Below are 72,089 nucleotides of genomic sequence, written 5' to 3'. Positions count from 1 at the left end.
GATGGCCCAATCTCCATGGAAAAATCCTGGGGCAGTTCTAATGCCTCCACCCTTGAGTCAAATACCGGCCCATCCTGAGAAATGGCTACCCAAATTCAATCCAGAAGCAGACATGCTAGCAGAAGAACACATAAACAATTTCATGCTTTCTGTCAATCTCAACAGAGTTACTAACGAAGATGCTGTTGTTCGGCTTTTTCCCTATACAATGCAAGGAACAGCCGGGTCATGGTACTTTTCATTACCCTCCGGGTCTATCACAAGTTGGGACATTTTCCAAAGTCAATTCCTTACCAAGTTTGGTTATGACAGATCAACGGCAACGTTAATCAATGACCTATCCAATCTTAAAGCCGAGGCTAGAGAACCCATCAAAGATTTCAATTTACGGTTCAATAAGATCCTCAACAAAATTCCCACTGCTTCCCAACCTAGCGAAGAAGTACGATGTGAATGGTATATTACGGCCTTACCATTAAACTTAGCAATCTTCGTGGATAGGGCAAATAAAAAAACCTTAGTTGAAAACTTGACAGAGGCGATAGCAGTAGAGAAACGCGTAATAGCCCTGGAAAAGAGATCTGCGATAGAGGAACGCAAGTCTAAAAAAGTCACCTTCAAGGAAGACTCCAAGAAGAAACAAACGAAAGACCCTTTCGACTTGGAAGGATTGCAGAAAGTATTAAAGACCATGTCCAATGAGATGATTGACATAAAAAAACAAGTAGCAGAAACTTCTTCAAAAAAGCCCTACAGAGCTTTTAAAAGAGGTCCTTCAATGGATGTGAAACCACCCAACGCTATTTCAAATGTCGAAACCGAAGAAGAGGAAGAAGAAGAAAATACCACTGAAGGGCAGACTGATGACGAAGAAGTTGTGGAATTACAAGGAATGTGGGATTTCATCCTCCCACAAGAAGAAGATCAAGAAGCATTTCCGGTTAGCACACGAAGCAAAAATCAACTTGATCCTCCCCAAACTACCCCTAAGCAGAAGAGCGCAAGCTCTACAACAAAAGATAAAGTCGCAACAAAGAAAACGACCGCTAAAGCGACTCAACCTAGCCCGGTCCAATCAGATCAAACAACTCCATCAAAAACACTAATAGTGTCGGATGAAATGGAATACAATATTATTGACGACATGAAAAAGATTAGGGCTAATATTACCCTTTACGAATTGAGCAAATTGAAACATCAACAGAAGATCATGATGAAAGAATTACATGCCGTGCCTATTACATCTTTGCCTATAGTTGTAGCTTCCCACAACATGGGAAGACCTCCAACCAACACGATCAATAAGATTGATCCAAATGACATCGCCTTGATTGGAGGAAGATCAAGGTCCCACACTCCCCCTTTTATTCTCACTTATGAAATTTTCAATAAAAATGTGCACAATTGTTTGGTAGATTCTGGTGCTTCAACGAATATTTTACCCAAATCAATATGTGCCAAGTTAAATGTTCAACCACAAAAATCCGCAGTGCGCATAGTTCAGCTTGATCGATCTCAAGTCGAAGTGATTGGTGAACTTAATCAAGTAACCATAAGATTGTCATCCAACCCGAAGGTATGTTAGGTTATTGACATTCTAGTGGCTGATATCCCAGAATTCTATGGCTTGATTCTTAGCAGGGATTGGTCCGAGAAACTCCATGGATACTTTTCAACCGACTGGTCACACATGTGGTTACCCTATAATGGCAAACCGAATCAAATAAAGGTTGAACAAGAATTACACCAGAAGTACATAGTAACGGAATTGGAGGGAGAAAATGAAGCAATAGCGTATAACAACAGTATCATAGGCAATTACTCGGTAGATTCTTTTCTCGGCAATTTCAATGCTCATACATCACCTTACTTAGAAAATTCAGTTTTATCCCAAGTCGAAATTTTTTCCCAAACTGATAATTCAAAGTGTGTTAATTTTGTAGATAAACCTGTAAATACATCTTTGTTTTGGAAATTATATTTTGATGGCTCTAAATCTAACGAAGGAGCAGGAGCAGGATGCGTTCTGATTAGTCCAGAAGGAAATAAGACCATGCTTACGTGCAGACTCGAATTCGATTGCACAAACAATACAGCAAAATATGAGGCCTTGGTGCAAGGCCTATACAAAGCAATCGGGTTGAATGTCAAGTATCTTCAAGTCTTCAGAGACTCTGAGATTGTCGTCAAATAGGTACGTAATACTATACATTGCCTATCAAGTCATTTAAAACACTATCAATCTTTAGTACAAGATCTGACTGAGCATTTCATAGCATTCAATATTTCTTCAATCCCAAGACTCCAAAACGCAAGCGCAGACCTTTTGGCTAACGTAGCCTCTAGGCTTATTCCCTCCGAAGAGTTTAGTCCAGATAGATTCTCAATAGAATTAATCTTTAGACCATCCATCCCTGACAACATTACAAATTGGAGAGTATTCAACAACGATCCTGATATTGTAAATTTCCTCACTTCCGAAGGATCCTACTCCAATCAGATAATTGACGAAGACCATCACGATCGACAAATACAACAAAATGGCACTGATAATGCTATACCTAAATCGGTGGTTAAGTTAGAAGACTTATACGATCTGAAAAATCGGTTTAAAAGGTCTGCCAATTCAAAGCTCTATAGTTCGACTCTGAACTACGAATTAGTAAACCTAGGGACCGATGATAAACCACAAAACGTTACTCTAGGCATAGGCCTGGCCCCGGAAGAAAAACTAGCGTATATTCGTCTTTTGAGACAATATAAAAATGTCTTTGCCTGGAATTACGATGAGCTGAAGACGTACGACACTTCTATCATTCAGCACACTATTCCTATGATTGACAACGAAAAACCTGTCCAACAGAAACTGAGAAAGATCCACCCCAATTTAGAAAATCAGATAAAAACTGAGCTAAACAAGTTATTAAAAGCCAGAATAATTTTCCCCATCAGACATTCCAAATGGGTTTCCAATATGGTACCCGTTAGAAAGAAAAACGGAGATATTAGAATCTGTATCGATTTTCGGAATCTCAACTGTCAAAAAGACAATTTTCCTCTCCCACCTATGGAACAGATATTACAGGCAGTAGCAGGCTCAGAACTGATGTCTTTCTTGGATGGATTTTCAGGATATAATCAAGTGCTGGTACATCCCGATGATCAGTTGAAAACCACATTCAGAACTAAATGGGGCACATACGCATATCGGAAGATGCCATTTGGTTTGATCAATGTCGGCGCTACATTTCAGAGAGCCATGGACATCGCATTCAAGGGTTTAGTCAATAAATCCGTAGTAATTTATTTGGATGATATAACAGTGTACTCCAAGAAGCGAAGCGACCATCTCAGAGACTTAAAACAGATCTTTCAACGATGTTTAAGGTATGGGATTTCACTTAACCCAAAGAAATCTTTTTTCGCATTAAGTGAAGGAAAACTTCTAGGATTCATAGTGTCAAAATCTAGTATTCACATTGAGCCTGACAGAATCAAAGAAATTTCTGAAATATCCCTACCTCATAATAAAAAAGCCATGCAATCTTTCCTTGGTTAAATCAATTTTGTAAAGAGATTTGTCCCAGATTTTTCACGAATTGTGTCTCCTTTGCAAACCATGATTAAAAAGAATTCAAATTTTAAATGGGGTCAAAATGAACATGAAGCATTCAACCTGATCAAACAAGCTATTATTAATGCTCCATCTTTAGCAACCCCGAATTTCTCAGAATCTTTTATCTTATACACATTTGCCTCAGAGAAATCATATGCTGCAATTCTAACCCAAGCAAATCAAGAAAAAGTGAAAGCTCCAATTGCGTTTTTTAGCTCGAATTTACAAGGTGCTGAACTCAATTATTCAGACGTGGAGAAACAGGCCTATGCTATTTTCAAAGCGGTCAAATATTTCAGACCTTTCTTACTTAAAACCCATACTAAGATCATAGTACCGTTTCCAGCGATAAGAAATCTTCTAGTACAGAAGGATGTGGGTGAGAAAAGAGCAAATTGGATCACTGCTTTACAGGAATACGACCTTGAGATCAAACCAGCGAACATTGTAAGAGGTCAAGGCTTCTGCAAAATGTTGGCTGGAGCATCGCAAATTCCTGAAGTCCCATCTGAAGAGGTACAAATGTATGAGGTAAGCCTAAACAATGCAGAATCATTATACGCTGATATCATTTATTATCTTAAGAACGGGTATGCTCCATCACACCTGGATCACACTAAGAAAAGAGCTCTGAGATTGAAAGCTAAACAATATCAGCTCATAAATGATGTTCTTTTTAGAAAGAATTATGATTCTGTTCTTCTTAGATGTCTTGAAAAAACTGAAGCTGAAAAAGTTTTGCAGGAACTCCACGATGGACCAGCGGGCGGACACTACGCCGGAGATGCTACTGCACATAAGATCTTACGTGCAGGATATTACTGGCCTACGCTGTTCAAAGACTCACACAGTTACGTGAGGAAATGTCAAGTCTGCCAAACAACTGCTGGAAGACAAAAGAAACCGTCCATGCCACTACAGCCGGTAAACATCGAGCAACCATTCAGTCAGTGGGGCTTGGACATAATAGGTGAGATCGTTCCTCACTCTTCTAAGCAGCATAGATACATCCTCACGGCAACAGATTATTTTACGAAATGGGTAGAAGCAGTTCCTCTCAAGACAACTAATTCTGAAAATATTATTGAATTCATAGATCAATTTATAATCACTAGGTTTGGATTGCCAACGACTTTAATGTTTGATAATGCATCATACTTTTCTGGAAATGCAATGACTGAGTTTGCACTTAAAAGAGGATTCAAACTAAAATATTCAGCCAATTACTATCCGCAAGGTAATGGGTTAGCTGAGTCAACAAATAAAAACCTAATCAGGATTATTAAAAGAACAGTTGACCAGAACCAAAAGAATTGGCACAAGGCTTTGGTAAATGCTTTATGGGCAGATAGAATAACAAAAAAAGCTTCAATCGGCACTTCTCCCTTTAATTTAGTTTACGGGAAAGAAGTGGTTCTTCCAACTCACTTAGTCGTCCCCTCTTTGTCTTTAGTACAATACATCGATGAAGTATCTACTTCCTCCATACAACTAAGACAAATGGAAATAATTAAATTAGAAGAACAGCGAGAACAAGCTAAGAAAACCCATGCTCATCACCAAGCGCTAATAAAATCCTCTTTTGATTCAAGCATAATGACCAGAAAAAAATTTTAGATGGGAGATTTAGTTTTGAAATGGGATAAGGCTCATGAAGAAAAGGGCAAACATACGAAATTTCAAAAGATGTGGCTTGGTCCTTTTCAGATTGTTGAAGTCGTAGGTCCATCAACGTTTGTGTTGCAGGATTTAGCAGGTAGAAGGGATTCTTTGCCTGTTAATGGACAAATTCTCAAAATATACTTTCCATAGAAGATTATTCTTCTATTTTGTAGAATAGTTTTAGTTTTTCTTTTCTTTTTGTAATTGGTTACTACAGGTATTCACAGAAAAGACACCAATTCTCTTTCAGATTTTGAGCTTTTCGCTTGTATAAATAACAAAAAATTTCATAAATCTGATCTTTATTATAGACAGATAGAGTTAAAAAACTTTGGCCTAGATATGATACTAGTTTCAACTTCAAAAAATTTGATGAAAGCAACCTTTGGCGAAAAATTGTTTTATATCAGCACAATGAAAGGTATCAATAATAAAATAAAGATTCTCTGCAAAATTGTTGTTTTCAAACTCTATTATTGTCGTCCAGAGCTTTCTTAAGGAAAACAATGATTTCCTCCCTGTTAAAGAAAATCGCAGCATTCATGGAACAATCCAAGAAGCACTATATCTCAAAGAATAAGAGGTCTCATCACGAGCCGGCTTATCATGATCACAGATATTATAACTCGCTGACTTTGCCAAAAACTGTCCATCAAAACAGGGCAATGACTCAAGATCGTTGAAATCAAAAGGCAAGGGGTCTCATCACGAGCCAACTTGTTCAGCAAAAGTGTAAATCAAGTGAATGACTGTGTCATAATTTGGCTACCAAACCAAGACATTGTTCTTTGAGAATAAAAAAGGAAAAAGTGTCAATGTGGATTTTTCTTCGAACATTGTAGATAGCCTTAAGCAGGATAAAGGATCATTGCTGGGTAACAGGTAACCCTGTCGAGGCTATGGATGCCTGCTGGTAGCAGAGGCTCTACCTACGACAAATGAGCATATTTTAAAGCCGGCACACAGAGAAGACTTTATTTTACCTTTAAAAGACCAAGTAATGGCTGATGTAAATACAAGGACAAAGCCTGAGGAAGCAAGCAATTAGAATAGAAAAAGGTTGAAACAAAATATCATTAATAGGATAAGGCATAATGTACTCTATCTGTTCATAACGAAATTTAGACTTATGAAAATTTTTCTGTTTTGGAAGTTAAATTCAATAGAAAAAACAGAGATAACTGGTTCTTCCAGGTGAATCGCCATTGTTGTGGCTACCAACAACCCCCCTCTTTGTTTAGTATTAGCAATAACACTAAGCAAATGGGGACCCTTAATAAAAATTAAAAAAAAAACATTTTATAAAACTTTTTGTATTATACTCCTCAAAACTATATCGCATCGCGAGAAGAGAATAAAGCATTTCCTTATGAGCATAATAAGCTGCAAAGAAGCGACGCGAAATTCATCGCATCGCATACATTATGAAGTGCTCTTAAATGAAAATCTTAAGAAATCTCCGACGGCCGACATGCGACGTCGCATATCGCAATATTGCATAAGCAGCACAATAATTTAACGACTCATCGCGATCTGCGATAAACGCGATCTGCGGTAAACGCGATCTGCGATAATCTGATCTAAAAAAAAGTTGTGATGACACATCTAGGTAATGCGATGACGCGACACTGTTATCGCCCATCGCAAATTTCCTCGGCTCAACATTCAAGAAAAGATGTCTATAAACCAAAATTGGGCGTGCGCCTTAAAAGAAATTAATGATCGTACGCCAAAGTGTTAATGAAGGACAGTTTTGTGTTTTTCAAAGAGTCAGTTCACGATGAGTGTCATAATTTTATACATTCGTAGAGGTTAGAGCTTTCGTATCAGTATTTATTATCATTACTCTTTTCCTTTGCGTGAACTGCAGGAATGAAAAACAGGAAACAATATGAAGCAATGAGCAGGAAACATCTAAGGAAAAGGGGAAAGCGTCAATGCTCAGAGAACAGAGAAGAGATGCCTTCATAAATGGATGCCGCATGCAACAGAACCACAGATTCCAGAGTATCACTCAACAGATGCTGATGTCTATAGGTGATTCAACATTCAGGGTCAAAAAGCTCACAAAAGCAGAATGTTTATGAAAGATCCTGAAGCTTATGCCCGGTAAAGGAAAAAAGGCGCTAAAGAAGGAAAACACACCAGAAAATCCCGGAACAAAGAACGGAGGCAGTTTTCGATGCGCGATTAGCGCCTAGCGCTAATCGCGCATCGCTAAGAAAATTGTTTAGAAAGCAAAGTCCCTAACCTGCTTAGTCATTCGCAAGGCCGGAAACCGAGATAGCAAAAGCAGAGCCAGTTTGAGAGAAATTTGGGTTATTGCCAAGTATACACTCAGTAAACCCACCCAGCCAGAAGATGATTCTCAAAAATATCTTCTAGTGTACTAAAAAGTGGTGCCAGCGCTTGCCATTTCTATTTTTGTAACTCAAACAAAAGCAGAAAGCAACCAGCTGACTCTTCCCAGGCAAATGTTGCATGCTCGCAGCACTAAGGAGCAAATACAGAAGTAGTTAGGAATTAGATTCAATTTTTAGAAATAAGTTTGCTTTAGAAGAAGGGCGGTCATTTAAACCGTATCCGAAATTTATGTAACTAAGTTATTTTATTTAGCAGTATTTAAACCCTTCTCATGCATTTGGAGAAGGGTCCAGAAATTTGTCAAAAAACTTGTCCTCAGAACATGCACTTTTGCACCCTCGGAGGGGGTTTTGATGAATGGATGGATCAAGGTTTATTAATGTTTGCATTTGATATCTGCTACTGATGTTGCACTTCTGTACTCTTAGTAGATGTTAGAGCAAGGAGAGATAAATCATTATTGCTTGAAGCTTATGAGTAGAACTAGTCATAAAAGGTACTTTTATCTCTTGACCATTTCTGCTTATATTCTTAAAGTGATATACAGTTTGTAGTTGTTTATATGTTATTGCATGAATGTGTGAGTTACCATTTGGCACTTTTGTACGGTGGAGCCATTTATTTATGTCTGATATATGAATAACTTATTATGCGATATGCTGTTCACAACTGTTTTGCCTAACTTTTTATGCAAAGTGGTTTATCTTAATTGATTTCCATTCTTATGATAGCTGAATGATCTTTATTACCAGTTATTGTTTGAAATCTTTTTAGATCGCATAATATAAGAAATACATCCTGGGTTAGCATAGATTAGATGTGCTGTTTCTCATTAGATTACAATAGCATAGAGTTAGTTTAAAAGTTTGAATTAGATTAGCTTTAAGTATCCTTAGATCAGCAACATCCAACTCTGCACACACACACACCCTTAGATTGGGAAACTGGTCCCATTATCCCCAGTCAGACCCGCTATACCAAACGGATAAGGAGCTGCCAACCAAGGTCCGGACCGGGTGGGTATCCCCCTTGTTGTCGACCCGATTTTCGGGGCTTCAACATGGTCATATGAATATCCTCCTCCTTGATTCTCATATGATGGTATCTTGATCTCAGATCAATTTTAGAGAAATTTTTTGCTCCTCTTAACTGATCAAAGAGGTCATTGATTCTTGGAAATGGATACATGTTCTTAATGGTCACTTTATTTAGTTGTTTGTAATCAATGCATAGTCTAAGAGTTCCATCTTTATTTTTCACAAATAGTACAGGTGATCCCCACGGAGACACACTTGGCCTTATATAGCCTTTGCAAGCATTTATTTTAGCTACAATTTCAATTCAACCAACTTTGGGGAGCTCATTTTGTATGGCGCCTTAGACTTTGGTGTTGCTCCAGGTACCATCTCAATAGAACAATCTACCCCTTTGTAAGGAGGCAATCCAATAACCTCTTCTGAAAAGACATTTGCGTACTATTGCAAAACAAGGTATCATTGCAGCAATTCCACTTCCTTACCTCTTGTGTTCTGGTCGACATTATCTTTCTTAGTAATTTGTATTGTAAATATCATGCAACCTTTTATACCATTGTGTTTGGCTTGCATAGCAATATTTAACCTTACTTAAACAAGCTTCTTCTTGCCTTGCAACACTCTTTTCCATCCTTTCTCATCTAGGAACTCAATTGTTTTCTCATAACAATCCACTTTGGTTCAATGCAAGTATATAACCAATTCATGCCCAACAATATGTCATACACTCCCAATGGTAATATATTCAAGTGGGTAATTATGGGCATGTCACTAAGCTCAAATACACATGACGTTACCCAATGGCTAATCCTTCGCTTTGTTCCAGTTGCTAATTGAACTAGCCAAGGTTCTTCATTCCATTATCTGACTAGATTACATTTCTTAGTGAGTTCTAGGATGACATAGCTATAATTAGAATGTAGATCAATTAAAATGGAAACAACTTTTTCTTGCAGCTTACCTTCCATCTCAATGATGGATGCCTGATGATATGCTTGGTAGTTATCCACTGATACACATATTCTAGGCATACTCTGAGCTACCTCGCCCATCGTAATTGCCTCCTAAGCACTGTAAATCTTTGGTGTTGTGTCTTTTTGGTGGGGTCATTATCTTCTTTTGTGGTTCTCACCATAATTACAACATTTGAGCGACTCACAACCTTCAAACTTGGATGGTATTGTCGTCAGTTGTTACACCATTTAAGTAACAACAACGTCAGCCTTTTATTGAAGTTGTTTTGACTAAGATGGGTGTTTATCTTCCTTCCTTTCCAAGCCCCTCCTGGACCAATTTATCTTATTTCCAATGTTACCCTAGGTTTGCCAAGTACTTTTGGTATCGAGCATATGTCGTTCTTGCTCATAGCATTGTCCTAGCTTCTTGATAGCTTCCTTCAGGGTTTGGGACTCTAGTAACTCAATTTTGTCCTTAAACGCCATCATAAATCTAGTGATGAATCTTTGGATTTTGGATTTTTTCATAATTGATATATGGAACATATATCAATAGCTCTAAAAAATTTGTGACATATTCATCACTAGTTAATTGACCCATTCTGAGTTCATAAAATTCTCTAGCCTTACCATCATAATAGAGTTCAAAAAGTATTGTTCTCTGAAGAGTTTCTCAAACTATCCCCAGGTCAATTCTCTTTCAGTAATTTCCCTTACGTTCTTCAAGTCCTCACACCATATATCAACTTTTCATTTCAGTTGTAGGAAACTAATCTAGCTTTCATATTCTCAGAAGTCATGTATCCTGAAGAATTTCTTCATTCCCAGCAACCATGATTCTACATATTCTTCTTTCTTCATGTCCCCTTCAAATATAGGTGTTTTTTCCTTCTTGAACTCCTCAAGCATGTGATCCTTTTCCTTGCCTCCCGAACAATGATGGTGATAGTGAGAATGGTGGTGCCTCTGAGAAGTAGAACTAGATGGTTTATTGGAATAGTGCACTTTCATACTAGTTCCTTCCCTTGGGGTGCTCAAAGGTACATCCTCAGGCACAATTTCCTCACACCCTTGCCGATGTCTCTTTCTGGGTTTGCTACCATATGCTCTGTTGATGTTCTATTCTTATTCATGAAGACTTTTCATGTCTCTATGACTAGCCCTCCTTTCAGATTTCCTTTGCCTCTCTCGATCTAAGAGACTTTGTAGGATAACTGCATTGATCTCAGCGTTCATTTCTTGGTCTCTTACCAACCTCTCATTATCGCCCTTAAAACCTCTCACCTCATCCCTTAGGCTTCTCAAAGTGTCCATCTAGTTTGGGGAGTGATTCCCTTCCCTTTGACCAACTTATCCTTCCTCTTCCTTATCTCTGGCCCTAACACTTCCATGTTGTGATTGATTGGAACTATACTCAACCATGCCAATCCTCATGATTGTGTTCCCTTTAATTTTTACGATGCTTTCACAATGCTATCAACCACACATATTGTTAGACACATAATCACAAGTCTAAGTCTGGTATTTATGATTATGCCATGGAAGGTTATGTTGTGACAAATTTTTGGGCGCGGGATCCCCCAAGGGCAATTTTGGGGCTAAAAGCCCATATTTTGGTCAAATTTTGTAATCCAAGTGTAAAGACTCCACATTTTGTGGTCGCGGAGCGTGTAGGTGTTAAAGAGTCATAGGGTTGTCCACCTGTTAGTGTTAGTCTTTTCAGCCTTCCTCCAGTGATCAAACTTGCTCTTATAAAGTGATTTTAAGGTTTCAAGGTCAAATTTTGTCATTTCAATGAGTTTGCAAGTAGAATTTGGTCACTAGGTATTAGGTCTAGGGTTTGCTTTCACTCCTTTCAAAGTTGTCCAAATGTCCGTCTATGTCACTATTCAGCTGAGTATACCATCATTCAAAGGGCTGTCTTTATCATGTCAAGTTCCAATGGGTCATTTTACACCTTGTTCATGCTTTAGTTGCGCCTAGGTAAGGTCATTTCCCTCTCCTAGGGTTTTGAAAGCAATTTCTCTTGGACGGTCAAATCATCAGCAAAACTTGTATCCTAATATTCATACACCTTCCCCTATCCTTAATTTACCTTATTAAACATTTCTCATCACTGAGATTCCCCAAATTCCTCATTTTCGCACAAACCCTAGTTTCTTGCTACAAACCCTATTTTCTAGGCTAGGCCTATGTTTTGCCCTTTTTGGACCCCTTCCCCTCACTCAATTTCAGAAATTCCACTTTCCCATACTTCCTAACATCCTTCCCTACTTCCAAAAATTTTCTCAAGAATTTAGGAGCCCCTTATCCCCTTCGTTTCGCTCCATTTTGACAAATCCCTTGTTCCACACATCAGGGTAGGTTTTACTCAAATGATATTTCTGAGCAATAAAAGATGAATTTTGGAAAACTGAGAGAGGTTTTTGTCCAAAACAGGCCAAGGAAGAAAAATATCTTTCACTTTTTACACAGGTGTCATGGTTTTAGAGAAATGTAAAAAATACAATTGCTTCGGGAGAATTGATGCACCTCTGAAGTTACCTTGGGAAAATCAAGTTTTCTCCTAGCTTTGTTAGCCAAATGACTTTCTTGATGAGTAAAATGATAAATAGACACAAAGATATTTCCCATGAGCTATCATGAGCTCAATTTGGAGTTGAGGAACACCTTCAAAATTTGACTGCAACAGCACTTTGCCCCGAGGCAGCCTCATTTGGCACATTTTGACCAGTCTTGGGAGATTTGATTTTGACAAGGCAAATGAACTCCAAATTGAAAAATTCCAGTTGAGCTGGAAAGTAGACTCAAAGAAATTTCTAACGAGCTATCTTATGCCCAATTTGGACACCGAGAAGACCTCCAAAAGTCTCTTGGAAAAAGTGTTACGCATAGGGAAGGCGCGGCGCATTGGGCTGCATTTCTCAGTGCAAAAATACACTAGCGCGGTGCATAGGGAAGGCGCGGCGCATTGGGCTAAAAAGCCTGAAATTCATTGAAAGCTTCCTCCAAATTGAAAATTATTCATTCCACAAGTAGGTAGAGCCTCCATTTTTGTGTTTCATCCAAGTTTGTGTTAGGGAATGGTGGTTGATGAATGGTAATGGTTCAAACAAAAACTCAAACCCTACCATGTCAAAATATTCACATGAAAGTTGCTGTTTAGGGTTTTCACCAAATTCATTCCCCCATACCATTTCTTCCTTATTTCCATCATTCCTAAGTTTCCATACTCCCTAAAATCATCAAACCCCTATCCCAAATTCTCTATCCCAAAATTCTCAAATTCCAAAACCCAAACCCTAACCCTACCAAAACTCTCCTAACCCTATACATAAAACCCCTCAAACCCTCATACATTTCCTTTATAAAATTTGTCCCAATAGTCCCTAATCCCTCACTATTTTTCCCTCCCCTTACTATCCCTCATGTCATTGTTTTCTCTTGGTGACAAAGGTCAAGCACATCATCAAAGGCATTACAAGACAGTGTGACATATCAACACCTATTTGTCCAAGACAGTTTGTCCACCAGCAGACATGACATCTGATCCGTCATATGATCATGAAGAAGAGACACACAGTGATTCGCCAATAGAGGTACATGCACCCAGGAGGCCTCATAAAGGTGGCAAAACATCTGTGAAGACTAGTAGGCTGCCCAAAGAAGCCTAAATGAGAGGACACCCATTCAGCAGGAGATAGAGGCTGATCGAGAGATTTGGCTCGAGAGGATCAACATCCACTTATAGAAGCTATTGGCAAAAGAAAACAAGGACAAGGACATGCTCAGGCACATGAAAAACCACTATTGGGCACGAAATCATGTTTGCAAGGCACGAATAAGAAATTTAAAGGCAAACCTAAGGAAGGCATCAAAAAGGCAAAAGAGGAAAAAGGAGCATGATCATCTTCGGATATTGGCCAAGGCATCCTTGGCCCAACATGACACTTAATGAAGAAGCTCCAGCCCAAATTTCAAGAAATTTGGGGCATTTTTGGAATTTTGACAAATTTTGGCACAAAAAATAGGGTTTTTCTCCCTATGCACCACGCCACGTGGCGCACGCTTTTGCTAGGGAGCTCCAAATTGCAAAAAGTTTACATCATTGGATTTGGCATGAAAAATCATGACTGCTGGTGCATGGCCAAGAAGTTTGGGCAAGTTTTGAGTCCTCAGGAGGTCAAAAGCACTCACAAAATGACCTCTCTGCTCCTATTTTGACACACAGGAAGTAGTCCTGGGAGATTGTAGTTTTGGAGGGTAAAATGACATCCAAATTGAAAAATTCCACTTGGGTTGGAAAGTAGACAGGCAGGGATTTCCAATGAGCTATCTAGGGCTCAATTTGGACTTCAGGAAGTGCCTCAAATTCAGCCTCAAAGTGGCACGACACATAGAGGATTTGGCGCGGCACATAGAGGAACTTTGCTCAATTTTTCACCTTCCAGCTCAGAAATTCGGCCATTTTGACTAGTTTTGTTTTTTGATGTAATTTTTGATCTATATTAATGTAATTGGATAAAAATGATGTAATTTTGGCACTTATTTACTTGTTCTAGAGGATTCATTCGCTAAAAAGTGAAAATTTAATGAATGAATCAGTTTCCTACCTTATAGAGGCAAGTTGTTTTGAATGCCTAGATTTTAGTGCTTTGTTTAGAATTGGTTGAAACAGCTCCTAAAATGATGAGATCGACCCCTAGAGGTAAGGGAATGGGTTGGGCTAGTCTATATCATGTAATTCCTAAGTCATTTTCAGGGTTGGACACTAGGGATTGCTTTGGCATATCATTGTACATTCTATCTCTGCATTTTTGGCTAAGGAAAGACCAGGGTTTTGCAGCACTGTTTGGGATCCATGTGGCTTTATGTTTTGATGGTGTTATTCTCTAAGTAATTGTAAGTTCATTAGTGTTATGTGTATCATTTTCCTGTCTGTTCTTCTGAATTTGAACAAATGAGTGATTAAGGTAGAATCCATTAACTGCTATGCTCTGCCTTTGAATTTGTTTAAATTTCCATGTTTTCATTTGTTTAAGGAGAATTCTTGAGAATCTATTGCTCTCCTTAGCTCCTCACCAGTCTGATCTATCCATTCACTCACTTTAGAGCATCAAAACTATTGCCTTCCTTGCCCTAATCAGAACTCTGCAGAAATTGTGCCTCATCCCCGAGCCCAATTTGCCTTTCCCTGTTTCTAGCACAAAACCCCCAAAACTCAAATCAAACCCTTGTACTTCATACCTAGCCTAAAATTAGCTTTTATTTTAGTCATCTCGAGCCCCATTGCTTGTCTTTTTCTGAGATCGACCCAGAGAGAGCCCTCTCCTGTCCTCGTAGGGCTAGCTACAAGGCTGAGCGTGGTTTGATGTGGACCTAGAAGCTTGTCTTTTCAGCCTGAGGCAAATCTAGAATCTAACATAGTGGCGACCATACTGGGGAAGAAAGTTTATTTTCATTGTTTGGCTTTGTAGACTACAAACAGAGCCTGAAGTTAGCCAGGTAGCCTTCGAAACGCTTTTGTTTTGCATTAGCGCAAGTAGATAAAAGCTGCTTCAGTCAATCTCCGGTCTAGTTTATAAACTGAACATCTGATCTAAATGATCACCCTAGTACATGTATCAAGTTCAGATTTGATGGTTGATGGTGGACAACGATCAGACATAAGAAGGCTGAAATCATTCACCAGGTGACTCCTGTAAAGACTCCACTGGAGGACTAACTCTTCTTTGAGAAAATGGAAGGATCTACACAAAGTCCAGGTATCCAAAGTGGAATGGTATTCAGGATATAGTCTGCTTTCTTGTAAATTACTTCTTTGCTGTTCTTGAAGCTGTCCTGGAAGTTTTTCAGAATTTGTTGTGTGATAAAGGTGATCAAAATCTTCACTCGACCTATTCAAAAAGTGTAAATACTGAGTTTTCCTTTGATTCTGGCCTCCTTACTTTTCCCACATCTCATTATGACTCTCTTCAGTGTGATGAGCCTAAAGAAAACAAAACTAATCCCATAGCTCTTGTATATACTCCTACACCTTTTATAGTCCCAGATAGGTATAAACCTCTTGTTTTACCTTCTATTCTTCATGCTTTCCCCAAAAACTATGATCTATACTTGCCAAAGTTTGACGGTGAATGTAAGAATGTCAACGCTGAGCAACATGTGCAGAATGTTGAGACTTTTCTAGACCTTTTTGAAGTTGATGAAGAAGATGTCAGTATAAGGCTTTTTGCTCTTTCTTTGCAAGGCAAAGTCAAGAGTTGGTTCAAAACCCCGCTTGATGCAAGCATCTCAGATTTCCAGCAGTTCGTCAAAATTTTTCTCGACAGGTGGATGATCGGGCATAACCTTTTCCTTATGATAGAAGAGTGTAACCAGCTGAAAAGATTGCCAGGGGAGACAGTACAACAGTTTTCAGCCAGATTTAATCAAGTCTATTTTTTGATGCCAGCTGATATAAGGCCTCCTCCTAGATCTGCTCTCTTGCACTATCCGGGTGCCTTTGATCCGGAAATGGAGTTTCAGGTGAGAGAAAGGAATGTCGCAACACTTGAAGAGATGCAGAACAGTGCAGTAAATGTAGAGGCTCATCTGTTGATCCGAAGGGCAAGGTTGAAAGAAGAAGAGACAAAAAACATAGATTTGGAGGAATCAACATCTCTAGAGGTAAAGCTTGATGTTTTGGTAAGTGCAGTGGAAGAGATGATGCAACAGATCACCACAAGGCATGATTATGATGTTCAAGCCCATGGCTTGCTGATTGAAGAAAAACAAGTGGCTGATCCAAAAAATTTTGTTTCTTATCCCAGTTGTCATAGATCTGACAATGATTGTTATATTGATCATCTTAGAGAAGAGAGATCTATTGATATGACATGTATGCTTGATTATGTCTTTTATACTGATGGTTTGCCTCAGTTTGATCAGTATGATGATGATGATTATGTTCTCCAAACAGAAGCTAATCTTGCAGACAAATCAGCAGCTAGTTTTTGGGAGGAGGAAGTTCACTTACAGCAGCTCGAATACAATGTTCAGCCAACGCATATCAGCTATCACAATGACGAGGAAAGTGCATCAAATTTTGAAGTAAGTGAAGGATCTTTGCTTTTTTGTTTTGCTTCGTTTCAGTTCATCAAAGACAACATTCATGCACTCAGAAATCAATTGTCAACAAGTCCTGATTTGGACCATCTTGAGGGCAATGAAAACCTTGTTCAAGACTTCTCATATCCAGATTTACAGCCCCCGAATGCCATTGATTGTCCAGTTGCAAATGAAGACATGGAAGCTGGCACATATGATCAAATGATACAGGATGATTCCCTACCCTTCTGTTTTGAATCATTTTAGTTTTTGAAGGGTAATTTGCACAGTAAATCTTCTAATGGGCAGCCTGTAGGAAATCAACAATCTCTAGGTTTTAATGTTGAGGATGAAGGTCAGATTACAGATGAAGGTGTGGCAGCCGAAATACATGATTTAATGATGCAAGAGGATTCTGTACCCTTTTGTTTCGAAGCATTTCAGTTTATAAGGCAGAATCTTCGCAATATCTCTAAAGAAAAAGATGAACAGCCAGTTGGATGTCATACCGTTTTAATGGATACATCGCAACAATCTTCTCAAAGTTTTGATGATCCTATTGCTCGTGTGTTGGATGATGTTTGCTGTAAAAGTTCTTCCCCATTGGCTAACCATGTGCTAGATAAGAATGTTGATAATAATCTGATTCAAAGGTCACCTTCATTGTCTTGTTTAACAGATTGTTCATTGCATACCCCATACCAAGGTTTGCAGTCATATGAGGAGATTGATAAAGGAGACTTTTGTTCTGTTTGGAATCGGCAACAGAGTTTGGTTATTCATGAAATTCAGGATCCTTTTGGCAGCTTGCTGCAATCACCAAAGAAAGACAGTGCAGATGTGAGGAAAATTTTAAAATTCAGCTATGATGATTACTTGGACCAGAGCAGTAATGTGTTAATGGAAACCAATAGCTATGCCTATGAAGATCCTTTTGCAGTATTCTTGAAGTCATCCAGTCAACTCATGTTTTGCAAGTTTATCAGCAGTCAACTTGAGTCCAAGTTTTCATGGGAGTTGCCTTTCGATTCGTCCCTTTTCCTCTGCATTAGAAAGCATTTGGGAAGAAATAAAATATTAGCCATGATGCTCACATGGTTGCATTGGCTGTTTCATTTCACTTGATCTGGCAGTGAAATAGAACAGTTAGAGTAGGTTGTATTGAATAAGCTTCATATTGAGCACTATTTTCCAGATTGTCAGTTGTGTTTAAGTATCGAGTCAGTTTATGTTGTCAAGTTGTCAGTTTTTAGTCATGCCTTTCAGCTTGAGTTTTTGACTCCATTGCCCAATGGATGAAGGCACTTGTCTGCTCTCCCAGAGATTTGCCGTTCTTGGCACCTCCAAGGAGCTACCATCCCCATTGGAGCCAATGTTAGTGTCAGTCTTTGCAGCCTTCCTCCAGTGATCAAACTTGCTCTTACAAAGTGATTTTAAGGTTTCAAGGTCAAATTTTGTCATTTCAATGAGTTTGCAAGTAAAATTTGGTCACTAGGTATTAGGTCTAGGGTTTGCTTTCACTCCTTTCAAAGTTGTCCAAATTTCGGTCTATGTCACTATTCAGCTGAGTCTACCATCATTCAAAGGGTTGTCTTTATCATGTCAAGTTCCAATGGGTCATTTTACACCTTGTTCATGCTTTAGTTGCGCCTAGGTAAGGTCATTTCCCTCTCCTAGGGTTTTGAAGGCAATTTCTCTTGGACGGTCAAATCATCAGCAAAACTTGTATCCTAATGTTCATACACCTTCCCCTATCCTTAATGTACCTTACTAAACACTTCTCATCACCGAGATCCCCCAAATTCCTCATTTTCGCACAAACCCTAGTTTCTTGCTACAAACCCTATTTTCTAGGCTAGGCCTATGTTTTGCCATTTTCAGACCCCTTCCCCTCACTCAATTTCATAAATTCCACTTTCCCCTAATTCCTAACATCCCTCCCTACTTCCAAAAATTTTCTCAATAATTTAGGAGCCCCTTATCCTCTTCGTTTCGCTTCATTTCGACAAATCCCTTGTTCCACACATCGGGGTAGGTTTTACTCAAATGATGTTTCTGAGCAATAAAAGATGAATTTTGGAAAAATGAGAGAGATTTTGTCCAAAACAGGCTGAGAAAGAAAAACCTCCTTCACTTTTTACACAAGTGTCACGGTTTTAGAGAAATGTCAAAAATATAATTTCCTCGGGAGAATTGATGCACCTCTGAAGTGACCTTGGGAAAATCAATTTTTCTCCTAGATTGGTTAACCAAATGACTTTCTTGATGAGTAAAATGATAACTAGACACAAATATATTTCCAATGAGATATCATGAGCTCAATTTGGAGTTGAGGAACACCTTCAAAAGTTGATTGCAACAGCACTCTGCCCCGAGGCAGCCTCATTTGGCACATTTTGACCAGTCTTTGGAGATTTAACTTTTGATAGGGAAAATGAACTTTAAATTGAAAATTTCCAATTTGGTTGGAAAGTAGACTCAAATACCTTTCCAACGAGCTATCCTTCACCTAATTTGGGCACCGGGAAGGCCTCCAAAAGTCTCTTGGAAAAATCACTACGCATAGGGAAGGCGTGGTGCATTGGGCTGCATTTCTCAGTGCAAAAATACACTGGCGCGACGCATAGGGAAGGCGCGGCGCATTGGGCTAAAAAGCCTGAAATTCATTGAAATATTCCTCCAAATTGAAAATTCTTCATTCCACAAGTAGGTAGAGCCTCCATTTTTGTGTTTCATCCAAGTTTGTGCTAGGGTATGGTGGTTGATGGATGGTAATGGTTCAAACAAAAACTCAAACCCTACCATGTCAAAATCTTCACATGAAAGTTGTTGTTTAGGGTTTTCACCAAATTCATTCCCCCATCCCATTTCTTCCTTATTTCCATCATTCCTAAGTTTCCCTACTCCCTAAAATCATCAAACCCCTATCCCAAATTCTCTGTCCCAAAATTCTCAAATTCCAAAACCCAAACCCTAACCCTACCAAAACTCTCCTAACCCTATACATAAAACCCCTCAAACCCTCCTACATTTCCCTAATAAAATTTGTCCCAATAGTCCCTAATCCCTCACTATTTTTCCCTCCCCTTACTGTCCCTCATGTCATTATTTTCTCTTGGTGACAAAGGTCAAGCACATCATCAAAGGCATTACAAGACAGTGTGACATATCAACACCTATTTGTCCACCAGCAGACATGACATCTGATTCGTCATATGATCATGAAGAAGAGACACACAGTGATTTTCCAATAGAGGTACATGCACCCAGGAGGCCTCATAGAGGTGGCAAAACATCCGTGAAGACTAGCAGGTTGCCCAAAGAAGCCTAAATTAGAGGACACCCATTCAGCAGGAGATAGAGGCTGATCGAGAGATTTGGCTCGAGAGGATTAACATCCACTTAGAGAAGCTGTTGGCGAAAGCAAACAAGGACAAGAACATGCTCAGGCACATGAAAAACCACTATTGGGCACGAAATCATGTTTGCAAGGCACGAATAAGAAATTTAAAGGCAAACCTAAGGAAGGCATCAAAAAGGAAAAAGAGGCAAAAGGAGCATGATCATCTCCAGATATTGGCCGAGGCATTCTTGGCCCAACATGACACTTAATGTTAGGGTCCCACCCTAACCCCCTTATTTATGTAGTGGGATCGAGTCATAGTAAAGAGTCAATAAAGCCCATATTAATAATTATAAGTGGTTAACCCGCAATTAATGACGGGACCATAGTTAGTTGCAAATGGGCCATGGTATTAGATAGATGGTATTAATAACCCATGGTATTGATCCATGGTATTGCATGTATGAGTGATATATAAAGGATAGAGACTCCCTGCGAGGAGCATCGTGTCTTATTTTTGAATCGAGCTCTGCTCTATTGGAGGTTGCCCCCTCGAAGAGGCCACTGAACATTGCTTTCTGAATAATAAAATATTTGTTGTTGTCTCTCACTATTCTATGTTCTGGGTATCTTTCTTCGCATATTCTGTATTTGGGTATCTTTTACAGGTTATGAGCATATCAAGTGGTATCAGAGCCAGGTTTCGATCTTGGGACTTGTGGGTTATGGGCCCACCACGCTTCCGCTGCACCACTTTGATAATATGGAATCTCTAGCTCAAAAAAATTCCTGTTGTGCATCCTCATTCTAGAAGAATTAATTTTTCTTCAGGAGTTGAGTGAGGGGCTTCGCTATGCAACCATAATTGTGGACAAATTTGCGATAATAGCCCGTGAGACCCAAAAATCCTCACTTGTTATACCATCTATCTAAGGGGGTGGGAATGTTATATACCTAGGGGGGATAATATGGGGTACTAAGGGAGGTACCCAAGGTAATAATGTAATAATGGGATGGACCATAGTAATAAATAAGGTGGTTAACCCATATCATGTAACAGACCACAAGTAGTTAGTAATAAGGTAATGGGCCCATGGTATTAGTTTGATGGTATGAGGGAACCATGGTAATGACCCATGGTGTTGTATATATGAGGCCTATATAGAGGCTAGAGACTCCACGTCAAGGAATTGTCAAGGATTATTGTATGAACAGGCATATGGCTTGTGGAGTGTTCTCCTTCCTTAAGGAGTGAATGTATGATGTTGCCCTACCCTAAGGGTTTGATATCAATAAAGAATCATTTCATATTATTTCTGGCTTTATTTGCATTATCATATATTTTCATATAAGATCTATAGTATTTCCGGGTTAGATCTATAACAAGTGGTATCAGAGCTATAACATGTGGTATCGGAGCACTTTCTTTGGCAAAAGTGGAGAATTTTTTTTATTTTTTGCAGGATTTCGGGGGCGGCGAGTTTGCAGATCAGATCTATATGTTTTGGTGCAAGATCTGTAAAATATAATTGCAGATCTGGATTCTTTGTAAAAAAATAGCCGATTTCAAAAAAAAATCGGTTGAATCGAAGTCCGGATGAAGGAGATATCGCTGATCTAAAAATCAGTGGGGTTGTAGACAATTTTTCAGGGCAGCGAGTTTGCGGCGCAGATCTAGACGTCCTGGTGCAAGATCTGCAAAATATAATTGTAGATCTGGATTCTATCTGAAAAAATAGCCGATTTCAAAAAAAAATCGATCGAATCGGAGTCCGGAAGAGGGAGATATAGCTGATTTAAAATCAGCTCTTTTTGCAGAAATTTTGGTGACGGTGGGAGAGTTGCAGCACAGATCTGAAATTCCAGTGCCTGGATCAAGACTTCTATCACATGTATAGATGCAGAATGATTGTTCCATTTCTGAAAATAGGTCATAATAGGGATTCTGAGCAATATTGACTAAACTGTGACAATTTCAAATTTTCGCCAAGTTTTTTCAAAACCCTCTTCATGGCGGGTCTAGGTTTTACAGGAAAAAATAATGGTCCTACTATTGAAGAATACATAAAAAAACAGAAATCATTATGGAAAAACAATTGGAAATGGTGGGTAGTGGAGCTATTTAGAGAGGAGGCAGCCACATGGTGGGGATTACTTAACAAAACGAAGTGTTACAACCTGCTCGATGAAGAATTTGAAAAATTACTTTTAGACAAATGGTCTCATGCCAGAAAACAAGATAAGGAGAAACATGTGGGGCTATTTCATACTAGTATATCCATATTGCAGGTTCATGGATTGATTCAGAAGGAGAAGATCATTGTTCCTATAAATCCTAGTTGCAAGCATAATTTCATCAATGTTAATTTGGCAAAAAAATTGCAAATTCCAGCAAAACACATTGAAAACACACAAGTGGATAATGAGGATGTTCTAGTGTATAAGGATTTGAAGATTTCTATGGATATGTATGTGTTGCATGGTGATTTTTATACTTCAGAGATGGATAATATGGATGTTGTTTTGGGATATCCTTGGATGGAATCTGCGGGTACTATTAATATTAATGTGCAGAAGAAATTCCTGAAGCTCTGGTATAAAAAGAAGAAAATTACATTACAGGATATTTCCATCAATAAATAGGTAGAGCACATGGAGGCTGAAGCAGAAGATGTTCCAGGGACTGACATATCAAATGATGAGCCTTTGATGATCGACAATCAAACACAAACAAAGGCTGAAGCAGAAAAGGTTACAGGTACATCAGATGAGGGCTCAGTGGTTGAAGTCATATTGGAAAAGAAGACACCACAACAGGCACCACAGCAGGGTGAATTAAAGAAAAAGACACCGTGGGTTAAAACTTCAACATACCATCACCCACATCACCCCATAAGAAAACAACCAACAAGATGGCAACCAATTAGCCACAAGGACAACAACCCCTGTATGACGGATAGTGAGGAGCGAAGATCCACCTACTACACATCAACACAGAAGAGCTGCCATGGTCAACTTCCATCTCAAGCGAGCGAGGCACCAGCGCGATCGAGGGTTCACCTTTCTCTTGGATGGCTAGATGCACGTGCATAGTACCAGTGGACTACTCTTTTGAGTAGATCTTATTATTTGTGTTCTTCCCATGTTTCGGGGACGAAACATGCTAAGGGGGGTGAAATGTTATATACCTAGGGGGGATAATATGGGGTACTTAGGGAGGTAGCCAAGGTAATAATGTAATAATGGGATGGGCCATAGTAATAAATAAAGTGGTTAACCCATATCATGTAAGGGACCACAAGTAGTTAGTAATAAGGTAATGGGCCCATGGTATTAGTTTGATGGTATGAGGGAACCATGGTAATGACCCATGGTATTGTATGTATGAGGCCTATATAGAGGCTAGAGACTTCACGTCAAGGAATTGTCAAGGATTATTGTATGAACATGCATATGGCTTGAGGAGTGTTCTCCTTCCTTAAGGAGTGAATGCATGGTGTTGCCCTACCTTAAGGGTTTGATATCAATAAAGAATCATTTCATATTATTTCTGGGTTTATTTGCATTATCTTATATTTTCATATCAGATCTATAGTATTTCCGGGTTAGATATATAACAAGTGGTATTAGAGCTATAACATGCCTGTTGTGCATCCTCATTCTAGAAGAATGAATTTTTCTTCAGGAGTTGAGTGAGGGGCTTCACTATGCGACTATAATTGCGGACAAATTTGCGATAATAACCTGTGAGACCCAAAAATCCTCTCAGGCTCTTCAAGATCTTAGGTTGAGACCAATCCTGCATTGCCTGGATCTTTTTGGGGTCCACCTTGACACCTTCACGCCCCACAATGTGGCCCAAATACTCAACTTCTTCCATGCCAAACGAACACTTGGACATCTTGACAAATAATTTATGCTTGCGGATCAGTTGCAAGAGTAAATCTACATGCTGAAGATGTGCGGCCCAAGTGCAACTATAGATGAGGATGTCATCGAAGAAGACAAGGACAAATTTCCTGAGATATGGTTTGAGAAGGTGGTTCATAAGGCTCTGAAAAGTAGATGGGGCATTACAAAGACTGAATGGCATGACCATGAACTCATAATGGCCTTCATGAGTTCGGAAAGCAGTGTTTGGAATGTCGACTTCCTTCATGCGAATTTGGTGGTAGCCTGAGCGAAGATTTAGCTTAGTGAAGAATTGAGCCCCATTGAGTTCATCCAACAAATCATCAACCACCGGGATGGGAAATTTATCTTTGACTGTCAACTTATTGAGGGCCCTGAAGTCTAGACACATTCGCCACTCCCCATCTTTCTTGAGCACCATGACCACCGGTGATGAATAAGGACTAATGCTGGGATGAATGACACCTGCTTCCAAAAGTTCCTTGATTATTTTTTCTATTTCATTCTTTTGGGTGAATGGATATCTATATGGGCGCACATTTGGGGGTTGGGCCCCTATAACCAAGGTGATGCTATGATCATTTTCCCCTCTCGAGGGTGGAAGCTCATGAGGCTTGTCAAAGATCGGCAGATGGTTATTTAAAATCTATTGCATCTCAGGATGAATCAGCAGAGACTTGGTTTCGACTGCCTAGATGGCATTAAATTGAGCTATAACTCCATGATGGCCCTTTTTTAGCAATTTTTCCATCCTATGCGAGCTGATGATAGAGAGAGCTCCCGCCTGGAGTCCACGGAGGGTATGTGTGGAGTTGTTCTACTTAAAACTCATATATAACTCCTGGAAATCCATTGTGATTGGCCCAAGAGTGCGAAGCCATTCAGCACCGAGGACAATGTCGCACCCTCCCATGTGTATGGCAAACATGTGGGTCTTCAACTAATAATCCCCCATTTGAAGTTTGACATTTTCACCGTGGCCTTCACATTTCATTGTGCCCCCATCCGCAATTTGGACTTGGAAGTTAGAAACTGCTCGTACAAAACAAAGCACTGCTTCCGCGACTTTTTGATGGATGAAATTATGTGTACTTCCACTATCAATCAAGACTATTACTGGGCGATGTTTAATAAAACCTCTGATTTTGAGAGTTTGAGGTGAAGAAATCCCTGCCAAAGCATGCAGCGAAATAACTAGTTCATCAGGGACATTGTCCTTTTTGTTGTTCTCTTCTACCACCTCATGTTCCTCCAGTGGTGGATCTTCCTCCGATGAGTTGTAATCAGTGGCATCAATTTGAAAAAATTTGGGCTCCTTGCATTTATGACCTGGGGAGTATTTTCATCGCAGTAATAACATAATCCTTGCTTTCTTCTTTCGGCCATTTTTGCAGGTGACACCTTTTGAACCTTAAGTGTTTGAGTCATGATGTGAGCCTGTGGGGGGCGACCCTTAGCAGTGAAATTTGAGCGACTGTACTGGGCTGCTAACGCACATTCCACGTTACGAGCTACCTTGCAAGCCTCCGTCCATGTGGGAGGGTGGTGCAGTAAGACGTGGGCTTTTATGGCTTCTTTAAGACCACTGATAAAACATTCCATGTAGAACACATCTGAGAGACCCCTAGTGCGGAAGGCTAAGGCTTCAAAGGCTGTAATATATTGATTCACTGTGCCAGTCTGTCGGAGCTTAGTAAGACGACCCAAAAAAGAAGATTCCTGGTCAAAGCGTTTTGTAAGAGCTTTTTTTAAGGTGGTCCAAGTCACAAAAGTTCCATTGCAACGTTGATGCCATTCCTACCATTCCCACCTTTCATTTTCCAAGTACATGCTCCCCACCATAAGCTGAGTCTCATTATCTAAGATGTTATTCAGATTGAAATACGCTCCATTTGTGCTATCCATGCTGCCGGGTGAGAACCATTAGAGCTACAATGTATTAGATCTATAACAAGTGGTATCAGAGCTATAACAAGTGGTATCAGAGCTACAACAAGTGGAATCAGAGCTATATTTTCATGTCAGATCTATAACAAGTGGTATCAGAGCACTTTCTTGGGCACAAAAGTGGAGAATTTTTTTATTTTTTGCAAGATTTCGGGGGCGGCGAGTTTGTAGATCAGATCTATATGTTTTGGTGTAATATCTGCAAAATATAATTGCAGATCTGGATTTTTTGGGAAAAAATATCCGATTTAAAAAAAAAAATCGGTTGAATCAGAGTCCGGATGAAGGAGATATCGCTGATCTAAAAATCAGTGGGGTTGCAGACAATTTTTCAGGGCAGCGAGTTTGTGGTGCAGATCTGGATGTCTTGGTGCAAGATATGCAAAATATAATTGTAGATCTGGATTCTATGTGAAAAAATAGTCGATTTCAAAAAAAAATCAGTCGAATTGGAGTCTGGATGAGGAAGATATAGCTGATTTAAAATCAGCTCTTTTTGTAGAAATTTTGGTGATGGCAGGAGAGTTGTAGCACAGATCTGAAATTCCAATGCTTGGATCAAGATTTCTATCACACGCGTAGATGCAGAATGATTATTCCATTTCTGAAAACAGGTCATAATAGGGATTCTGAGCAATATTGACTAAACTGTGACAATTTCAAATTTTCGCCAAGTTTTTTCAAAACCCTCTTCATGACGGGTCTAGGTTTTACAGGAAAAGATAATGGTCCTACTATTGAAGAATACATAAAAAAACAGAAATGATTATGGAAAAACAATTGGAAATGGTGGGTAGTGGAGCTATTTAGAGAGGAAGCAGCCACATGGTGGGGATTACTTAACAAAACGAAGTGTTACAACCTGCCCAATGAAGAATTTGAAAAATTACTTTTAGACAGATGGTCTCATGCCAGAAAACAAGATAAGGAGAAACATGTGTGGCTATTTCATACTAGTATATCCATATTGCAGGTCCATGGATTGATTCAGAAGGAGAAGATCATTATTTTTATAAATCCTAGTTGCAAGCATAATTTCATCAATGTTAATTTGGCAAAAAAATTGCAAATTCCAACAAAACACATTGAAAACACACAAGTGGATAATGAGGATGTTCTAGTGTATAAGGATTTGAAGATTTCTATGGATAAGTATGTGTTGCATGGTGATTTTTATACTTTAGAGATGGATAATATAAATGTTGTTTTGGGATATCCTTGGATGGAATCTGCAGGTACTATCAATATTAATGTGCAGAAAAAATTCCTGAAGCTCTGGTATAAAAAGAAGAAAATTATATTACAGGATATTTCCATCAATAAACAGGTAGAGTACATGGAGGCTGAAGCAGAAGATGTTCTAGGGACTGACATATCAGATGATGAGCCTTTGATGATCGATAATCAAACACAAACAGAGGTTGAAGAAGAAAATGTTACAGGTACATCAGATGAGGGCTCAGTGGTTGAAGTCATATTGGAAAAAAAGACACCACAACAGGCACCAGAGCAGGGTGAATTAAAGAAAAAGACACCGTGGGTTAAAACTTCAACATATCATCACCCACATCACCCCACAAGAAAACAACCAACAAGATGGCAACCAATTAGCCACAAGGAAAACAACCCCCGTATGACGGATAGCAAGGAGCGAAGATCCACCTACTACACATCAACACAGAAGAGCTGCCATGGTCAACTTCCATCTCAAGCGAGCGAGGCACCAGCGAGATCGAGGGTTCACCTTTCTCTTGGATGGCTAGATGCACGTGCATGGTACTAGTGGACTACTCTTTTGAGTAGATCTTATTATTTGTGTTCTTCCCATGTTTCGGGGACGAAACATGTTAAGGGGGGTGGAATGTTATATACCTAGTGGGGATAATATGGGGTACAAAGGGAGGTACCGAAGGTAATAATGTAATAATGGGAGATGCCATAATAATAAATAAGGTGGTTAACCCATATCATGTAAGGGACCACAAGTAGTTAGTAATAATGTAAGGGGCCCATGGTATTAGTTCGATGGTATGAGGGAACCATGGTAATAATCCATGGTATTGTATGTATGAGGCCTATATAGAGGCTAGAGACTCCACGTCAAGGAATTATGTCAAGGATTATTGTATGAACATGCATATGGCTTGTGGAGTGTTCTCCTTCCTTAAGGAGTGAATGTATGGTGTTGCCCTACCTTAAGGGTTTGATCAATAAAGAATCATTTCATATTATTTCTGGGTTTATTTGCATTATCATATATTTTCATATCAGATCTATAATATTTTCGAGTTAGATCTATAACAAGTGGTATTAGAGCACTTTTTTGGGCAAAAGTGGAGAATTTTTTTTTATTTTTTGTAGGATTTCGGGGGCGGCAAGTTTGCAGATCAGATCTATATGTTTTGGTGAAAGATCTGCAAAATCTAATTGCAGATCTGGATTCTTTGTGAAAAATAGCAGGATTTCGTGGGTGGCGAGTTTGCAGATCAGATCTATATGTTTTGGTGCAAGATCTGCAAAATCTGATTGCAGATCTGGATTCTTTGTGAAAAAATAGCCGATGTTGTGTTCTCCTTCTTTAAGGAGTGAATGTATGATGTTGCCCTACCTTAAGGGTTTGATCAATAAAGAATCATTTCATATTATTTCTGGGTTTATTTGCATTATCATATATTTTCATATCAGATCTATAATATTTCCGGGTTAGATCTATAACAAGTGGTATCAGAGCACTTTCTTGGGAAAAAGTGGAGAATTTTTTTTTAGTTTTTGCAGGATTTCGGGGGTGGCGAGTTTACAGATTAGATCTATATGTTTTGATGCAAGATATGCAAAATCTAATTGTAGATCTGGATTCTTTGTGAAAAATAGCCGATTTCAAAAAACAATCGGTTGAATCGGAGTCCGGATGAAGGAGATATCGCTGATCTAAAAATCAGTGGGGTTACAGACAATTTTTCAGGGCAGCGAGTTTGCGGCACAGATCTGGATGTCCTGGTGCAAGATCTGCAAAATATAATTGTAGATCTAGATTCTATGTGAAAAAATAGCCGATTTCAAAAAAAAAAAATCGGTCGAATCGGAGTCCGAATGAGGGAGATATAGTTGATTTAAAATCAGCTCTTTTTGCAGAAATTTTGGTGACGGCGGGAGAGTTGCAGCACAGATCTGAAATTCCAGTGCCTGGATCAAAATTTCTATCACATGGGTAGATGCAGAATGATTGTTCCATTTCTGAAAACAGGTCATAATATGGATTCTGAGCAATATTGACTAAACTGTGACAATTTCAAATTTTCGCCAAGTTTGTTTAAAACCCTCTTCATGGCGGGTCTAGGTTTTACAGGAAAAGATAATGGTCCTACTATTGAAGAATACATAAAAAAACAGAAATCATTATGGAAAAACAATTGGAAATGGTGGGTAGTGGAGCTATTTAGAGAGGAGGCAGCCACATGGTAGGGATTACTGAACAAAACGAAGTGTTACAACCTGCCCGATGAAGAATTTGAAAAATTACTTTTAGACGGATGGTCTCATGCTAGAAAACATGATAAAGAGAAACATGTAGGGCTATTTCATACTGGTATATGCTTATTGCAGGTTCATGGATTGATTCAGAAGGAGAAGATCATTGTTTCTATAAATCCTAGTTGCAAGCATAATTTCATCAATGTTAATTTGGCAAAAAAATTGCAAATTCTAGCAAAACACATTGAAAACACACAAGTGGATAATGAGGATGTTCTAGTGTATAAAGATTTGAAGATTTCTATGGATAAGTATGTGTTGCATGATGATTTTTATACTTCAGAGATGGATAATATGGATGTTGTTTTGGGATATCCTTGGATGGAATCTGCGGGTACTATCGATATTAATGTGCAGAAGAAATTCCTGAAGCTCTGGTATAAAAAGAAGAAAATTACATTACAGGATATTTCCATCAATAAATAGGTAGAGTACATGGAGACTTGAACAGAAGATGTTCCAGGAACTGACATATCAGATGATGAGCCTTTGATGATCGACAATCAAACACAAACAAAGGCTGAAGCAGAAAAGGTTACAGGTACATTAGATGAGGGCTCAGTGGTTGAAGTCATATTGGAAAAGAAGACACCACAACAGGCACCACAGTAGGGTGAATTAAAGAAAAAGACACCGTGGGTTAAAACTTCAACATATCATCACCCACGTCACCCTGCAAGAAAACAACCAACAAGATGGCAACCAATTAGCCACAAGGAGAACAACCCCCGTATGACGGATAGCGAGGAGTGAAGATCCACCTACTACACATCAACACAGAAGAGTTGCCATGGTCAACTTCCATCTCAAGCGAGCGAGGCACCAGCGAGATCGAGGGTTCACCTTTCTCTTGGATGGCTAGATGCACGTGCATGGTACTAGTGGACTACTCTTTTGAGTAGATCTTAATATTTGTGTTCTTCCCATGTTTTGGGGACGAAACATGCTAAGGGGGGTGGAATGTGAAAAAATAGCTGATTTAAAAAAAAAAAAATCGGTCGAATCGGAGTCCGGATGAGGGAGATATAGCTGATTTAAAATTAGCTCTTTTTGCAGAAATTTTGGTGACGGTGGGAGAGTTGCAGCATAAATCTGAAATTCCATTGCCTGGATCAAGATTTCTATTACATGGGTAGATGCAAAATGATTGTTCCATTTCTGAAAACAGGTCATAATAGGGATTCTGAGTAATATTGACTAAACTGTGACAATTTCAAATTTTCACCAAGTTTGTTCAAAACCCTCTTCATGGCGGGTCTAAGTTTTATAGGAAAAGATAATGGTCCTACTATTGAAGAATACATAAAAAAACAGAAATCATTATGGAAAAACAATTGGAAATAGTGGGTAGTGGAGCTATTTAGAGAGGAGGCAGCCACATGGTGGGGATTACTTAACAAAACAAAGTGTTACAACCTGCCCGATGAAGAATTTGAAAAATTACTTTTAGATAGATGGTCTCATGCCAGAAAACAAGATAAGGAGAAACATGTGGGGCTAGATAGATGCCATCTATCTAGCAGAAACATTAGACAGAACCGTGTACGGACTGTCTTCCAAGTACCTTCTGGGTATATCGGAAGCCCCTTAGCTCCTCTGCAACCTAGCCATAGATAAACCATCGGTCGTCTTGCTGCTACAGTACACCAAGAATAGCACTCAGAGAGATTACTCGCCCGTACGATAGGGTAGTTAGTAATAATGTATAACAAGTGGAGCTATAAAAAAAAAAGTCTGAGATCTCCCGGGGCGCTTATTGGTGATCTAGCCCATCAGAATCAGGACGACGAACTGAGCACGGTGGTACCATTTAATTCTTAGTGGAAAATTTTTTTGGGCGGTCCCAAATTTCAAGAACATCAGGTCGGTGCATGGTAGAAACTAGAGCTCAAGCTATGGCCAATGAGAGGATGGACAAACTTGAACAATCCTTGCAATCCCTCCAAATTCAGCTTGACTGACTAACTAGCATAATCCCGAAGGGCAAGGAGGAAGCCCATGAGGAGGCGTATATTGGCAATGGACACAGTGAGGGTGAGTCTAGCCACTCTCTTCACCTCTGGGGCCCCCACCAACAATCCCGTCCGCGACCTCCCAAGTTGGATATGCATAAATTTGATGGTTCTCACCCGACAACATGGATAACACAAATGGAGCAGTATTTCAATCTGAATAACATCTTAGATAATGAGACTCAGCTTATGGTGGGGAGCATGTACTTGGACAATGAAAGGTGGCAATGGTGGGAATGGCATCAACGTTGTAATGAAACTTTTGTGACTTGGACCACCTTCAAAAAAGCTCTTACAGAACGCTTTGACCAGGAATCTTCTTTTTTTGGTTGTCTTACTAAGCTCCGACAGACTGGCACAGTGGATGAATATATTACAGCGTTTGAAGCCTTAGCCTTCCGCACTAGGGGTCTCTTAGATGTGTTCTACATGGACTGTTTTATCAACGGTCTTAAAGAAGCCATAAAAGCCCACGTCTTACTGCACTACTGTTATAGACATTTTTGTGCCTTGCAGCTCCAAGCATGAAATGTCCATAAACCAAGGGCTCCTAAGTCCCTAAAAGTGTTGTTCCAACCCCTAAAGGAACAAGGTCAACAAATTACAGCTTCTCCCAGAAGTTCTCCACCAGAAACTGCTCAGAATAAGTCAAAACAGGATCATTTCAGCTGCTCCACTGGCTAGCTACATTGCATAGCACCTAAACACACTAGCTGGGTGCGTTGCAATGCACCTAAATGCACTATGAGGGTGCGTTGAGCGAGAAATGACAAATGGCAGTGCCATTCCGCGAGGTGGAAAGACAATGGAAGCTTCCAGAATCTTCTCCTATGACACTTGCCTCACTGAATTCGACCAAGGATGAGTAAGAGGCTTTCAGTCTCCAAGTGGAAGCAAGAAGTGACAAAGAGAAGACACTAATCAAATCATAAGCTGACTCATCCTCCTTGCATACATCTATATATGGATCCCTCATCCCAGAGATCCAGAGGCTGGAATTTTGCACATTGTAAGGAATTGCTGTTGGTTTTGAGATAGAGATCAGAGTATTGGGTGATTTATGCTTTGTTGGAGGTGAAGAGGGGCTTCTTTGCTGGGAGGTTGATGCTGGGTCAGGAATCATCGGTTGTAACTCCTCCTGGATCTTCTTGTTATATCAATAAAACTATTTGAGTTTTTCCTCCATTCTTGTGTATCATTGATGCTTGTTACATTTGTATGGTTAGCTTAAATCTGATCCTAAGCTGTTTATGAATATAGATCCATGTCTTTGTATAGTTTTCTTCTTCTGTGATCTTACAGGTACTTGGTGAAGCTAGGCAAGTAAGGGAGCAAGTAGCTAGAAGCTGTCAAAGGAGAGAGGGATTGGATCAAAGGATTAGCGCAAGACACAGGTCGGTTCTTTCTATCCCCCTCTATCTTTAATTCATAAAGGAAATACAAAAGTAGTTTTCTCTGTTTGTTTCTAAGGCAGCTGTCACACCTTAGTGGGATAGAGCAGTTCTAAATAGACACTTTTCCTGGTAACAACTACCCTCCCACATGGACGAAGGCTTGCAAGGTAGCTCGTAACATGGAATGTGCGTTAGCAGCCCAGTACAGTCGCCCAAATTTCACAGCTAAGGGTCGCCCCCCACAGGCTCACAGCACGACTCAAAAACTTAAGGTTCAAAAGGTGTCACCTACAGAAATGGCCGAAAGAAGAAAGAAAGGATTATGTTACTACTGTGATGAAAAATACTCCTCAGGTCATAAATGCAAGGAGTCAAAATTTTTTCAAATTGATGCCACTGATTACAGCTCATCGGAGGAAGATCCACCACTGGAGGAACATGAGGCGATAGAAGAGAATAACCAAAAGGACAATGTCCCTGACGAACCAGTTATTTCGCTGCATGCTTTGGCAGGGATTTCTTCACCTCAAACTCTCAAAATCAGAGGTTTTATTAAACATCGCCCAGTAGTAGTGTTTATTGATAGTGGAAGTACACATAATTTCATCCATCAAAAAGTCACGGAAGCAGTGCATTGTTTTGTACGAGCAGTTTCTAACTTCCAAGTCCAAATTGCGGATGGGGGCACAATGAAATGTGAAGGCCGCTGTGAAAATGTCAAACGTCAAATGGGGGATTATCAGTTGAAGACCCACATGTTTGCCATACACATGGGAGGGTGTGACATTGTCCTCGGTGCTGAATGGCTTCGCACTCTTGGGCCAATCACAATGGATTTCCAGGAGTTATATATGAGTTTTAAGTAGAACAACTCCACACATACCCTCAGTGGACTCCAAACAGGAGCTCCCTCTATCATCAGCTTGCATAGGATGGAAAAATTGCTAAAAAAGGGCCATCATAGAGTTATAGCTCAATTTAATGCCATCCAGGTAGTCGAAACCAAGTCTCTGCCGATTCATCCTGTTGTTGGGAAAAGTATCCATTCAGAATGCCCCTATCCCACTCTAAGGTGTGACAGTGCCTTAGCAACAAACAAGGAAAACTATTTTCGTATTCTTCTTTATAAAATGTAAACAAAGAGGAAGGATGTAACTAACCTGTGTCTTTCGCTAGTTTGTTGATCCAATCGCTCTCTCCTTTGTTCGCTTCCCGCTACCTGTTCTCTCACTGGTCCAGCTTCATCAAGTTCCTGCAAGATCACAAGAGAGGAAAACTACACAATCATAGATTTACGTTCATAACTAGTTTAGGATCAGATTTAAACTAAACATGCGAATATAACAAAACATCATTGATATACAAGCATATAGGAGAAACTCAAATAGTTTTATTGATATGATAAAAAAGTCCAAGAGGAGATACAACCAAGTGAGTCCCGATCCAGCATCTACCTCCCAGCAAAGGAATCCCTTCCTCTCCTCCAACAAAGCATAAATCACCCAATGCACTAATCTTAATCTCAAACCAACAGCAATTCTCTGCAAAGTACAAAATTCCCGCCCCCTAGATCTCTGGGTGAGGGATCCATATATAGATGTAAGCAGAGAGGATGAGTCAGCTTATGTTTTGACTCGTGGCTTCTCTCTGTCAGTTCTTGCTTCCACTTGGAGGTTAAGAGCCTCTTACTCATCACTAGTCGAATTCATTGAGGCAAGTGTCATTGGAGAAGATTCTGGAAGCTTCCAGTGTCTTTCCACCTCGTTGAATGAGCTTTCCATTTGTCATTTCCCGCTCAACGCACCCTGGTAGTGCATTCACCTGCGTTGCAACACACCTAGCCAGTGTATTTGGGTGCTTTGCAACGCAGGCAGCTAGTGGAGCCTCTGAATTGATCCTGATTTGACTAGTTTTGGGCAATTTCTAGTGGAGAACTTCTGGGAGAAGCTGTCATTTGTTGACCTTGTTTCTTTAGGAGCTGGAACAACATCCTTAGGGACTTAGGATCCCTTGGTTTATGGACATTTCATGCTTATAGCTGTAAGGCACAAAAATGTCTATAACAATTGCCCCCTAAAGTATGATGCCGTTTATCGGGTGAAATGCTTTATTAGGAGGATCCGAAGTTCTTCCAATACTGGGAAGAGACCTGTAATAAGATACAATACAATACATTATTTTTCATACTGTTTTCATGATCTAGCTGAGGCGGGTATTCCCATGCTCAGCTTTATAAATCCACTTTTCTGTACATAGGACAGACAATCGTCTGATGGTAGACTGATGATTCTGATGAAATCATCATCCTTTTGGTAGGATGATTATCTGTGCTGCAATGCTTGTACATGTCAATGTCTTTATTTTTCCTGAATATATATCGCAGCCCGGATGGATGAAACTAGATCCGGGGTCTTCAATCTCGTCCGATCTTCACTCTAAGTACAAGTCGATCCATGTGAGAAATGTTTTGAAGTCGAACATGGAAAGACATCGCTTGATTACCAGTTAATGATGTAAACTGTTAACAAGCGCGAGAGGAATCACCGATAATGATAATGACCCTCAAGGTACTGCAGTACAATTCACGTGGTGTGAATAAAGGACTTGGCGTCGAACACCACGCAAAATCTTTCGGTCGAAGGTCATTGATGTATACCTGTCGCCGGAAGTGAGAAACTTGCCATTGAGGCATGTAAGCTTCAAAGTACTGAAGAGGTGTTCCTAGATCGACTTCTTGGATAATGAGCTGATGTCGACAAGAAGCGATCCGTCAAAGGAGGGCCTTAATGTATCCCACATCAGTGACATGGAACGGAGCAAATGATTTTGATGGAGGTGAAAACGATCTGATGATATATGGTTCAGGGTGGCGGTCATGAAAGAATGAAGTATAATGTATGGTAGTGGATGGGACACGGTTGACTTCTCTGGATGACTTCTCTTGAACATATCAGCGACACTTATATGATGGATTGGTAGCATTTACCCCAAAGGTGGATGGTATGGCGAGACCATGGTGATGTGACCAGTGAATGAAACAACCCAACCCAACTCAGGCACGGAGTGGAAGTGTCATGTTCAAGAGCGACTTGCTACCAATAAAGGTTCTTTGAGTTTCTTCCCAATTTTTCCCCAGTCATTACTGACCAGTACCTCTTTATTTTTGTCAAGCTTGAGGAGGATAACATATGCTTGTTCTATAATTCGCCCTTCGGGCAAACCCATCGCTATGTTTTAACGAGCCTAGCGATAGTGAAACTCGTTCTCGTCTAAAGACAAGTTTGTCGCTATTAATGTTTTTAACGAGTTTAACGACAAAGATAACTCGGTCCTTTTCATTTTTAGAGAGTCTGAAAAGGTACCTAAAGATAACTCCGGAATTCCTTTTTCGTCATCTAATCCCTTAAGTCCGAAAAAGTATAAAACAATACAGAAGGGATGAATTTTCGATAGTTTTAACGAGCCGAACAAAGCAAGCGCTCGATCTTTTTGTGCAATAATCCCTCAGGTCCAAAAAGATTAAAATCTAGAGGAGGGATAGCACTTCCGGTCGCTTTAACGAGTTGGAAGGCTAAAACTCAGCAATCTTTTCATATTTTACGAGTCAGATGAAAAGAGCTTAAAGAAGACTCGTCTTTTGAGGAACGAGTGATAAAATGGGTAGCAGCTGATTCTAGGTAAGGGTTGGAATTTTCCAATCACGGCAGTGTCACAAGGATGGCTAGTGAAATCACTCTTCGCAGCTGTTCCTCAAAATGGGTAAACAATCAAATGGAGGTGAATGATCGGCCAATGAAAAAGTGGAGGTGACGGTGCAAACACGACCAAGGCTTTAATGGCTGATAATGTTACATTCACGGTGGTTATTTACCGGAGGGTAGTTCATTTTTTAACGAGCTTAAACGTGGGTCGAAACACTTGCTCGGTCTTATGTTTATTTTTTAACGAGCATGAACTATGTGCTAAAACTGCTCGATTAATCCAGTCATATGATAAGAATGTCTCATTTAAGATCCCATTTTTTATGGAGCTTGCGCCTTACAAAGCTTTGCTCCGGAATCCTTTCTTTATGCAAGTTCGGAAATGATTAATCCAAAAAACAGATAAATAATCGCTCTTTGCTTGCACTCCAAAAGGTTTGCATGCCCCCAGGTATAAAACAGAGTTTCAAAGTTACCCCTACTTTAGTCTGATAAAACATTTGTTTTAGCGAGAGAGGCCTACCTCTTACAGGTCACCCAAAGATTGTTCTATTCACACAGTAAACAAAACACTTCTTCGGCGATGTCTACCGAGATAGACAACGGTGATTGACTCAGTTCCGTCAACTCACATAACTTTGACAAAAGAATCTTATTCTAGAACAACCCCTCTTCCAATCACGGACGGGGTACAGACTAGTCATATTCTCCCGCGGAAACCTACTCTATACCCAAAGTTTTCCTGCCGAAGCAGACCGGGACGCATGCCCCCTGGGTTCCAGTCATATCCTTCCGAATTACTCACGCTTATCGGGAGGATGGACCATGGGTTGAGACATTTCTTGCGTGAAGAGACCATTTAGGGATGGTATATGACTATTTGTGATGCGTGATCCGGGAAATGAAAGTTGGTCTACGAGCTTGACCACTCTTCCTTCGTGCGGAAAACACATTACTCTAAAGAGTGAGGAGACGATGGCTCCCATGCAATATATATAGTCTCGTCCAAGGAGTAGGTTATAATCCAAGGGTCCTTGAACGACCATCACATTCATTTGAACGGTCTTCCCTTTCAATGTTATGGGCACATTGGGGAGGATCCCTAAAGGTCGACCGGTTCCTTTATCAAAGCCTGTCAGATTTCTCATCTCAGGCAAAAGCGATGGCGAACCAAGCGCTTTCCAAGCAATAGAGGAAAGGATACTCACAGATGCCCCCTCATCAATGATGGTGCCAGCCATGACCATTCTGTATATTTGGATGATAATTCTGAATGGTATGCTTGCTGGCAAACGGGGTCTGCCTAGTTGGTTCCAGTCGAAGGATACAACTAGGTTGCTTGGTGGTGGGACTGAGTAGACGGCCGGGTATCGCTCTGACGAACTTCCTTCCTGCGATAAAGGAATGGGTGGATTGCCCCCATGTTCGTCGAAGTCTGTGTTGATGAAAAGAATCTGGATGGTGTCATCCTTATCCTCTTCAGTGACTGTATCATTCGAAGATAAAACCTCTGAAGGCAAGACCGGGTCAACTGCTGCCTCGACCTTTTGACTTTCGTCTGGTATGGATTCAGTTGGTTTTTCTTCAATGATAGACGCTTCAGCTGACCACTTGAGCGGGCCAGCTGGATTCTCAACTAACGAAGGACTTGGCAAGATTTTTTTATATCCAGGAGGAAGTCGTAACGGTGAAACTGGATGATCTTCCAAGACTCTTTTAGCCTCGTCTAAGAAGGGACAACGGTGGAGGGCATGGTCGCCTTCGCACAATCTACAGGGAGGTCTAGCTCTCCCTTTTTGTCCTGGAACTTCACTTTCGCTAGTTGACGGTGTACTTTCAACATGGCCATCAGAGGTTGACGACACCGGATTGTGCAAACGGGGAGACCAGTCCCTTAGTATCCGAGGGATGCAAGGACAATCTCTGTGAAAGTGGTCTCCCTTGCAGATGACACATGGCGATTTAGGCCTGGTCAGTGCTGTGTGTGGATTTTCATTAGACGACACTTGTTTTCCCTTATTTGCCTTTGGCTCCTTCTTCTTTTTCTCTTTCTTCTTCTTTTCCTTCTTCTCCTTAGGAACTTGGTTTTTAGCTTTACCAGTCCCGTCAGACGAAGAGGAAGGAAGAGAGGAAGAATTAGAGGAAGTAGAAGGTTGGTGGGAAATTCTGGACTCGTCTAACTGCTAATTCGACTGTTCAGGAATAGTGGTGTTCTAAATGACATTGGTTGAGAAGATCCAGACCGGCAAACCAATTGTCAGTCCTGGAAGCGACAATGTGGCCATATGGGGCGCACCAACATCTCCCCAAGAGGAGAAGGGACTAGGATTCCCACCAAGGGGAATTCCTTGGTTGGTAGGCTCCATTTTCTCAACCTAAAGATCAACGCAAGAAAAAGGGGGTGATTATTCCGTTTAAAATAAATTTTAACGACGCTTGGACACAACTTACTTTTTCAATTTTAAAGAGTCGAGAAAAAGCAAAAGATGACTCTAGTCTCCTTCGATTTTTAATGAGCCTGAAGTGACAAGTGCTCAGATGGACCTTTTCCGTTAAGGAGTCTGAAAAGGAATGAAAGGGACTGCTCTGGAGTTCTAGGTAGAGGGTGTGCCAAACCAATTGCAAAACCGCAGAATACTTTTTAGGGTACGGGCGGTCAGTCTTCCCGAATGCTGTGTTCAGTGCATTGCGATCAGTAGGGCGGCCGACACGGCTTCCTATGGATAAAGGTTTTATGCCTATAGGGGTCTCCCAATATATACTCGACGGTATGTGGGAGCACAGTTCGTACTGGCACTTATTGTCTCTCAGGAGGAATCACCCAACCATCAGTGAGGCAACAGTTACCAGGTTTTACGACGCCGGAACACGTCTCTATCCTAGACCTCTATGTTGTGCGTTAAGTTACAAAGCGTTGTTAAGTTCATTCAATTTATTTTAGGTTGATCTTTCTTAGAAGTTTGCCTTTTTGGATCACCACGAGATGTAGATACAATTCCTAAATGCAGTCTAAAGATGATAAGCAAGCTTTTATATCTTTTCAACAATGAAAATCCTAGCTACAAGGGGAAAAGAAAGACACAATCTTTTCTCAAAGAGCATAGAGCACACTGTAAATGCACTTTTCCTAAATCAATCCATACAAACTGTCAAAATGCAAATGCGCATATGCATGTATTTGTTTTCACTTTCTTAATATTGATGCCTAAAAAGAAAGCTGTTGTACAAATTTGAATTCGATTTCAAGTGAAAAACACAAACAAGCTTCTTTCGAAATCAAAAAAGACGATTACGACACTTTATGATTTTGAAGTAAATACTTGTTTCGACACTAGAAATTCACAAATTCAAACCAAAAGACAAAAGTAAAAGCATAATCAGCTGTCAACAGCAAACAAACTTACTCCTAAGATCAAAACGACACTTACGACAGGTCTAGATCTAAGGGCGACAGGATGACTAGTTTACTTTCGTAATGGGAAACTGCAAATGATGTAACAAATACACAAAAACAAATACAATTTCTTTTATACAACTGAGGCGGAATTGAGGCAAAGAAAAGGGGTTTCAGATAGGTACACACACTGATAACAGGCTGCAAAAACAGAGATAAAACTGAGCAAAAAGAAGCAGAGAACCACAGCTGCACAAGGCAAAGGCTGATCAACGCACCCCTTGCACAGAGAAACTGAATTGCAGCGCAGGTAGCCCTCTCGGGACCTGCGTTGAAATGCCGAACCTCTTCACAGACCCTGCGCTGAAGCAGAAACGAGAATTGTCTCCGGGTTCTGGGTCACGGTTTGCAGTTTAATCTATGGTTTTTGGCCGGATAAAAGCTATCAATAAGGTACAATTAGAGGGATGATTTAAAGGAGGACTACGAGCTATCACAAAGGGCTGTTAGAGCACTTGTGGATCAGCTGTTCAGATCATAAACAGGCCCAACAAATGGACTAGAGTAGCAGATCTCTACTTTGCATTTGTAAATGGAAAATGTAGTTCGATTCGGCACTCCTGAGTTTATGAGATGAACAACAATAGAAACACAAATAAACTAACTAGATACGTTCCCCAGTATGGTCACCAATTTGTTGTTGGGAAAAGTATCCATTCAGAATGCCCCTATCCCACTCTAAGGTGTGACAGTGCCTTAGCAACAAACAAGGAAAACTATTTTTCGTATTCTTCTTTATAAAATGTAAACAAAGAGGAAGGATGTAACTAACCTGCGTCTTTCGCTAGTTTGTTGATCCAATCACTCTCTCTTTTGTTCGCTTCCCGCTACCTGCTCTCTCACTGGTCCAGCTTCATCAAGTTCCTGTAAGATCACAAGAGAGGAAAACTACACAATCATAGATTTACATTCATAACTAGTTTAGGATCAGATTTAAACTAAACATGCGAATATAACAAAACATCATTGATATACAAGCATATAGGAGAAACTCAAATAGTTTTATTGATATGATAAGAAAGTCCAAGAGGAGATACAACCAAGTGAGTCCCGATCCAGCATCTACCTCCCAACAAAGGAATCCCTTCCTCTCCTCCAACAAAGCATAAATCACCCAATGCACTAATCTCAATCTCAAACCAACAGCAATTCTCTGCAAAGTACAAAATTCCCGCCCCCTGGATCTCTGGGTGAGGGATCCATATATAGATGTAAGAAGAGAGGATGAGTCAGCTTATGTTTTGACTTGTGGCTTCTCTCTGTCAGTTCTTGCTTCCACTTGGAGGTTAAGAGCCTCTTACTCATCACTAGTCGAATTCATTGAGGCAAGTGTCATTGGAGAAGATTCTGGAAGCTTCCAGTGTCTTTCCACCTCGTTGAATGAGCTTGCCATTTGTCATTTCCCGCTCAACGCACCCTGGTAGTGCATTCACCTGCGTTGCAACGCACCTAGCCAGTGTATTTGGGTGCTTTGCAACGCAGGCAGCTAGTGGAGCCTCTGAATTGATCCTGATTTGACTAGTTTTGGGCAATTTCTGGTGGAGAATTTCTGGGAGAAGCTGTCATTTGTTGACCTTGTTTCTTTAGGAGCTGGAACAACATCCTTAGGGACTTAGGATCCCTTGGTTTATGGACATTTCATGCTTATAGCTGTAAGGCACAAAAATGTCTATAACACATCCTGAGATGCAACAAATTTTAAATAACCATCTGCCAGTCTTTGACAAGCCTCATGAGCTTCCACCCTCGAGAGGGGAACATGATCATAGCATCACCTTGGTTCCAGGGGCCCAACCCCCAAATGTGTGCCCATACAGATATCCGTTCACCCAAAAGAATGAAATAGAAAAAATAATCAAGGAACTTTTGGAAGCAGGTGTCATTCGTCCCAGCATTAGTCCTTATTCATCACCGGTGGTCATGGTGCTCAAGAAAGATGGGGAGTGGCGAATGTGTCCAGACTTTAGGGCCCTCAATAAGTTGACAGTCAAAGATAAATTTCCCATCCCACTGGTTGATGATTTTCTGGATGAACTCAATGGGGCTCAATTCTTCACTAAGCTGGATCTTCACTCAGGCTACCACCAAATTCGCATGAAGGAAGTCGACATTCCAAACACTGCTTTCCGAACTCATGAAGGCCATTATGAGTTCCTGGTCATGCCATTCGGTATTTGTAATGCCCCATCTACTTTTCAGAGCCTTATGAACCACCTTCTCAAACCATATCTCAGGAAATTTGTCCTTGTCTTCTTCGATGACATCCTCATCTATAGTTGCACTTGGGCCGCACATCTTCAACATGTAGATCTACTCTTGCAACTGCTCCGCAAGCATAAATTATTTGTCAAGATGTCCAAGTGTTCGTTTGGCATGGAAGAAGTTGAGTATTTGGGCCACATTGTGGGGCGTGAAGGTGTCAAGGTGGACCCCAAAAAGATCTAGGCAATGCAGGATTGGCCTCAACCTAAGACCGTGAAGAGCCTGAGAGGATTTTTGGGTCTCATAGGCTATTATCGCAAATTTGTCTGCAATTATGGTCACATAGCGAAGCCCCTCACTTAACTCCTGAAGAAAAATTCATTCTTCTAGAATGAGGACGCACAACAGGCATTTACAGCTCTCAAAAATGCCATGTGTTCCACTCCAGTCTTAGCACTACCTAACTTCACCAAATCTTTTTTCATTGAATGTGATGCTTCGGGTACGGGTATTGGGGCGGTCTTAATGCAGGAAGGGTGACCTTTGGCCTTCACAAGCCAACAACTAAGTGGGAAGAATCTGGGCCAATCTACTGATGAGAAGGAAATGATGGCCATTTTACATGTAGTAGAGACCTGGCGACCTTACTTGTTGGGGCGACGTTTCCAAATCAGCACAGACCATCACAGTCTTAAATATTTTTTGGAGCAACGCCTATCCTCCCCACAGCGAAATAAATGGCTCGCCAAAATGCTGGGATATGATTATGAGATCATTTACAAGAAAGGGCAAGAAAATAGTGTAGCAGATGCATTATCTCGCCAATTTGAGGAGGGAAGTACCCTCCTAGCAATTTCCCTTCCCATTCCAGAATGGATTGAAGAGGCTCACAGTGAATGGTTTTCACATTCCGGGCTCTCCCAACTTATTTCTCAATTGCAGGCGGATCCAAATTCCACCAAGGGCTACTCGTGGCAGGATGAGATTCTTCGCTACAGGGACAGAGTCATAATATCACCAACATCCACCCTCAAAAGTCGCATTTTGGCAGAATTGCACTCATCCCCCATTGCAGGACATTCAGGCTTTCAGAAGACGTATGCTCGCACTAGAAGATCATTTTTTTAGACAGGCATGAAAAAGTACATCCTCACTTTTGTAGCAGAATGCGATGTTTGTCAATGCCACAAAGGGGAGACCGTCAAAGCACCAGGCACATTACAACCGTTGCCCATCCCGGCAACAATATGGACGGAGGTTTCTATGGATTTCATTACAGATCTTCCAAAGTCAGGAAACAAGTCAGTCATCATGGTGGTTGTGGACAGACTTTCGAAGTATGCTCATTTCTGCGCCCTACCCCACTCGTTTACACTGACTTTGTTCGCTCAATCTTTCATGGATCAGATCTTCAAATTGCATGGCATGCCCACTTCTATTGTGGCCGATCGCGACCCGATCTTCACCAGTAATTTTTGGCAGGAACTCTTCAGGCTACAAGGCACCCAACTAAAACTCAGTACTTCTTATCATCCACAAACGGATGGTCAAACAGAAGTCGTCAACAAATGTCTAGAAACCTACCTTAGGTGTTTCACTTCAGAAAAGCAACATCTTTGGGTACAGTGGTTACCTTTGGTTGAATGGTGGTATAACACTAACTATCATGCCACCACCAAAATGACTCCCTATGAAGCAGTATATGGTCAACTCCCTCCTTCCCCTACTTCTTATATCAAGGGGGGCTTAAAGGTACAAGCAGTGGATCAACTCCTACAAAACCGCGCAACCATGCTCGCCCATCTTAGAGAGAATCTTCATCAAGCTCAAAACCCCATGAAGCAACAGGTAAACCAGCATCGCTTAGAGCGCCAATTTCAAGAAGGGGATCAGGTCTTTTTAAGGCTGCAACCATATAAGCAAACATCACTCAAAGAGAAGGGTTGTCAGAAACTATCTCCAAAATTCTACAGACCATATCAAGTACTTCAGCGCATTGGAGAAGTAGCCTACAAGCTGGCTTTGCCGCCTACTGCAAAAATCCATCTAGTTTTCCATGTCTCATGCCTCAAGAAATTGATTGGGAACAATTTTAGAATTCAAACCAGTCTACCTGAATTGGACGAGGAAGGGTCAATCTGGCTCCAACCTGAACATGTCCTAGACACTCGAGAAAGGCATCTGCGTGGCCGCATGATTAGGGAAGTTCTTGTCAAGTGGAAAGACACCTCTCCAGAAGATGCAACTTGGGAACCAGCCACTATTCTTCAGCAGTTTCCACAGCTTAGCCTTGAGGACAAGGCTATTCTTAAGGGGGAGGGCATGTTAGGGTCCCACCCTAACCCCCTTATTTATGTAGTGGGATCGAGTCATAGTAAAGTGTCAATAAAGCCCATATTAATAATTGTAAGTGGTTAACCCGCAATTAATGATGGGACCACAGTTAGTTGCAAATGGGCCATGGTATTAGATAGATGGTATTAATAACCCATGGTATTGATCCATGGTATTGCATGTATGAGTCATATATAAAGGATAGAGACTCCCTGCGAGGAGCATCGTGTCTTATTTTTGAATCGAGCTCTGCTCTATTGGAGGTTGCCCCCTCGAAGAGGCCAGTGAACATTGCTTTCTAAATAATAAAATATTTGTTGTTGTCTCTCACTATTCTATGTTCTGGGTATCTTTCTTCGCATATTCTGTATTTGGGTATCTTTTGCAGGTTATGAGCATAACACTTAATGAAGAAGATCCAGCTCAAATTTCAAGAAATTTGGGGCATTTTTGGCATTTTTAAAAATTTTGGCACAAAAAACAGGTTTTTTCTCCCTATGCGTCGCGCCACGTGGCGCGCGCTTTTGCTAGGGAGCTCCAAATTGCAAAAAGTTTACATCATTGGATTTGGCATGAAAAATCATGACTTCTGGTGCATGGCCAAGAAGTTTGGGCAAGTTTTGAGTCCTCAGGAGGTCAAAAACACTCACAAAATGACCTCTCTGCCCCTATTTTGACACACAGGAAGCAGTCCTAGGAGATTGCAGTTTTGGAGGGGCAAATGACATCCAAATTGAAAAATTCCACTTGGGTTGGAAAGTAGACAGGCAGGGCTTTCCAATGAGCTATCTTGGGCTCAATTTGGACTTCAGGAAGTTCCTCAAAGTGGCACGACGCATAGAGGATTTGGCGCGGTGCATAGAGGATTTTTGCTCAATTTTTCACCTTCCAGCTCAGAAATTCGGCCAATTTGACTAGTTTTGCTTTTTGATGTAATTTTTGATCTATCTTGATGTAATTGGATAAACATGATGTAATTTTGGCACTTATTTACTTGTTCTAGAGGATTCATTCACTAAGAAGTGAAAATTTAATGAATGAATCAGTTTCCTACCTTATAGAGGCAAGTTGTTTTGATTGCCTAGATTTTAGTGCTTTGTTTAGAATTGGTTGAAACAGCTTCTAGAATGATGAGCTCGACCCCTAGAGGCAAGGGAATGGGTTGGGCTATTCTATATCATGTAATTCCTAATTCATTTTTAGGGTTGGACACTAGGGATTGCTTTGGCATATCATTGTACATTCTATCTCTGCATTTTTGGCTAAGGAAAGACCAGGGTTTTGCAGCACTGTTTTGGATCCATGGCTTTATGTTTTGATGGTGTTCTTCTCTAAGTAATTGTAAGTGCATTAGTGTTATGTGTATCATTTTCCTGTCTCTTCTTCTAAATTTTAACAAATGAGTGATTAAGGTAGAATCCATTAACTGCTATGCTCTGCCTTTGAATTTGTTTTTATTTCTATGTTTTCATCTGTTTAAGGAGAATTCTTGAGACTCTCTTGCTCTCCTTAGCTCCCCACCAATCTGATCTATCCATTCACTCACTTTAAAGCATCAAAACGATTGACTTACTTGCCCCAATCAGAACTCTGCAGAAACTGTGCCTCATCCCCGAGCCCAATTTGCCTTTCCTTGTTTCCAGCACAAAACCCCAAAACTCAAATCAAACTCTTGTACTTCATACCTAGACTAAAATTAGCTTTTATTTCAGTCATCTCGAGCCCCATCGCTTGTCTTTTGCTGAGATCGACCCGGAGAGAGCCCTCTCCTGTCCTCGTAGGGCTAGCTACGAGGCTAAGCGTGGTTTGATGTGGACCTAGAACCTTGTCTTTTCAGCCTGAGGCAAATCTAGGCTCTAACACCACCCTTATTTTGGAAATGTAATGTCAGCTGTAAAATATCTACCCATGGTTCGCGGACCATGGGATTGTATAAAAAGAGCTAAGCTCTAAGTAGTTAGAATAATCAAGCATCGACATGTATGAGAGATAGCTCTAAGGTAGAAGTCTAAGTTTGGGTCATAGCATAGGTAGAGGCTCTATAGCTGAGTGTGAAGAGGCCTAGAAGTCCACAGCTAAGTGCGTGGACCCCTGCAGTTGAGTGCACAGGGCAGGTTGAATCTGTAATTGTATGGAATTATCAATAAAGAGAAGGATTCTATAATTTTTGTGTCTTTATTTTCTGTTTATGCATCTTGTTATGTTGGGTATGAATTTCACTTATAATGCTTATATGATGCGCAAATATATGTAAATGTATTGGTTAAGTAAACGCAAGTAAGAACATCTGTTTACGCAAATCTAACTAAGATCGGTTAAAAGGATAAGTAAGACACTTAGCCTATTTTAGGAGATATCACAGTTCGCTACCCTAGCATTGCGAAAGTCCCTGAGCCGTAGGTTAGGGTTGCGTGAAAGCCAATTGTACCCTTTCACGAAGGTACTAAAGGGTGGAACAAAGGGCTAAGAAACCTGTGTGAAGGCAGGTATAGTTGGAATAAACCGACATCACAACCATCTCAAGGGTGCAGAAAATTGGTGCCAGCATCCCACCATACTGCTTCGAGTGAGACTTCAGTTTGCTAAAAGGGCCAGTAGTGTAGGGATTTTTTTGGCTAGCTAACACTGAACCTGGATCAGGCTTCGTCAAGCCAACACAAATCAACCAAGTTAGTGTGAAAACATAATCATAATTCATATGCAGTAATCATTTAAACTTATAATCATAATAATAAAAAATAAACCTAATAATAACAACACTCAATAATTTAGAACACCCAAAAATCACTTAGCATATTTCACCATCATTACTTTCTCACGACTAAGCCCATCCAGTCCAAGTGTTTAACTTTTGCTCTGATACCACTCTGTGACGTACCCATACTACTCACCTCGAGTAAGAGGCAACCACTAGGCAGGTCCAACTCCCATTACGTGGTCATGGGAGTGGAACTTTAAAGTTTAGACCTTCTTTCTCACCCTCTTATCCTTTATTTCTATAATTATACCTTGTTATTATATTTTCTCTTTCTTTTTTATGCATAGGGGATAAATGTCACCTACCTCCCGCTACCATGTGGCAGTCTACCATAGGCCCACCTGGTAGTTAGTTGTGCAGATGGTTGGGGCTACATGCACTTAATTAATGTCTTAACTATTGGTCCAAAGCCCCCCTCCCCATTGAATCCTGACCTAGTTATATTCGGTCTTGCCCAGTATGTGTGTGTGTGGTAACCACATCCCAATTCCCAACCTCTGATCTAGTCAGGATTGGCATTGTCCTTCTACTACATCCCCCTTTAGCTACCTGATTTCTGACCTAGTCAAGGTCAGTTCCCGTTTCTATATTCGCTATGGAGGGATTTTGCGAATGTTCTGACCTCCTACCATGTCACTCAACTCAGCAAGGAATCCACTTGGCTAATCTCAATGTTGCACAATATCAATGACCAATTCGGAATTGACATGCTTAGGGTTTATCTCATCAGATTAGGATAAGGTTTAAGCTTTCTACTCATTATAAGGTTGAGATGTACTTCTCTTCACCACATCAAAGTGACTTGCTACCCTTTCCATGGCTCGATTATGGGACTTTGCCACAATATTCCACAATGCAAATGAGGAGGGATTCTCTATTCATTTTTTTGATGTATTTCCTCTCGATGTTAATCATCTTGATCATCTTTCTTTACCAAGGCCCCGATCTAAAATTCCCCTATACCTCCAGAACGATTACAGAGCTTGAAACCGATGGAGAGAAGTCATTAACTCCTTTCATGGTGTTACCCCTACTTAGCTTGGGTAATCAATTCTATAATAAGCTTCAGCTCCTCCTAGTTTCCTCAGTTATGAACTGGGAGTTTCAAGCACGGAGGTTCCAACACATTCTTGGCCATTACCTACCATAGGATTGGAGTGAACTCCTGAAAGGACTTCACCTCTCCTGCCACATGCCAATAGTGCCTGCATCTTCTTCAAAGCTGCAACCAGTTCCAGGGTGCTACGCAGAACCTTCTAGTGCCCCACCAACACCACAGAGATGTTAGCAGCAGATACCTAGTCTGCTGAGAATATAAGGTTGGCTAATCCTTCCTGCAAGATCCTCCAGTTAATCTTACGCTTTGAGTGAGAAATACCTCCTTCGATGCTCTCATGACACACTATGTGGAGATGCACGCGCTTTGAATAGAAATACCAGGAGTAAATATGGAATTTCAACCATTTCCTGCACAAGTAGTTTATATGTAATATTTTGTATGGATAAAAATGCGTCTCTGAGCCCTATGCTTCCCTTCAGATTTTTTTTTTCCAAGGCCTTGAGGTCTACCCCTCTGCCCCCCCCCCCCCCCCCCCCCATGACCAATGGTTCATCATTTTTTATACAATTTAAGAATTTTATTGAAATAATGTTCAAAGACGTACTTAATTCCCAATCTTACACTAATTACTATTTATTAGTATATCATAGCCCTGAAATCGACACCAACAATCCCTTCACATAGTATTCAATTTCTTATTCGGAAGCCCTGATTTACTTGGTTTATTTATCAACATAGTTCATTCAATAATCAACACAAATGCATAGAGAGGCCTGACTTACCATTACTGTTATATTTTTCACAGAGCTATCATCACCTGTATAGGCCATAATAACATACAATAGAAATAAGTCCAGAACTATGACAACAACATGCAATCAACAGACAATATAATGGACATAAGTCCAGAGCTGTGACAATAATGTGAAAGTTCCTACACTCAAGGAACCCCTACTGCAACAAAATTGAATTTATTTCTCCTACTTTATTTTAATATACATTATCAAGTTATTTTCTGAAAAAATATTGAAGTAAACTACTTTTGCAGCCTACACCAATTTAATGTGATTACATGAAATAATAAACTGAGCAAAGAACAACATACATAAGACACCGTTACTTTTTGGACAAAATAGTCCCCAGAAAAACCCAATGCGGGAAAACCAGTGCAACAACTCTGAGGGTTTTATATTATTAAGCAGTAGTTCTGAATACAATGTTGGATGCCCTCCCGACAATCCAGTTACACAGAAAAATATAATGGCGAAAAACTGAGTGATATTACCTCACTTCACCTGATAGTTTACGACTGATCCAGCAACAGAACTAGCTAAACCCAGCTATCTCTGTGCTGGCCCTACATAGCCCCTGTGTCCGCCTTACAAGATATGCATCATCCTTGTGTTGTCTCTTCCGCCTCCTGGAGCTTTTGCGTCAACCTCTCCCAGTTGTTCTGGCAACTCCCTGGTAGTTCCAGATTTTTGCGTTAAGGCAACTTTCTCCTCTGTGTTGGCTCTCCCTGGTTCAACATTAGGCCTGCGTGGGCCTAGACTAGCCCAACATCAATCCCTCTAGGTGTGTTTCCTCAACTAATGGCTCTCCACCTCTCTGCACGGTATTCCTGAACTATCCCTGCCCCTCTACTACAGAATGATCACTTAGTTCAAATTTCTCAGCTTCTTAGCCCTAGGAAATTTCAAACTCTAGATCAATTCGATCTCTCGGTGTGTGTTTCCAAATGAGCCCCAAGCCTCCATCTTATACTTTTCCTATTGAGTCTTTAGCGACCGATATTAAGTCTCTAATCAACGAATAATATTAAAACATGACTTGATCCATCTTCTAGATCATTCTCACCCATATTTTGATTAATACACATTAATATTTTAATTTTCCTAAGTTTAGACTTAGTAACTCCATTAAAAATATTAATTATTTTAATAAAATACAATCCAGGTGGAATTTCACCAAATGGTTTTAGGGTTCTTTATAACTCATGTGCCTTAGCCTCTCCGCCAATTTTCAAGGCTAGATCACTTTTGATGCTACCAAAAACTAACACTCCCTCTTAGCAAGGAAGGTGCTCTAGCAATAATGTCCACCTACATGTTGCTCTATTTCTGAAGCACCTCCTTTCTACACTCTTGTTTCCACCAACATTGTGTTGTTGCTACTACTATACTGCTTCCCATGACACTGCCATTGTCACTACAGCATATGTACTACAACTCCCTCTCAAACGCTGCATCTGCTATGCTGCTAGCATTGCCACTGCTAAAACTGCACTTGTACTACAACTCAGTTGTTGAGAGAAGCAACTGAAAAACATCGAAAATTAACTGAGCTTAACTCTATTCAGCATAATACCATGAATGTTGGAATCTGAATGCTCTAGTCTTTGACCCTCTAAATCTTTTGTGCTCCTGATGACTTTTGCACTGTGCCAACTGCACTGCTGCCAACCTTACTCTGCACTGATCAGCTCATGGTCTCGGGTTACTAGATCTATCCTCCAAACGATCCACTGCATCATCTAACACTAAGTGCATCTCGCTACTACTGAATCTTGGGCTCCTATAGCAAGGAATTGATCCAAGGGGTGGACTCCTCAAGGATCTTTCCCACGTATAGTCCTCCCGACTATAGCTCAATATCGCCCCATCTCCCTCCTGGAGATGTGCGGGCACTCATGGTAAACTCATCCTTGTCTATCTTCATGGCTGCAACCTTTGGATCATGCTTCTCATCCTTATCCTTTTGCTTCAAAGGACACTGAGATGTAGAGTGACCCATTTGAAACATTTCACCTTCGAAATGTCCTTCTTCTGCTTTTGCTTCTTCTATCCCTTCGATGCTAGCGCTGTGTTTTCCTCCTCCTCCTTTGTCTTTGTGCCGCTCCCACTACTACCATTGAGATTGACCTTCACTAGGTCTCTCCTTATCTCCTCATGTTGAAGAGCCACCCACATGTCCTCCCATGAAGGTAGTCTTTCCCTGCCCAATATGCTTTGGACGAAGACTTACCATTCATTTGAGACTCCATTCAGGGCTATCCTCACCATCACGGTTGACTGAGTGGACCCTATTGCAGCAAGCTGGTCTCTAGTGTCATCAAGGCGTTGAATATAGAGGTTCGCCCCTTCTCCTTTCTGCATCAAATTCTGTTGCAACTTATGCTCTAAATACATCTTTTGTTGTTTAGAAGAGCCTTCATACCAAGACAACTAGGCTTCCCACATCTCCCAGGTTGTATCCTTGCCCTATAAGTGTGAGACTACATGACCTTGAACTCCATTGAGAATGAGCCTCTTTGCCTTCCCCTACTCGGCCTTGTACTTCTTATTTTGATTGTTTACAGCAGGAACAACTACAACACTTTTGACGTAGGCCTCAAGATCATATTCCTCCAGAACAACTAAGATTCTGGTCTTCCATATGACATAGTTGGAGGCTCCGTCCAACTTGTCTTGATATTTGAGCCCATGCGATGCCATCTCACCCAACTATCAAACTGACTCCTCTATTCACTACTTAACACTGCTCAACTCCTCAGCAAGTGAGAAATTTGAACTTTCTGGCAGAAAGTTCTTTGAGAAGAAATTTTCCCTTCTACATGTCTTCGTTCTTTTCTAGTGGATTTCTTCTTAGGCAAAAACTGTGCCCTTCAAGCACTACACTGAGGCTTTGCGTCAACCCTCTGCCTCGGAAAACTCTCAAGCTAGAAATCGTACCTCTCTGTCGTCTCACTCAGAGAGAGATTTCCTCGGATCTGCTTCCTGGCAAGGACTATGCAATCCCTTCAAGGGAATTCGAATTGCTTCCAAGTGCAGCTTTCAGCCTCACTGCTCAACACTGGATCTACTCTTCCATATTTCAAAATCAATGCTCTGATACCATGTGAAAGTTCCTACACTCAAGAAACCCCTATTGTAGAAAAACCAAATTTACTTCTCCTACTTGATTTTAATATACATTATCAAGTTATTTTCTGAAAAAATACTGAAGTAAATTACTTCTGCAGCCTACACCAACTTAATTTGATTACATGAAACAAGAAACTGAGTAAAGAACAAGATACATAGGACACCGTTATTTTTTGGACAAAATAGTCCCCAGAAAAACCTAATGCGAGAAAACCGGTGCAGTAGCTTTGAGGGTTTTATATTATTAAGCAGTAGTTCTGAATACAATTCTGGATGCCCTCCTGGAAATCTAGTTACAGAGAAAAAATAATGGCAGAAAACTGAGTGAGATTACCTCACTTCACCTGACAGTTTCCGGCTGATCCGACAACATAACTGGCTAACCCTAGCTATCTCTGCATTGGCCCTATGTAGGCCCCGCGTCAGCCTTACAGGCTCTGTGTCAGCCTTGCGCTGTCTCTTCTGCCTCCTGGAGCTTCTGCATCAACCTCTCCCGATTGTTCTGGCATCTCCTCAGTAGTTCTAGATTTCTACGTGAAGGTAGCTTTCTCCTTTGCGTTGGCTCTCCCTGGTTTAGCGTCAGGCCTGCATGGGACCAGATTGGCCTAGCGTCAATCCCTCTTGGTGTTGCGCTACCTACACTAATGGCTCTCTGCCTCTCTGCTCAATATTCCCGAACTATCCTTGCCCCTCTACTATAGAATGATCACTTAGTTCGAATTTCTCAGCTTCCTAGCCCCAAAAATTTTGAACTCTAGATCAATTCGATCTCTCGATGTGTGTTTCCAAATGAACCCCAAGCCTCCATATTATACTTTTCCCATTGAGTCTTCAATGGCCGAGATTAAGTCTCTAATCAATGGATAAGATTAAAACATGACTTGATCTGCCTTCTAGATCATTCTCACCCATATTTTGATTCATACCTATTAATATTTTAATTTCCCTAAGTTTAGACTTAGGAACTCCATTAAAAATATTAATTATTTTAATAAAATACAATCCGGGTGGAATTTCACCAAACGGTGTCTGGGTTCTTTATAACTCATGTGCCTTAGCCTCTCTACCAATTTTCAAGGCTAGATCACTTTCGATGCTACCAAAAACTAACAAATAACATGAAATATCATTTATCAGCAGACAATATAATCGACATGAGTCCGAAACTGTGACAACAATATGAAATATCATTTATTAGCAGAAAATATAATGGACACAAGTCTGGAACCATGACAACAACATGCAATATCATTTATCAGCAGACAATATAATGAACACAAGTCCAGAACAAGGAAAACATCATGAAATAACATTTATCAACAGACAGTTTCCTTTGAGTGTAAGCACTTAACTTTGATTTGCATTATAACTGAGTCGGGGAAAAGGACTCTCTGCCCAATTGTATACAAATAAACCCACATTTACTTGTTGTTGTCACCCTCGAGACAAATTCCAAATTCTGAGGGGGATGCTTTCTTAAGGGACTGAACACCAGCTATCAACAATGCAAGGACTCTAGAGGACCTCCTTCCTCAATCCCAATAGTTTTCTGCTATATTTTGTCAACATAGAGGGTTCAAAGGTGCTCCACTTCACCCTGAGCATACACAGAGTGATTCACTCCCTCTAGGAGTCCAGAATCCACTGTGACCATGATATCCAATCAAGTCTTCCTTGTGAACTGCTTTAGGATGGTCTCTTCCCAAGTTGTTGTAGGGCTCTAGAGATAGCCATCTCAACCCACAACCTCCAGGGGAACCAAGTTTTTATAGGACTCCAGATATTTCATCCCAACCCACAACCTTCAAGGACCCAAGTGGTTAAAGAGCTCCAGAGACCTCTATCTTAACCCACAACCTCCACAAACCCAATCTTTTACAGGGCTCCAAGGATTTCTTATCTCAACCCATAGTCTCCATGAACCCCAAGCTATTACATGGCTCCATTTAATAACAACTCAAACCACAGCCTCCAGGGAACCTAGGAACTGATCCCCTTCACTCCTCTTCTCTTCTCTTCTATTTTACAATTTTGTTGACTACGCTAACAGGATGTTTATCATATTTCTTCATGGTGTGATATGCAGATCTCCACTCGACTAGGCTCTCCCCTCTCTTGAATGGATCCTCTTCCCATAAATTATTTTCTCGAATTCTCTCAGTTTATGTCAAGACCACAAAAACTCCTTCCCCATCTTTCAAAAAAATCTTCTTGTTGTTATATCTTCCTTCCTCTTCCTAGTATCTACTACCTTAGAATTCGTCACTCCCCTTCTGCTACCCTTCATTCTCTTTTCTTGTTTCCATTCCTTAAGCACATGGGTTTGGTGCTTTTGTTACAACTTATTTAATTTGGAGAGTTTTTCCATTAAATTCCTACACCAACAGTCTTTAATGGTTGTCCAACAATTCAGTTTCTTTCTTTGCATAAGAAACCATAACTTCCCAAGCTAGCCATCCTCTTCCCTAGCTCTGGAATTTGTGTCCCTTGACTCAATTTTCCCCTTTTTTTCTTTCTCACGTCTTTTTAACATATTTACAATGCCTTTTATGAGAGAACCTCAAATTGGGTTGTCACATATCTAAGATAGCTATTTCAACATCTTATAAGAATAATAACATAGTAGTGGCCATGACTAGGCTCTTCAATAAGCATGCTTATGTTCATTTTTCACTACCATGGACTATTATTGTAGCTAATAATAATAGGTTCTTGGATACTTTTTTATCTGATCTATGGTCAACAGTGCACACCACACTAACCAAAATCAACTACCTTCCACCCCAAAACTATTGGATAAATAAAAGTAGTCTACATGATGATTGCACATATCCTAAGAATGTACAACTCCAAACATCCATGCATGTGGGATGAGATCCTTTCTTATGTTCAACATAGCTACAATAAATCCCTTAATATTTGGATTAGCCTCAACACTTTTTAGATCTGCTTTGGGTTCCACCTATTAGCCCCAGTTGATGTAGTTTTGAACATTGTATTTACATAGAAAGAATCCTCCCATTCTCATAATGATGTTGATAGAGCATCCAAATTTGTCGAGAAGATATAGTTCAACCAACAACAAATTAATGATATCTCATAGAAAGCCAATGTGAAGTACAAGTAATACCATGATTAACATTAAGCTTCACATAAGTTTTAGGTGGGAGATGAGGTATGGTTGCAGTTATAGAAAGAGTGACTCATGATACCTTATCCAAATCTCAACCAACTACAATATCGACCTAACACCACCCCCAAGGTTATTAGTGAGAACACTTTTAAATTATGTACGACCCATTTCCTTGGCTTCTACCATGTCTTTAATGTGTATTTAGTTCAATCATATTTCCCACCTCTCTTGGATACCTTAGAGGTGGTTGATATCTTGGGCCCTATAGAAATCAATCCCCACTATGTTGAGTAGAAAATAGTATGTTTGGAATCACGATTGTTATTAGACTAAAACTTGCAGGTGTTAATAAACTATCACATCACCAAAAATAAGGATCCACAAGAGGCAGTTAGTCCATGTGGAAAAACACACAGGGAGCACTAGTTTATCCAAAGTCCAACAATCTTCCCCTAATGTGAGACATGTGTGTATCGAACTCATGATCTACTCTCTTATACCACTTGTTGGGAATCATGATTGCCGTTAGACCAAAACTCGCAGGTGTTAGTCAATGATCACATCACCAGAGATAAGGATCCATGAAAGGCAGTTCCATGTTGTGAAACACATAGGAAGTGCTAGTTTAACCAATATCTAACATAGTTGACTAAATCATGGACATCAAGATGAAGGGTAGTCTTTAGTAGAACTTCCAACACTATTGGATTGTTAAATCAAGGAAGCTCCTTCTCCAAGGAAAAGGGATTACTAGGAATCATTTTCACTAGAAGCTTGCCAATCTATCGAAGGAACTTGTCATAATGGAGACTATTACTTCCTAAGGATGGATAATTGATCTATATGCATATTGATGACTATCCACTTATTGCACTAACTCAATGGTTCCACAACTTGACCTTTTTACTACAATTTTTTTGGTGCATTTTTTGGGCATTTTGCATTTTTGGCATCTTACATAGCCCAAGAAATCTTTGATTGGGTGGCTTGCCATGATCATTTAGCATTTCTTAATCTTTTAAATTTTCCAACAAAGTTTGTGTGCATGATTTCTTCCCTGAAAACTTGACGTATCAACTACCCTCCTTAATGCTTCCATTTCTTTTGCCACATCCTTTCCTAAGGTTATGGTTTTGGATATTTAGGGATTTTTCATCTTAAGAAATCATGCTTTATGCTAAAAGATAGTACACACCTCTTATAATTTCTTTTTGTGAATGAGTGTAGATGACACAACTTTCTTGAGAGATACAATACCACCATTTTTGGTAGTTTTCATTTCTTTGTCTTTTACCATCTTTTTCCATTTAATTCATTAAAAATCACACACTTACTAAGTGAAGGTGGGGATCCAGGTGAACATGTTTATGTGTGTGGTTATGGGTGAGGGTTAAGTGATTCAGCGGGTAACGATGCAAATGAAAATATGCATTTAAGATTCACACATACACCCCCACAATTAGGGTGTGGGGTTTGCAAGTATGAATGTAAGATTTAGAGCTGCAACATACAACTCCACCCTTACCCTTAATTAAAGTACAAAGATTGAGATGGGGTGTACATTTAATATTCACCCTCACAACCCACACTCCCTAGCCCCAAGCTTACACTTATACTCACCACATCCATTGAGATGGTGATCAATATTCATTAATGCATAATTGTAATCAACATGGGGTGGGTGCTATATGTGTAAATCTTAAATGCATACTTACACCCAAGCCCCATAATCACACTTACACCAACCACTCTCATCCTTATAATAATCAATAATCACTAATTTATATTTATTGTATTTTGTATTTGTTTATTATTTTATTAAATATTTTCTTGAATTTTGTACTTATTCATATCTTATTTAAGATTTCTTTAATCTATAACATTAAAGAATAATCTCCATTACATTTATTTCAAAAAACTATTAAACATGAATCTCCTTAATATAAAAACAAAATTTTAAATTAAATATTAATTTTAAAAAGATTATATTTAATTAACAATACAAAATTATATTAAAAAATTAAAAATCATAATTTTTTACAATAATTTTAATTAAATAATAACTATTCATTTACCATATATATTTATATTTATATATCTGAGAATCAAATATTTTTATAAAAATTCAAACTTAATAAAAAACTTGAAATATACTTTCCAACCACTTAAACTACAAACCTTTTTACACTAAATAAATAAATATATAGAAATAAATAAATAAATATATAGAAAGATATAAGAATTAAATACTTTTTTAAAAATTAAAAAGTTATACTTCAACATAACATGTGAAACATACGTTCCAACCACTTAAAACTAAATACCTGTTCACGATAAATACATATGAATTTAAATGGATAAAACACGGCATATATCTTCACTGCATTTAATAGTAAAAGAGCTTGCCTTCAGAAATATTTAATTTTATTTTCGAATATCCTATTGTTCAGAGGTCCCAGTGTTCCCAGTATCAAGCATGTACCTGCTTTTCCGGATATCTTGTTTATGGTTTGGACCGTTTGGTGTTGATAGGTTTTGCCACTTGAACAACAAAGAACTTTGATATTATATGGCTCGAAAAGAAATTCTAATGCGTGTTAACAGTGAAATTTGGAAAATTTAATTCATAAAGCTTATATATATATATATATATATATATATATATATATAAAACTGATACAGGCTCAATTTTGTCAATTTCACTTTAAAAAAACAGTAGTGAAAGTTGAACATAAAGCAAAATCTATTTCACAAACGCCCATAACAGCTATATTGCTGTCAATAATGTATATAGTTGCGAGGGTTTAATGATAACTTTCCCACTCCAATTCCAATGTCAAACTACTATGTTGAATAATCTTAATAAAAAATTCTATATACAGCTATGCAGCGTTTCTTCAGTACTGTAAAAAAAATAGCCACATTGCACAAACAAAGCCACATTGCACAAACAAGATCTGTGAAAAATGCAAAAAGTAACACAATTTTTCAAAATCTACTTCTCTTTTTCAATTCACAGACGCCCATTACATTATGCCACATTGCACAAACAAGATCTGTGACAAAAAAACAAAGAGTAACGCAATTTTTATTTATCTGCATGTTGCATCACATCATGATTTTGATCTGCCTGTATAGTGAAATAGATTCACAACCTCAGACCATAACACTATCCGTGTGATAAGTGATCCTTAAAATGGAGGCGGCGGGCCCCCTGGGCGGCCTCCGAACGGCGGGCAACAAAATCCGAAGCACTCTTGCAGCAGACAGCAGCAGCACAGGAAATATAAGCTGCAATAAACACAAAGTATAAGAAAAACTGAAACTCTGAATTGCTACATTTAAAGAAAAGAAAATGCAGTGATGCCTAAGCTGGTGTTTTGGATGGACCAAGAATGGCATTCTTTGCTATAAGTCATTAGTTAAAATTTTTATTAGATATAGTTCAAATTTCTATTAGATAGAAGTTATTAGTTCAAATTCTTATTAGATAAGTCATCGGTTCAAATCTCTATCTATCCATCTTACCCGTAAAAAAAAAAATTAAAAAAATACAGTAATAATTGTTCATAATAATACCATTGTTGAATGCAACCGAAGAACCCTCCAGGACCCGGACTCCAACCACCAGGACCTCCAGGGCCAGGACCCCAACCACCCGGACCTCCAGGACCGCCAGGACCCATTCTTGACAAACAACAGACGATTACTCTCCTCCTCTAATTTTCAGCGACCGAGGCAAACGTCTCTACTCTCTCATGGCAAATGTGTTGCTGAAGTAGCACTGTATATATAGATCTACAAATGCGGAAACTTCCTGAATATGCAAAATTTGTTCAGAATGCGTGAGATTGAAGTAATAAAATCACGCGGAAAGTTGTAAGACAGAGGCGATGAACGAATGCCTGCCTACCATTCCACCCAACTACCATTCTCAAACTACGCAACCACTGGTCTTCTAGCTGTTCGTTGAACCAAAATGATGACTATATCAGAGCTCTAAATATCCGTTAACCACTGAATTAGAGTTCAATAATGATATAGAAAACGTAACAATAGAATAAAGGAGAAACTCCAGGGTTTTTGAAAGCCTTTACAGTACTAACATGAATATAAGACACTTGGCTTCCGGAAATCTATATTTCTGATTTGACCTAATTTTTCCATCTAAAATATATATCTGTTAGGGGAGAAAGTAAGAGTGCACATTAGCTTACAATAGACTATTATGATGGAAAAATAAGCATGGGATACTCTATGGGTTGAGCATGTATAGTCCATTGAGATTAGATAAGTAATTCATGGAATTAAATAATTATAATAAATAAGTTTTTTTTAATTATTTTTTATTAATTAAGAGAAGAAATTATTTTTTGAACAGTTTTCAGGTATATATAGTTTTGTTTGGGATTGAACCACGAAGTTAATAAGATTAGGTAGTTTAGGATTGAACCACAGAAGTTAAAGAGACCAAGCCTCCACATGTAGCCAAGTTAAGGAGACCAAGCCTCCACATGTAGCCGTTGGACCACAAGCCTTCACATGTTTGGGATTGAACCACGAAGTTAATGAGATTAGGTAGTTTGGGATTGAACCACAGAAGTTAAGGAGACCAAGCCTCCACATGTCGCAGTTGGATAGTTAGACCACAACTTGTTCGGGTATTAATGAACGTGTTATGCTTGGCATCACTTCTATGCTCACATGATTGGTTAGGACAACGAATTTAGTTGAATGGTTAAGTGAAATGATTGTGCTTCTCTTTAGGTTCAAATTTTGTAAGTTGATATATTTATGTTTTTGGAATCACTGTGTACTATGGGCTAGCCAAATATTAGCAATTTAGGCCCACAGGATTGGCTAGGACAGTGAATTTAATGGAATGGTTAAGTGAAATGATTGTGGTTTTTTTAGGTTCAGGTTTTGTAAGTTGATATATTTATGTTTTTGGAATAACTATGTATGGGTTAGCCAAATATTAGCAATTTGTTTTTTGAGGTTGATTTTTTTTTCAAAATTGTGAAGAAAAAGTTGGAGCCAAGTTGGAGTCTGGATATAAAATAATTAATTTTTTTGATTAATTATATAGTATATATTTTAATTAATAATATTTAAATGAAAAGCATTTGGTAAGAGTGAAAGATTGTTTCTTTTTAAGATGGTCCATTTTATAATAAGAAATGTAATTCTTTATTTTCTCAAGTTAAAATTAACTCATAACCTTTTTATATATGGTTATAAATATATGCATTAGTAAAATATTTTTCATATGTGATAATTTTTTTATTATATTTATAAAATTTTAAGCTATATCAATCACAATCACAATTACATTAATATCTTTTAATGTAATTGTACTGGTTATTTTTTTCTAAATAACAATAGAAACATAACGCAACACAAATTTCATGTGATTATATCTTTCCTCGGAAAGCGAAACCATTGGCTTGGCTTGGCATGGCAGTCTCTCTGGCCAACTAGCAAACAAGCTGATTAAATTTAAATATTTTTATCGAAAACCTAATTTAATTGAAACATAATAATAATCAATTCGGGGAAGCTAAGAAGGCACGGGTAAGAAGTCAATGGCCTGTGTTTTTATTGAGCATAGTTTTGAATAACTGACTTCACATAAACAACATCATCGCATCGGTCGTGTGTATAAGTTAAATAATGTGTATGTGGTAGATTATTGTTAGTGGCGAAATTTGATTAGTAAATTATTTGTTATTAAATATAGTTAAAAAAAATTGCTTATAGATATATAATAGTTGGTGAACAGATGTATTGTTAAAATAATTGTTTTAGGAAATATTTATTTATTTTAATTTATATAAATATTTATCTAACTTTTAATTAAAAATTACAGTAATAACTAATTTAAAAAAAATTATAAGTAATTTTTATTTTAAAATTAAAAAATTAAAAATTAATTCAAATTTATGAACACAATTGCAATAATTTTTTGAACAAATTTCATTTAAAAAATTTAAATTTGTAACTTAAAAAAAAGACAATGTTTTAAGTGTGTCCTTAAGAACATTGAGCCAGTAAAACAAAACCCACAATTTTTAAGCACCTAAAATATTCATTACCAAAACCAAAACATAAAGGTAAACTCACAACGACCTAGTGATCAAAACAGGGAATCATTATGGAGATTGGGAATTTTAGGCATTAGGTATCGTGTTCAAAGGTGAGGACCTACTTCGTGGCATTACTCATGCAAACCATTGATTCCATTACTGTCATTATTTCCATGGCACCAATTGAATTATATAACAACATTAGTTTGTACATGAAGCATATTGAACATTGACATGCCCATGGGCTAATATATGAAGAGGTCGATAATTTAAAACAAGGGCTCGAAGCAACACTAGTCCCTATCGGTCAAGTCAAATTCCAGTTTCCTGTTGCTTGTAAAATTAAAAGCACCTAATTATTCATAAAAAATATTGTCAAACTATCATTCAATGTTTTTCTGTAAAGTGTAATAAATACAATAAGAAAAAAAATAAACAATATTGTGATGTTTTGCGCCTAAAAACAATGTAATTCTTACCAGATCTTTCGACCCACCACCTTCCTACCTATGATCACATGGCTCTTCCTCCTTCCCTTCCTCTTGTTCTTGTTCTCTACTTTTGTGGCGACTGCAGATGCAAAAGAAACCGACTATAATGTTGTTATCGATGTTGCATTGCTTCGTGATTTCTGTTCCACGCCTGCCATGCCTGAATGTTCTTGTGAAGATTCAGGCCACCCATTTTCTCTTCTAACTCCACCATGATGTGGAAGACGGTTCCTCTTCCATTGTGCACATATGGGCGAAAGCTTATGCAAGCTCCTCCTGTACGAGCTATCTTATTACTTCTTCCACAAGTCCAATTAACAAACGAACTAATTTGAATATGTGTTCCACTTTGCCTATTGCTAAAACAACTTCACAGGTTGTGATTTTTCAAGTTTCCATTATCTTCTGCCTTTTTCCTTGACACAATGAATCATTTTGGGGCAACCATTATTAGGACAAGTTGTCTGATTTTTTATTCCATTGGCAAATTTTACTTTGTATTGATCACATGACTTATTCAAATTGACAAATCTTCCCCATTATTTGTTTTTTTCTAAATTTGCATCCTCTAATCGCCTTTGTTTTCTCCTGAGACCTTTTGATTCTACCTTAATGACATGTTGATAATCTATGATGTTGAGTTGCTTAGAATTCCAACTCAGTGTTTCAATTATTTAAGATCGTCATATGCTTTCTTTAAAATCTCATGCCCTAGTGGAACTTGCCTCAAATTTATGTCGAAATTTTATGGAATTTCTCATAGATTTTGGAGAAGGAGAAACGTAGGTGATCGCTCAGAAAGTTATTACGTCCCCGACTGTGCCTCATAGCTTTGTCTTCATGCCTCATAGCTATGTCTCCACAACATCGCGTGTAAGCCCCGAACAATGCTACTTTCCTCATAGCTCTGTCTCCCTAACATTGCGTGTAAGCCCTGAACAACAACATTTAACATTGCATGGTCTAGTAGAGATTATAATTGCATTGTTTATTTAGGGTAGATAGCTATAGTATCTATATCTAATTGAAATGTTTTCTTAGTTGGCGGACGAGATTTGAAACGTTTGCTTAGTTGGCCCACGAGAGAGAACTGTTAGTTTCATTTTGGACCAAATTATTTTCCCCAAAGCCATGAAAATTGTGTGCACCTTATAGGTCTTGAGATTCATACCATCATCTCTCTTGCATACCAAATTATAATGACACCCCATTAGAATAATTATATAGAAATGGGGCTAGCAGTGCTTCCATTATCATTTGAGCTAGGGCCTATGCATAAAAGGGAGACCGAGAGGGTATAGCCACCTTAAGAAGATCCCTTCGTGCATGGGAAAAATAAATGATGTGGATCTAAGGACGTTGTCACTTTAAATTTTTCACCTTGTAAAAAGTTGCAAAAAACTGCAAGCTAGAGTCTGAAAGGATAGCGGCAACTATTCTCAGTCAAGCGTTAATATCTCATCTGATCCGTCTAGGGTAGGTTATTGCATTTATCCATTTAGTGAATGAATGACTGTAGAAATGATTGTGTTGCATTGGTTGAAGGAGCTGCATTCATTAAAGTCGTTGCATCTCTATGATCCATTAAAGTAGCCGCATCTCAATGATGAATGTACATAAGTTCAAAGAGCTACCAAATGAATGAGTGTAGAAATGACTATGTTCGATAGTCCCTTATGTGCGATATTCCCTTTTAACATAGGCTACCATCTCCCATAAATTCAGAATGCAAGAACTATGCACTTAATAATCTACTTGCCATCTAGAAGCACAGGAGGAGGGTGCTGAGAGATAGGCTAAGGATGGGGGCTTTCATCTCTAAAGTAAGAAAGAGAGAAATAATATGAAAGCAAGTGGGTCTTTGCCAATATAACTATGTCATGAGAAGTGTGGTTATAGTCTACAGAACTTGCACATCTTAGGCACATCAACAAGCAGTGACACTCCCTTGTCTTTTATTTGAGTCTGTCTAAACTTCTAAGTGGCCCCATTTTTCCATGCAAGGTGCCATATGTGTGACCCTTCTGCATGTATGGCACATGTTTCTAGTAGAAGATTCAGTTTGAGGTGCAGGAGAAACATTAGCAAAGATGGATAGACCACAAGCATGCATTGATTAACCTAATTCGTGTGCAGTGCCTCCAAAGTCACGAAGGTCTATGAAAGACTGCAGTTGTACCTTCTATATCTAAATCAGAAATATCTGCGAAAACTGGTTCGGAAGAAGCTGAAATGGAAATTGAAAAGTTAGGTTCGGTTTGAATCAACTACAACCCTCTGGATACTGCTTGGGGGATTTCATACTGTATTTCATTCTCTATCAGTCACCATGGAGTGTTTAGCCCGACAAGGAATAGAGTTCCTTAAAGTGATTGAGACATCGCATTGCAGGTCACTTTTGCAGATGAATTGTGGTGAGATGTTCTATGAATTATGGTGGTTGCAGCCGACCAATTGTACTTCCTCCCTACAAGAATCTCCTCAACGTCCCGTGAATTCTACATGTCAGCCAAATTCATGAGCAATAGTGGAAAAAAATTCTGCATGTCAGTCAGCCAAATTCAAGAGCAATAGTGGAAAAATAGTGAATGAATAGTGCAGATGAATATAAAGTTTGTCAACAAATAGTAAGTGAGACTATCTCTCATCACTTTAAACTTTTTTATTGATCCTGATTGATCCCTCTCTTGCTTGTTCAGTTGCTTCAAATTCTCATAGTATGGTTCGGTGTGGTCGTAGTTGAATCTCTTATGCTTGTTCATTCCCATGTCATTCTTAATCTTTGTTATCTCTACCTCGTTAGAAATTTTGTGTTTAATCTTCGTTGTCTCTACCTCATCAGAACTTCAGCATGTGTAGAACTTCTGCATGAGGCTAGAACTTCTACGTGAGCCTGCTTGCTCTCTCAGAGGACTCAGAAGGGGAGCTGCTTGGGGCTGCTTCCTCTCTCAGAGGACTGAGAAGGGGAGATGTGGGATCTTGAAGCGAGAAAGGTTTCTTGTAGTTTGTATAATGCAGGAGAGTCATGGAAGCTATGTTTCAAATGTGGGTTGATATGGTAAGATCGTTCAGTCCGAATATGCTATTTTTGTTGTTGAATGTTGTGATTAGAACCATTGTTATTACTTCTGGGATGCATCAGAGTAATAAAACCAACACGAGTAACAAGGACTTGAACTGTAGAAAAAACCCATCTCTGCATCTTTGTTATCCAGACTGAGCAACATTACTATTAACTTTGTTTTTTTTGTTTCTTTGTAGGCCTCATGGTGAAAGATCTTGACACACCTTTTGCTAGCTCTTCACACCCTTCGCCAAGAGGCTGAAAATTACGACTATTATCGAGACTGAGTAGCATTACTATTAACTATGTTTTTCCTATTTTTTTGCAGGCCTCATGGTGAAAGATCTTCACACATTGTTCACCATCTCTTCACACCCTTCGCCAAGAGGCTGAAGATAGTGATTGAGTACTTAGGTACCTCAAGCTATGCGGTGCGCTTTGAAGGGGTGAAGGCGGTGATATTTGAAGGTTGTTATACTCGCAGGTGGGTAAAGAGTGGTAGACGCTGTCAACGAGCTGTCAAGAACTATCTCACACCTAAACTTGATACCTAAACTTATTCCAGTTTTTGGCTTAAAAAAACTTGTTTAAAACAACTTTGCTCATCCTTAATATCTTGGCTATCCCCAAAATTCCTAAAATAACATCGGGTTAAGTGGCTTTCACAATAAGAGGTCGAATGCTAAAGTTTGGTTAAAATTTAGGTGAACCAAAATTGCTAATTGAAACTTTGGTTAAAGACGAAAAATTGAATAAAAAATTAAGTCAAATCATCGATTAATGGTTGGTCAATGATCAATCGATCGAATATCCTATTATTTAGAGCTCCCAATATCAAGAGTGTACCTTCTTTTCCAGATATCTCGTTTATGGTTTTATCGTCTGATATGTCATTTGGTGTTGATAGGTTTTCCCACTTGAACAACAAAGAACATTGATATTATATGGCTTGAAAAGAAATTCTAATGTATGTTAACAGTGAAATTTGGAAAAATTTAATTCATAAAGTTGTTTTATGAAATATTATATTATATTATATATATATCACTGATACAAAACCAACAGACCCAATTTTTTCAATTTCACTTTAAAAAAACAGTTTTGAAAGTTGAACACAAAGAAAAATCCACTTCACGGATGTCAATTACATAAAGCCATATTGCACAAACAAGATATGTGACAAAAAGCAAAAAGTAATGCAATTTTTCAAAATCTACTTCTCTTTTTCAATTCATAGACGCCAATTACATTATGCCACATTGCACAAACAAGATTTGTGACAAAAAAGCAAAAGTAATGCAATTTTTATTTATTTGCATCTTACATCACATCATGATTTTGATCTACCTGTATAGTGAAATAAATTCACAACCTTAGACCATAACAGTATCCGTGTGATAAGTGATCCTTAAAATGGAGGCGATGGGCCCCCTGGGCCACCTCCGAATGGCGAGAAACAAAATCTGAAGCACTCTTACAATAGAGAGCAACAACACAGGAAATATAAGCTACAATAAACATAGAGTATAAGAAAAACTGAAACTATGAATTGCTACATTTGTGTTGGAAGGGAAGAGGAAACAAAATAGAAATTCACACATAAAACACGGTTTTCCTGATCACACAAAACTTGATACTTACAATGAACTCGGTGAAGGGTATTTATCCTTTTCCAACTAGCTACTCGCCTAAAATATCTTGACATGCAACCACACACTCAAAGCCATCTATCACTTAACTCGACTTGACTCAACACTTAAATACTCAATCACTCAATCACTCAGTTAACTGAATCTCTATGTTTAGCCAACTCCTCATGCAAGAGTAATTATCTTATTTTAACACTCCCCCTTAATTACGACTGCTAAACTAAAACATGACTCATGATAACTCAAACATGCCTGCTGGTCTATGTCTCAGCTAGGCTTACAACACCCAAGTTTCTTCTATGAAATTGAAACACATCTTGTGCTAATGACTTAGTAAATATATCAACCAATTGATCACTATATTTACAAGGCTTCAAGTGAACTTCTCCATTGCTCACAAGTTCTCTAATAAAGTGATATCTAGTATCAATATGCTTGCTCTTCTAATGAAACACACTATTCTTGGATAGTGCAATTGTTGAGGTGTTGTCACAATATATTGTTGTTAATCCTTGTTGTTTCTGCTTGAGTCCATCAAATACTCTTCTTAACCACACTGCTTGACATGTTGCTGATGTTTTTGCTACATATTCTTCTTCTGCTGACAAAAGTGTCACAATGGGCTGCTTCTTAGATGCCCATGAAATCACACCTAAACCAAGGTGGAACACAAAACTAGAAGTGCTCTTCTGATCATCCAAACTGCCTGAAAAATGCCTATCTGTGTATCCAATCAAATCCTTCTTTTTTGTGCTTGCATACATTATGCCACAATCTCTAGTTCCTGCTATGTATCTCAGAATTCTTTTTCCTACACTCCGATGTGTGTCTTTTGGAGTATCCATAAATCTGGAAGTCAAGCTCAATCCTTGCATGATATCCATTCTTGTAGCTGTGAGATACATGAGGCTGCCAACCAATCTTTTGAATAGAGTTGGATTGACATATGATCCTACATCATCCTTTCTTAACTTTGTACCTATTGCAAATGGTGTAGATACAGGTTTGCAATTTTCCATCCTAAATCTTTTCAACAAATCTTTGGCATATTTATTTTGACAAATAAAAATTCCCTTTTTAGATTTCTCAACTTCTATGCCAAGAAAATAATTCATGAGACCAAGATTTTTCATCTCAAATTATTTCATCATAACTGCTTTAAATTCATCTATCTCAAAATCACTTGTAAAAATCATGTCATCAACATATAAGAAAACAATCAAAATTTGTCCATGTTCATTTACCTTTGTGTATAAGGTAGGCTCAATGTTTCTTCTGCAAAAGCCATTCTTGATCATGTAGCTGTCAATTTTGCTATACCAAGCTCTAGGCGCTTGCTTCATTCCATAGAGCGCTTTCTTCAACCTGTAAGCTTTCTCTTCATTACTTTCAACTTCATATCCTGGGGGTTGCTGCACATAACTTTCTTCTTCTAGAATTCCATTCAAGAAGGCTGATTTCACATCCATCTTATATACTTTCCACTTGTTCTGAGCTGCTGTGGCTAGAACTGCTCTTATAGTATCCAATCTGGCTACTAGAGAAAATGTTTCTCCAAAGTCTATTCCAAGTTACTACGAGAATCCTTTTGCTACAAGTCATGCTTTAAATCTATCAATTTCACCTTTCTCATTCAACTTTGTCTTATACACTCACTTCACACCAATGAGATTTTTGTCCTTTGGAAATGTAGAAATTTTGAATAATATAACACTTATTCACAGAGATTATCCTGATTATACACTATTTGCGGAATGCATGCATAATACATAACCTCCTCTACTATTGATCATCAATTTGCAGTATTCAGAAACAATCGCATGCGCACATTGAAGCATCAATCACACATATCAACACAGTATATCACGGGGAAAGCATACAGCTGAAAACCCCCAACTATCTGTATATTATATTGATTGAGAACATGTAACAATACATAGTACAATACTCCTCGCAAGTACTCAGTACTATCTCCACCTGTTACACACAAACTAGCTCAGATCTGAATCAATCACAGGTTCAAATCTCCTCCGCTGCTTGCCTGCCTCCACTGCGCAATCCTGCATGAGAATGGATGAGAATGGCTGATCCAAACTCGTATTTCCCTTGGCTGAACCACGCAATCCTCATTGGCAATACTTAATCCATTGATTGTGCAAATCTCATGCACAACTATAGTCACAACTGATAGTAGTCTCACTCTTTCACCCACCTCTAACACTTGTCTCCACTGAACTATCCATGCACTGAGTTAACTGATGTATTCTTTAGTTGCTTTATGAGTTAATAATTAGTGAATTAGTTAATAATTAATTCACATCACTCATCACTAGTGTATTCTGTAGTTAGACTAAATACATCTAGTTCAACTAAGTCAAACTGAACACAACTCCATCAACTCCACCAAACTCGACCACATGAGTTCTAACTAAAGTCCATCACGCAATAGCTCAACTGACCCATAAGAAAAGCTTATTTCCTTCTGACAGCTGCATGTGCCACATCTGTAGCTCAAATTGAAGTGCTCCAAGAGGATAAGATAATGTTTATAGTCCAAATATTATTAAGAGCTAATAGTATTCAACTATTCTATTTTTAGCCTGGCAGTCTAAAAATAGACTCTGCCCATATGTCTAAAAATAGAAGTCCATCTATTTTTACCAACATGACCAATCATCCACAAATAGCATCCTGCAACTCATAGACCATGATCCATATGTCTAAAAATAGACTTTGCACCAAAAATAGCCTACGGGCCCACTTAGTGAAGGCGACTCCTTTCCACTAAGCTCCAACATCTTGTCGCATTTTCAATAGGAAAATCAACCAAATCCCATGTATCATTCTTTTCAATAGCTTCAATTTCTTCATCCATGGCTTGCACCCAATTTTCATCTTTGATTGCTTCTTCAAACGAAGAAGGTTGGAATGACAACAATGCAAAATTTGAACTAACATCCAAATCATCATAAATATATTTCAAACTTCTCATCTTTCTCTTACCATTTCTTGATTCATCACCTAATTGATTGTTGGGAGAATCTTGATCTGTTGATTTGCTTGAGGATCCATGCTGCTCTGAAAATCTTGGAGTCCTTGTTGGTGTGTCTCTGTTTGGTGTCTTCACCTATGATTCTTGCTGCTCCTTTTCTGCTACATCATCTTCTTCCATCAGTGGCACTTGTGCATCAACTATTTTGTCTACAGTTCCATTCCATGACTCTTATTCCTTGAACACAACACCTCTGCTAATTATGGTCTTCTTTGTGACAGGGTTATATAATTTGTAAGCTTTTGATTTCTCACTATAACCAGTGAATATGCATTTTTCACTTTTATCATCCAATTTTCCTCTTCGCTCCTTAGGCACATGTGCATAAGCTACACATCCAAATACTCTAAGATGAGATACGCTACAATACATACCTAACCATGCTTGTTCTGGTACTTTTTTCATGACACTCTTTGTAGGAGATCTATTGATCACATAAATAGCACATGCAATTGCTTTTGCCCAATACTCATTAGGCAAGTTTTTGCCTTTCAACATGCTTCTTACCATGTTCATAATTGTCTTGTTATTTCTCTCTGCTACACCATTTTGTTGCAGTGTGTACCTGTTTGTAAACTGTCTTATGATCCCATGTTGTTTGCAGTAATCATGGAATGCCTTTGACTCATATTCTCCACCACGATCTGACCTCAATACCTTGATATGTCAATCACTTTGTTTCTCTGCTAAGGCTTTGAATTCCTTGAACTTTGCAAAAGTTTCAGACTTCTTCTTCAAGAAGTAAACCCAAGTCTTTCTGTTGTAGTCATCAATGAAAGTGAGGAAGTAACAATTTCCACCAATCAACTGTGTCCTCATAGGTCCACACAAGTCTGTATGCACTAGCTCAAGAGGTTGCTTTTCTCTGTATGCAACTCCCTTTGGAAAACTTTCATGGTGTTGCTTTCCCAAGATGCAACACTCACAAGTACTAGCAGGTTCTTTGATGGGAGGTAATCCTCTGACCATCTATTTTTGCTACAACAATATTAAACCAGAAAAGTGAAAGTGTCCAAATCAAAAGTGCCATAACCAATAATCATCAGAACATGCAACTGTAAAAGAACTCACCTGACCACTGTAATTCAAAATTAGAGGAAAGAGTCTGTTCCTCATCATCTACACCTTTGCTATCAGCTTCTTGCTTGGGGGTTTGTCATATATAACACATTCTTGACCTTGAAAGATAACTCTGTATCCTTTCTGTGTCAATTGACCAACACTTAACAAATTATTTTTGAGACTAGGAACATAATATACCTCTGATATTTTCTTCGGCTCCACCTTCTTGGTCAGAATGTTGACCACTCCTTTTCCATGTACTTCCATAGTCTTGTCAGTCCCCAACATTACCTCTATTTTCACAGATTGATCAAAATTTGCAACCAAATCCTTGTTTCTTGTCATGTGGTTAATGTAACCACTATCTAACAGCCACACATTAGTAGAAGGTTCATGCATGGTATGGAAAGTGTTGGGAACGGGATCCCCCAATGATAGTTTTGGGGCTAAAAGCCCAGGTTTTGGGTCAAATTTTGTAATAAAAGTGAAAAGTCTTCGCATTTTGTGGTTGCGGAGTGTGAAGGTGTCATAAGTCATAAAGGGTTGTTCGCCCTTTTTTTGTAAAGTGTAAAGTTGGCTGTAAAGATCTACCCATGGTCTGTGGACCATGGTATTGTATAAAAAGAGCTAAGTAAGTAAGCTCTAAGTAGTCATAGATAAGTTTGGTAGAAGAAGAAGTCTTGAGCGATAAAGAGAAAATTCTAAAGTTTCGGGTTGTAGCGTAGGTAGAGGCTCTGCAGTTGAGTGTGCAGAAGCCTAGGGTAGAAGTCCATAGCTAAGTGCGCGGACCCCTACCGATGTGTGCATAGGGTGGATAGTGTCTGTAATCATCTGAAGATATCAATAAAGATAGGTATTCTACAAATTCCGTGTATTTATTCTTGTTAATGCATCTTGTCCTATTGTGAATGAATTTCATTTATAATACTTATGTGGTGTGTGAATGTATGTAATTATGTTGGTTAATTGAATGCAAGTAAGGATATCTGTTTACGCGGTGCTAACTGTGATTGTTTAATAATATAAGTAAGAAACTTAAGCTAGTTTGGGAATCTGCACAATACAATGCCCTAGCAGTGCAAAAGTAACCGAACCGCGGGTTAGGGCACGAAGGCCAATCGTACCCCTTTGCGGAGGTACTGAGGGGTGGAATAAAGGGCTAGACTGACAAAGCCCAAGAACTTCATGACCTGCACAAGAGCAGGAATAGAAGGAATAAACCGACATCATGACCATCTCAGGGTGCTAAAACTTGGTTCC

The 72,089-nt window shown here is 39.2% G+C and overlaps 1 protein-coding gene across 1 annotated transcript; it reads right to left on the bottom strand.

Moving 5' to 3' along the window:
- Window positions 1-58,482: 58,482 nt before the first annotated feature.
- LOC149203034 (uncharacterized) lies at window positions 58,483-59,257 on the bottom strand. The gene is made up of 2 exons (XM_089400084.1): window positions 59,005-59,257; window positions 58,483-58,716 (listed from the first exon to the last, which is right to left on the bottom strand). The coding sequence occupies exons 1-2, from the start codon at window positions 59,109-59,111 to the stop codon at window positions 58,617-58,619; spliced, it is 207 nt and encodes a 68-aa protein (XP_089256210.1). The 5' UTR covers window positions 59,112-59,257; the 3' UTR covers window positions 58,483-58,616.
- Between the last annotated feature and the right edge of the window lie 12,832 nt (window positions 59,258-72,089).

Source organism: Pinus tabuliformis, chromosome 2_1 (genome assembly GCF_031772625.1).
Source record: "Pinus tabuliformis cultivar Carrire ecotype Pingquan chromosome 2_1, CPIR1, whole genome shotgun sequence".
Lineage (NCBI taxonomy): Eukaryota > Viridiplantae > Streptophyta > Pinopsida > Pinales > Pinaceae > Pinus > Pinus tabuliformis.
Note: the sequence above shows the minus strand (reverse complement) of the source record. Positions and strands in the feature narration are given on the sequence as shown.

Bases quoted from the DNA above. Each gene is read 5' to 3' on its own strand.
- LOC149203034 (XM_089400084.1), bottom strand. From the start codon at position 59,111: ATGGGTCCTGGCGGTCCTGGAGGTCCGGGTGGTTGGGGTCCTGGCCCT. The intron at 58,717-59,004 runs GTATTATTATGA...TGTTTATTGCAG, and splicing joins TTCGGTTGCATTCAACAATG to CTTATATTTCCTGTGCTGCT.